Raw genomic sequence first — 51,503 nt, 5'->3', positions numbered from 1 at the left:
AGGAGGCGGCCCATCCAGGATTCTCTCTCATCGTGGATGTTTACAGCTCTCCCTCCCTCTCTGGAGCGATGATGCCCCGGGCATCAGGGAGGGACCCCGGCACCGAGAGACAAGCACCCACACACTTACCGGGGGCATCGCACAGGCTCACAGACACACACTGACACCCATGGGGGTGGGGGTGGGGGATGGGGGTGAAAGGCAAGCCGCCCACGGAGACCCCTGGGGATCGGGTCAGAGGGACTGACCCCACGACACAGAACCGAAGCGACCAGAACCCGTGAGCTTCGGGACCCGCGACCGAGGCGGCAGGCCGACGCGGCGCCGTCCGGGGCTCCTTCCCTTGACCCACTTGCGAGTGGGGGGAAGTGGAGAGGACTACGTATCCCAGCAGGCACCGCGGCGGACCCTTCCCCCCGGAGTGCAAGCCCCTCGCCGCCAGGGCTGCTGGGAGTTGTAGTCCCGGGACGAGGCCGGCCGGTCGAATGGTGTGTGTGCCTGCCTATGTCTGTGCGTTTGGAAGGACTGAGCCCCAAAGCTTCGTGGGTTCCCCCTTTGTGGGAACCCCGGCGTGTCTCTTCACCTCTTTTGGGGTTCCGGGGACTCAAGTCTAGTTGGATGCTGGGGCTTCCCCCGCCCTGTCTCTCCCAGCTCCGCCGCGGTCCCCCCACCCCGTGTCCACCGCCCCCAGCCCACGGCCTGACCCTCGGCGGGCGGCCTGCCCCTTTAAGAGTGGCCCCGCTGACATCACGGCGGGTGGGGGGGCCGGGGGGGGGGGGCTGGCCCGGCTCCCGGCTCCGCGGCGGCGGCTGCAGGACCCAGATCGCTCCGCGCCCGCCGGCTGCTCTGGGGGGACCCCGGCCCGGGACGCCCCCTCCCGCCCAGACCCCCAGGCTCCGCCCCGGGCCCGGCCAGAGCCCCAGCCCCCCGCAGGGGACCCCAAGGATCGCCCCGCTGCCTCTCTCTCCTCCCGGGGTCTCTCTCTCTCTGTCTCTCCGCCTGTCCCTCTGCCCGGCTCAAGGTGTCTGGGTCCCACAGCATCCCTCAGCCCAGGCCTCTGAGCGGGGCCCGGTCCCCTCTGGTCCCTGCGCGCCTGACACCCCCCCGCCGCCCCATCCTGCGCCCCGGCCTCCGAGCTGGGGAAGTGGGGGTCTGGGACCCGCTCTCCGCCCCTCCTGCGCTCGCTCTCTCTCTCTCTCTCTCTCTCTCTCTCTCTCTCTCTCTCTCTCTCCTCTCTCTCTCTCTCTCTCTCTCTCTCTCTCTCTCCCTCCTCCGTCCCCAGCCCTGCGAGGCTCAGGACCGCTCAGCCTCGGAGTCGGGGGGCGCCTCGGACCCCCCTTCTGCCTCCCGCTGCTCCGCGCGCCCCCTCTCCATCCTCTCTCTCTCTCTCTCTCTCTCTCTCTCCTCTCTCTCTCTCTCTCTCTCTCTCTCTCTCTCTCTCTCTCCTCTCCCTCTCCCTCTCCTCTCCTTCTCCCTCTCTCTCTCTCTCTCTCTCCCGGCCTCCCCCATCCCCAGGGCCCGGCGCCCCCCTCCCTCCCGCACCCCCCTCCCCGCCCGCCCGCCCCTCCCCTCCTCCCCGGCAGCCAATGAGCGGCCGCGGGCCGCAGCTCCCGGCGCCGTCCGCCAAGTGAGGCCGCGGCGGCGGCGGCGCGGGGGGCGGGGGGCGGGGGCCGGAGGGGCCGGGACGCCGGGCTCCGGGGCGGGGGCGGGGGGCGCGGGCGTCGGCGGCCCCGGGGTCGGCGGCGGCGGCCGGGGGGAGCCGCGGGGCCGGTCATGCGGCTGCGGGGCCCGCGGCCCGGAGCGTCCGCCCAGCCCTGAGCGAGGTGAGGAGCGGAGGGTCCGGGGGGCGGCGCGGGAGGGGGCGGGGGTCCCCCCCGGAGGCGGCTGGGGCTCCAATGGGCCTGGGGGGCCGGCCTTGGGGCGGTCGGGACCGCCGGGTCCGGGAGGCGATGGAGGATGGAGGGGCATTGGGCCTAAGGAACTCGGAGGTCAGGGTCCGAGGGACCGGAGTGAGCAACTCTCTGCTGTTCGCGTCCGATCGTGGGGAGCGCGGGGTCCCCTCGGGGTCCCCCCGGGCAGGGCGCACAGCCCGGGTCCCCGAGGGGGGCGGGCGCGGGGAGAGGGAGGAGGGAGGGAGGGAGGACGGAGGGAGGGCCTGGCCGGCTGAGAGCAGGACGTGAGTCCCAGACAGGGTTCCCGGAAGGCGGGTACGTGTGTGTCCCCCCCGCCCCCCCAATACCCGGTGAAAGGAGACGGATGTGGACTTGGCCTTGGAGGGGACCCCGGAGGAGGGGACCCCGGAGACCCGAATGCGCGCGTCCGGGAGCGGCTGGGGGAGCAGGAGCGGGAGGCGGCTCCGGGCGGGGGGGGGGGGGGGGGATGGGGGAGGAGGGTCCCCAAGGATGAGCTGGAGCTGGCGGAGAATGTGGAGTGAGGAGGAACTGGAGGAACTGGAGCAACGGAGGGGGCGCGAGCCGGGGGACCGCGAGCCGAGCCGGGTCCTGGCCGCAGCCGAGGGGAGGAGCCGAGGTCCGCTACCTGCGCGCGGGCGGCCGGGGAGCCCGGGTTCGAGCGGAGCGGAGGGGAGCGGAGGGGAGCGGAGCTGGCGGTCAAGCCCGGAGCCATGGGACGGGGGAGGGGCGGAAAGCTGGTCTGAGCTCCGCCAGCCCGGATTCCCAGCCCTCTAGGAGGCGGAGTGGGGGTGGGATGGGGTGGGGGGTGGGGACGGGGCAGCCAGCGGATGCTGAGATGGGGGTGGTGGTGGTGGTGGAAGTTGTCTCGGTCCCCCTCCTCGGGGTGCGGAAGAGTGTCAAGGCTCCCCGGCATTCCGATTTTAAAAAGCGGGGTCTCCCCAATCTTGGTTGCGTGGCTGGGTCGCGTGGAGGGGGGCGGGGGGCTCTTAACATTCATCGTTCAAAAGATGAGGGGACTCTGGGACTCAGAGACGCCGAGCTTCTCTGGTTGAGATAGGATGGGGGGTCCCCAGGGTGAGTCCCCCAAATCTTGGGGTTGCCTAGTTTAGGGAAAAGTCCGTGGTGGTGGTGGTGGTGGTGGTGGGGGGTCAGGGTGGTGAAGAAGGGTCGAGGAGCATGCAACTTGGAATGTTCAAGTTTGGGGGGTCCAGCTATAAACTGGGGGTCTCTTGTTTTGAGGATCCAATGTTTTTGGGGAACAGAGTTCCAGGTTGGGTGTGGAAGAGGGGCTGTAACGGGAAGTCCTTGCAAAGGAAGTGGAGACCAGAATCTCTGTGGAGAATTCTGGGGTCTCAGAATTCGGGGGGAGAGGAGGGGGACATGGGACAGGGGGGTGTGAAGGGAAGAGTGGGACCCTGGACTTCCCGTTGGGGTGTTGCATTCAGAGCTCTGGTCCTTGGTGTGGAGGGTCACTTGTTGGGTTGGGGTGCTCTGGTTGGGGTGCTGAGTTGTGTGTGTGTGTGTGTGTGTGTGTGTGTGCGTGGAGGTCCCTAGATCATGGTTTTGTCATCCTGGAATCTCCATCCAAGTTTGTGGGTCTCCGTGTTTTGGGGTCCAGCGGCCTGGGGTGGAGTTCCAGGACCCTCAGTCCAGGGGCCTGCCTGGGTTTGGGAGTGGGAGGGGGGGGCGGGAATTCAGGTTCTGGAATTCCAGATCGGGGCGCCCGATTGAGGTCAAGATGCAGGACCAGAGTGAGGAGGTCATGGGCGAAGTTCTTGGTGTTAGAATTGGATCAAGAGACGAGTCCGAGAGTCTAAACTGCTGTGGAGGCCTCGCTCACGCTCTTAGGCAGGCCTGAGGCCAGGCTGAGGGTCCTTTGTGTGTTTTTTTAATCAGCTGTTTTTATTTTATTATTATTATTATTATTTTAAAGATATGTGTATTTTTTTTTTTTTTTTTTACAGAGGAAGGGAGAGGGACAGAGAGTTAGAAACATCGATGAGAGAGAATCATCGATCAGTTGCCTCCTGCACACCTCCTACCGGGGATGTGCCCGCAACCAAGGTACATGCCCTTGACCGGAATCAAACCTGAGACCTCTCAGTCCGAAGGCCGATGCTCTATCCACTGAGCCACACCGGTTTCGGCGAGGGTCCTTTGTTGATGACTCACTGGGGGGCATTTCTGGTTTCCGTTCAGAGACAGGACCCAACAGAAAGGGGTCGGCAGATGGAGTCCAGGTTGGGTGGCTTGTGTCAAGGTTTCTATCCAGGCTGCACTGCTCAGTACCCAGCACTGACGTTTCAACACTCAGGGTGCAGAGTCCCAGGCCCTGGCCCAGAGCTGAGGGCCCAGGCCCTGGCTGGAGAGTGGTGGTATTCACTGTGTATGGCTTGCTTGCTCCGGGTTCGGAGTCCAGGCTGGGGGTGCGTGCCTGGCCCCAGGGTGGACATGACAGATCGATCGATCACTGTCACAGCTTCTGAGTCACAGGCCCAGGCTCCATCTGGTCTGATGTCTGTGGTTCAGGCCTTGGGTGAGTGCGTGAGGGTCAGGCTGGAAGGCTTGGTTCTGGGGTTGGGATCCTAGAAACTGCATTTCTAGTTGGAGTCACTATATATATATATATATATATATATATATATATATATATATATAACATATTTTATTGATTTTTTTACGGAGAGGAAGAGAGAGGGATAGAGAATTAGAAACATCGATGAGAGAGAAAATCATCGATCAGCTGCCTCCTGCACACCCTCTACTGGGGATGTGCCTGCAACCAATGTACATGCCCTTGACCGGAATTGAACCCCAGACCCTTCAGACCGCAGGCCGACGCTCTATCCACTGAGCCAAATGGGTTTCGGCTGGAGTCATGATATTTTGCACCCACGTCCCTACATGTGGTTGGAAATCATATCCTGGAGCTGGGGGGAGGGCCTTGTCTGGTGTGTGTGGGGGTCTCCAATCAGGATCCAGAGCCAGAGTACACGTGACCAGTGCCAGGTTCAGGACTAGGGGTGAAGGCCTACATTGGGTGTCACCAGTTCAAATCCAGGGAGATCCAAGGGGAGAGGGTTGGGGGGTTATTGGTTGTGTCTGGCCGGGGTTCGCCAGCCCCGGTGGCTACCTGGGAGTGAGGCGTCTGGGGGGGGGGGTCCCACCAGACCTTCTCCAGGACAGCTTCCCTCCCCCAGGCCCCGCAGGGCGCCCCCCGCCGCTGAGGATGAGTCACTGCAGCAGCCGCGCCCTGACCCTGCTGAGCAGCGTGTTTGGCGCGTGCGGCCTGCTGCTGGTGGGCATCGCGGTCAGCACCGACTACTGGCTCTACATGGAGGAGGGCACGGTGCTGCCGCAGAACCAGACCACCGAGGTCAAGATGGCCCTGCACGCCGGCCTCTGGCGCGTCTGCTTCTTTGCAGGTACCCCCGCCCCTGCCCTGCCCTCTGCCCGCCTGTCCCTGCCTGGGCTGGGGGGCATCCCAGAGTTCTCTCTCTTTTTGAAAAAGTGCATATATATATATATATATATATATATTATTGATTTTTACAGAGAGGAAGGGAGAGGGATAGAGAGCTAGAAACATTGATGAGAGAGAAACATCCATCAGCTGCCTCCTGCACACTCCCCACTGGGGATGTGCCTGCAACCCAAGGTACATGCCCTTGACTGGAATCGAACCTGGGACCCTTCAGTCCGCAGGCCGATGCTCTATCCGCTGAGCCAAACCAGTGAGGGCTACTTTAATCTTTTAAAATCGATTTCAGAGAGGAAGGGAGAGGGGAGAGAGATAGAAACATCAATGATAAGAGAGAATCATTGATTGGCTGCCTCCTGCACCCCCCCCCCCCCATTACTGGGGATGGAGCCCACAACCTGGGCATGGGCCCTTGACCGGAATTGAACCCGAGACCCTTGAGTCCACATGCCGACACTCTATCCACTGAGCCAAACCAGCTAGGGCTAAAAAGTATATTTTTATTGGTGAGAGAGAGAGAGAGAGAGAGACATAAATGAGAGAGAATCATTGATCAGCTGTCTCTTGCACACCCCCTACTGGGGGTGGAGCCCACAACCCAGGCATGTGCCCTGTTGTGAATCGAACCGTGACCTCCTGGTTCCTAGGTCGATGCTCAACCACTGAGCCACACCCGCTGGGCGAACCCACAGCTCCTTATCCTTAGTTCCATCTCTGGGTTCCAGAGATCCAGGCACCCATTCAGTTTCTGTCCTGGAGAATGGATTCCTCCCTGGACACCCAATTCCATGTCCTGCCTCCAGCGGCCCCAGGGCTCACACCATCACCTGGTCCCTAACTAACCCCCTGGGAACCGCAGGCTCCCCGCCTCCCTTAGCGGTGGCCATCCAGGTTCAGAACCTGCCCCATGGACAGCTCCAGTGCTGAACGGACAGCATTAAAAAAAAAAAAAAAATCCACGCCTCCAAGGATGACAGAGACGCCAGGGATCTAGCCACCTGCTGCCTGATTCTCTCTAGGGATCCGGGAGTCAGGGGCCCACAGTCCCTCCTCACTTGGGAGCTAGGGTTCCAGCCTTGCCTCTTTCCATGAGGCTGGGTTCTAGGGCCCCCAAGAACAGGAGCCCCCAGACCTCCTGCTCCTCTCCTTCCCTAATTAACCCTTGGGTTCCAGTGTTTCCCAAACTTTTGACACATGTGTACCCCTTCTATCATTTCTGTAATGCTGAGTACTCCTCATACTCATGAGAACGTAGAATTAGGTGCAGCTAAGCACAGGGCAGTGCATATCCCCACCAAACTCCGGTGCAACGCGTACCCCCACCAAACTCTTCCCGTACCCCTGGGGATCCACGTACCACACTTTGGGAAACACTGGACTAAGCCATCCCCAGCCCAGGTCTCCCCACTGTGCTTCTCCCCACTGTGCGCGGCGCCCCTGACTGCCTCTCCTCCAGCCCTGCCTTCCTGTCCTCTCCCCCACCCCTCAGGTCGGGAGAAGGGTCGCTGCGTGGCCTCGGAATATTTCCTCGAACCCGAGATCAACTTGGTGACGGAAAATACGGAGAATATTCTGAGTGAGGGGGACGGGGGGGGGCTGGGGAACAAGGGGGGCTGGGTCACAGGGCAGTCCTGGGAGAAAGGGCAAAACCAGGGAAAGGGGGGAAGTGGGGAGGTGGATAGAAGGGTGGAGGCTGCAAAGCAGGCAGAGTGGCTGGGCAAGGAGGAGGGGCGGGGCCAGGGCGGGGCCTAGACAACGGGCGGGAGGGGCCAACGCAAAAAGGGTGTGGTCAAACCAAAGGGGCGTGGCCTGGGTGAAGGCTGAGGGTCAGCAGTGGAATTAATCAGAAAGGGGAAGAGTCTGTGGAAAGGAGAAAAGCCACCCAAAGGGGGTACAGGGGATGGTCACCATCAAGGAGAGGAGGTCATGGGGAATTGGGGAGGTGTGCCCCCCAAATTGCCTCCCCTCACTCCCCCCCTTCTCTCTCCGCTCCCCCAGAGACCGTTCGCACAGCCACCCCCTTCCCCATGGTCAGCCTCTTCCTCGTGTTCACCGCCTTCGTCATCAGCAACATCGGCCACATCCGGCCCCAGAGGACCATCCTGGCCTTCGTGTCTGGCATCTTCTTCATCCTGTCGGGTGAGCCCCGAGGAAAGCACTTGCGGAGCTGTGTGTGTGTGTGTGTGTGTGTGTGTGTGTGTGTGTGTGTGTGTGTTTTAGGTTCAGGTGGTGGCTCCCTCTCCCGCTAAGGAAGCCACCCCCTTGCTGAGTGGTCCTGGAGGAGGGGCCGAACCTCTCTGAGCCCCCACTTTTCCCCTGGGAGACGCAGAGAGCAGCGCCCATGTCTTAGCGGTGCTTCTGAGGTGCTCGCGGGTACCAGGCTCTGGGCTGAGACCTGGGGAGGTCTACGCTAGTGATGGGCCCATTTCACAGATGGGGAAACGAACACTCGGAGAGACGAGGCCATTTGCCCAGAGCCACACACAGCCAGGGAGAGGCGGAGCTGGGGCTCAAATCACCACGCATTTCGCCTCCACGGGCTGTGTTTTGGATTAATCCTGAGATTACAGGGCTCTTTATTTCTCTGAAAAGCTTTCAAATGGAAAAGGCAAAAACTGTTGGCGCCGCCTCTTAGGGTCAACCATTACCCTGTGATTGGACTTCATTGGTCTCAAATCTGTTCATCTGTGTTTCTATCCATCCGTCAACCTTTCTTCTCCTTCTCCTTCTCCTTCTCCTACTCCTTCTCCTCCTCCTCCTCCTCTTCCCCCTCCTCCTCCTCCTCCTCCCCCTCCTCCTCCTCCTCTTCTTCTTCTTCTTCTTCTTCTTCTTCTTAATCTAAACATTATTGCTTTTAGAGAAGAGGTAGAGGAAGAAAGAGAGCAAGAAATTGATTTGTTGTGCCACTATTTATGCATCCACTGATTGATTCTTGTATGTGCCCTGACGGGGCATCGAACTTGTAACCTTGATGTATCTGGACGGTGCTCTGACCAACTGAGCTACCCAGCCAGGGCTTTATCTCACTTTTAAAAAATTTATTTATTTATTTAATGCATTTCAAAGCGAGTTGCAGCCTCAGTACACGCTACCCTAAATATTCCATTGTGCATCTCATTAGCTAGAATCCAATATGTGTCTCTAGTTCCCTCTCTTCCGCGCAGATGATCACACTCCCTTCCCATGACATCTCTGCCCGGTAGTTATTATTAGCGCGCACTTAATAGAAACGGGGGTACTGCCGAAACCGCTTTGGCTCAGTGGATGGAGCGTCGGCCTGCGGACTGAAGGGTCCCAGGTTCGATTCCGATCAAGGGGATGTATCTTGGTTGTGGGCACATCCCCAGTAGGAGGTGTGCAGGAGGCAGCTGATCGATGTTTCTCTCTCATTGATGTTTCTAACTCTCTATCCCTCTCTCTTCCTCTCTGCAAAAAATCAATAAAATATATATTTTTTAAAATTGGGAGTACTGGGGCCCGGAATAGTGCAGGGAGTCGCCCAAGATTCCCAGCATGAGCTGGTGGCTGAGGCCTGGAGTCCGCGGAGGCCTGGAGGAGAGTCCTCCTGGTGTCCCCTCTTCCCAGCTGCAGCTGTTTGGCCTCCTCAGGCCAGGTCAGCCCAGGCCAATGCAGCTCTATCATGTTTAACTCCAGCCATCTGGTCTACCCAACCCCACTCCATTCCGACTCAACTCTTTGGTCCAATTCAGATGGACTCAACGTAATTAAACTCCACTCAGGTCCTTTTAATTCAGTCGACATTTTACGAGCAAACTCTGTTGTTCATCTCATTTCCATTCAGTCCCCGGGGGGCTCCCATCCGCTCCCCTTAAAAAAAAAAAAAAAAAAAAAAAAAAAAAATATATATATATATATATATATATATATATATATATATATATATATATATTATTGATTTTAGAGAGGATGGGAGAGGGGGAAAGAAATAGAAACATCCATGATGAGAGAGAATCATTGATTGGCTCCATCCAACCAGCCATCCATCCTTTCACCATCCTTTCCATCCATCCATCCATCATCCATCAATCCATCCAACAAATATATTATTGATTTCAGAGAGGAAGGGAGAGGGAGAGAGAGATAAAAACATCCATGATGAGAGAGAATCATTGATTGGCTGTCTTCTGCACGCCTCGCTACTGGGGATCGAGCCCACAACCCAGGCATGTGCCCTTGGCCGGAATCGAACCTGGGACCCTTCAGTCCGCAGGCCGACGCTCTACCCATTGAGTCCAAACCAGCTAGGGCCGCTCCCCGATTTGAGGTGCCTCTTCGAGTGTCCCCTCACGTCCCACGTGGTTCTGGGGTCAGGTTCAGGGTTCGGGCTCTGGAGGAGGCCGCACGCAAATGAAAGAGACTAGACAAGGAGATATTAATGTGGGAATCGGGGGCCAGGCAGGAGCCCAAGAGAGGACTACGCTCTGCTCTGGCCTTGCGATCTCTTTTATTCAGGTTTGGGAGCCACCTCTATAGCCCTCAGGCAGGCAATTTCCAGTACCAGCTGCTTGATAGCAGCCCGTCAGCGAGGACTTACATGAGACTAACAGGTTGCTTCAGCTCCCTTTGTCTCCACTAGACCAGTGGTGGACAAACTCATGAGTCCCCAGAGCCAAATATCCACAGCACAATGATTGAAATTTCTTTGGAGAGCCACGTTTTTTAAACTCCAACTTCTTCTAACGCCACTTCTTCCACACAGACTCGCCCAGGCCAGGCGGTATTTTGTGGAAGTGCCACCCTCCAGCCGAAGCCGGTGTGGCTCAGTGGATAGAGCGTTGGCCTGCGGACTGAAGGGTCCCGGGTTCGATTCCGGTCGGGGGCATGTACGTTGGTTGCGGGCACATCCTCGGTGGATGGTGTGCAAGAGGCAGCTGGCCGACGTTTCTCTCTCATCGATGTTTCTAGCTCTCTATCCCTCTCCCTTCCTCTCTGTAAAATATCAATAACATATATATATATTAAAAAAAAAGAGCCACCCTCAAAGGGCCAAAGAGCCGCATGTGGCTCGCGAGCCGCTGTTTGCCGACCACGGCCCTAGATGGTGGGTGCGGGGCTCTGACCCCTTGCCCGAGCCTCAAGGTCCACCAGCTTTCGGGTTCCTTGTCCACCTCTCTCTGCCAGGGAAGGCAGTGGGCAGCTGCCAGCATGCCTCTGCATGTAAAGATTTTTGGTTTTTTTTGGATATGCCCTCCCCCATGCCCCCTTCCCGCCCCTCCCTCGGCTGTCTCTAGGCGCAGCCTCCCTCGTGCCTCCCACTGGAACTGACGAGACTTTTTTCCCGGGGAAACCGGGGTGCGTGCAACCTCTGTGCAGACTTGAATCACAGCCTGTGGAGCCAGACACTGAGCTAAAATAAGACGCCTCGGCTGTCAGCGTCCGGGAGTGTCGGAGCGGAAGGGCTCAGATCCTTTCATTTTCCAGATGGAAAAAAAATAAAAAAAAATCGTGGCCTAGAGAGCGGCAGGAAGTGGGGCATGGAGGTGTCCTTCGGTCCGCCCCAAGGAAACCCCGTGGTGCGCGGCTCACAGGGCTGGAAATAGTGGAGGAGGCCTAGGGGCCGGGCTGGGGCTGGACTGGAGGGTTTTTCCCGGCACAAACGCCACGCTCACCCCAGAGGCAGCAGCCCCGGCCTGGCCAAGGTCAAGCTGAGGATCGATGAGGCTGTCCTGGCCGGGAGTCAGGCCTCTGATGTAACAGCAGAGTCACGGGGAGGGCATGGAGCTCCACGGCCCGAACCCGTTTCTCCGGGTCCTTCCGCCGGCTCTGACCTCTGCGCCCACCGCAAGGGACCCGTCACGTACATTTAAGGTGGTGGGTGGAGCGGCCGAAGGAGCCTGCGGCTGTGAGCCCGGAGAGACCGGGGTTCAAATCCCAGCACGTCCTGTATGTGCCGCAGCCTTCCTTTGCCGAGCTGTAGAGAGAACAAATCTTGGCCAGGGGTCGGCAAACCTTTTATTTTTATTTTTAATACATTAAGAATTTTTAATATATTTTATTGATTTTTTTTTTCAGAAAGGGAGGGAGAGGGATAGAGAGTTAGAAACATCGATGAGAGAAACATTGATCAGCTGCCTCCTGCACACCCCCCACTGGGGATGTGTCTGCAGTCAAGTCACATGCCCTTGACTAGAATCAGACCTGAGACCTTTCAGTCCTCAGGCCAATGCTTTATCCACTGAGCCACACAGATTACGGCTGTTTTTTATTTTTATTTTTTGAAAGTATTACATAGGTCCCCCCCCCCCCAATAAACCTCTTCCAGCCCTCGCCTGCCCCCCACCCCCAATCAAACTTTAGATAGCAAATATCTCAGACTTTGTGGACCATAGGATTGTAGTGGCCAAAGCATCCAGGGCTATTATTCATGGACCCTAAAATTCAAAATTAATGTCATTTGCATGGGTCACAAAATATTTTTTAAATGTTTAAAATTGAATTTATTAGCATTGGTTAGTAAAATTATACAGGTTTCAGGGGTACAATTCCCTAGTACATCACTTGTATATTGCATGGTGTGTTCACCACCCCGGACAAAAGTATGGTGCTGACCAGAGAGAAAGTGGGGAGGTGAACAGGTAGAGGGAGGTTGGAGTGGGTAAAGGACGGATAAATGGTAATGGAATGAAATTTTTTCCTCCACACCACGAAATAGTGTAAAACCAGCCGAAACCGGTGTGGCTCAGTGGATAGAGCGTCAGCTTGCGGACTGAAGGGTCCCAGGTTCGATTCCGGTCAGGGGCATGCACCTTGGTTGCGGGCACATCCCCAGTAGGGGGCGTGCAAGAGACAGCTGATCAATGACTTTCTCTCATAGATGTTTCCTACTCTCTCTCTCCCTTCCTCTCTGTAAAAAATCAATTAAAAAAAAGAGAAAGAACTAGTGTAAAAACCAGGCTTAGCTCACAACCTGTACACACACACACACACACACACACACACACACACACATAGGGTGGGACAAATCATAGTTTGTGGATTCCTGTGGTCTAGATCAGTGGTCGGCAAACCGCGGCTCTCGAGCCACATGCGGCTCTTTGGCCCCTGGAGGGTGGCTCTTCTACAAAATACCACGGCCTGGGCGAGTCTGTGTTGAAGAAGTGGCGTTAGAAGAAGTTGAAGTTTAAAGCATGTGGCTCTCCAAAGAAATTTCAGTTGTTGTCCTGTTGGTATTGGGCTCTGCTGACTGATGAGTTTGCCGACCACGGGTCTCGATCGTGAGTGTGAAGGGCCAGTCCGGGGCCTGATCTATTATACAATGACTATGGACACACGGTGACAGCAACAAGCCTGATAAGAAACACTTGACTGAGTGCCGCGGTCTGGGGAAGTCCTACACGCTGTATGCAAATTAAACTATCTCCTCTTCTCCACCTGGGGAGGCAGACAGCATTATCATTCTGGTTTTCCAGTTGAGGAAACAGAAGCAATCCGAGGCTAAGTTGCTCCATCGTGGAAGCCAGACCGAGGCACTCTCCTGCCTCCGGGAACCATAAAAACGAAGGTGATTTAAAAAGAGAGGAAAGGCCCTAGCCTGGCTGGGTTGGCTCAGTAGGTAGAGCGTCGGCCTGTGGACTGACGTGTCTGGGTTTGATTTCGGTCAGGGGCACATGCCAGGGTTACAGGCTCGATACTCAGTAGGGGGCGTGCAGGAGGCAGCCGGTTCGTGATTCTCTCATCATGGATGCTTCTATCTTTCCCTCTCTGAAATCAATAATATGTATATATATGCACACACACTAGTAGCCCTGTGCACAAATCTGTGAACCAGTAGTTTGCTCTCTGCCCACTGTCCCACCCTCCTATGGCTCCACCTGCCCTCTTCCCCTCCCCCCAATAGCTTGCTGCCCTGACCTCTCCTGTAGCTCGCTCTCCACCCTCCTGCTGGTCTGTGATTGGGTCATCACTCAGTTGGTTGTTATGCTTCATGGTATAACAACCATTTACATATTACATCTTTATTATATAGGAGGTATATTTATATAAATTTTATATATATATATATATATATATATATATATATATATATATATATATAATAAAAAGAGAAGAAAGGATGGACAATAGCACCAATATCTTAGATCTTGGAATGAGACAATCTGGTCCAACCACCTCATGTGTCAATGAGGAAACCAAGAGGGAGAGAGAGAGAGAGAGAGAGAGAGAGAGAGAGAGAGAGGGAGGAGTTGCTCTGTGGGGTTGGCATTCAGTCCTGGGAAAGGCAGTACAAGTGTTGGGACAGGAGAGGAACAAGGTCACACTGGGTATTAAATGCTCCTCAGGGCCTGTGTTGGGGATGGACGAGAGGAAAAATGGGCAAACCAAGGAGGGGCCTTATGCAGGGGTCCGAGCAGCCTGCTACTCCTTGAAAATGCACATCTCGCCCGTCTGGCGTGGCTCAGGGGTTGAGTGTCGACCTATGAGCCAGGAGGTCATGGTTCCATTCCTGGTCAGGGCACAGGCCCGGATGCCCGAGTTGTGGGCTCCATCCCCAGTAGGGGGCGTGCAGGAGGCACTCAATCAATGATTCTCTTTCATCATGGATATTTCTCTCTCTATCTCTCTCTGCAATCAATAAAAACATAAAAAAGAAAATGCACATTTAAGCCCCTACCTCACTAGCTCTCCATATTCAACCCCCCTGATCTTTGAGTGAGGATGTTTTTAAAATATATTTTATTGATTTTTTTCACAGAGAGGAAGAGAGAGGGATAGAGAATTAGAAACATTGATGAGAGAGAAACATCCATCAGCTGCCTCCTGCACACCCCATCTACTGGGGTTGTGCCTACAACCAAGGTACATGCCCTTGATCGGAATCGAACCCGGGACCCTTCAGTCCGCAGGCCGATGTTCTATCCACTGAGCCAAACCGGTCAGGGCTTATATTTGTTTCTCAGCACGATTCCTACTCTGCTACATCATCTTACTTGTTTCCCATCCCCTCCTCCCAGCATGTAAACTCCGAACACCAGGACCTTTACAAACACCTGCCCAGCCGGGGTTGAGTGGCTGGCACAAAGCTCGCACCGAAGGATTTGTAGAAGGGATAGATGAGTGACAGTGACCGCTCAGGGCCTGGTGACCAGGGTTCCGATAGGAGGTGCCGTCCAAGTGGATGATGCTGAAGGGGCGAGAGGGCCTTTTTCAAGGGAAGGGAGAGAAGGAGGTGCCTGGTCTGAGGTGGGATTCCCAGCGCGGGATGAAAACCCTGGGAAGAAGCAGTGAGGGCTTAGGTAGACGCGCGGTGTGCTCTCCGTGGTGCTGAACCGCTACAGTTCCAATGCCAGGGAGTCTCCATTCTGCTCCTGCCTGTCGTGGCCTGAGCCTTCTGGAACAGCCGCAGTGGCGGGGGTGGGGAGAGGGTTGGGTTACAGAGAAAGGGAAGAAGTGGAGGAAAGGAAGGGAATAAAGGAGGGGGAGAAAGAAGGTTACTTTTGAACCATAGCTGCCACTGTGAAATGGCCAAGAATAAGCTACCTCCTGACATTTAAAAATAAATAAAAATAAATATATATATATATTTGCTGAAACCGGTTTGGCTCAGTGAATAGAGTCTCGGCGGACTGAAGGGTCCCGGGTTCGATTCTGGTCAAGGGCATGTACCTTGGTTACGGGTACATCCCCGGTGGGGGGTGTGCAGGAGGCAGCTGATTGATGTACCTCTCTCTCGTTGATGTTTCTAACTCTCTCTCTCCCTTCCTCTCTGTAAAAAATCAATAAAATATTATATATATACTGATTTCAGAGATGAAGGAAGAGAGGGAGAGAGGTAGAAACACCCACGATGAGAGAGCATCATGGATCGGCTGCCTCCTGCAAGTCTCCCACTGGGGATCGAACCCACAATCCGGGCATGTGCCCCGACCGGAACTGAACCTGGGACCTTTCAGTTCTCGGGTCAGTGCTCTATCCACTGAGCCAAACTGGCTAGGGCCTGACATTGTTTGTTGCTGTTGTTGTGTTTAAAATATATTTTATTGATTTTCTACAAAGAGGAAGAGAGAGGGATAGAGAGTCAGAAACATCGGTGAGAGAGAAACATCGATCAGCTGCCTCCTGCACATCCCCCACTGGGGCTGTGCCCGCAACCAAGGTACCTGCCCTTGACCGGAATCGAACCCGGGACCCTTCAGTCCGCAGGCCGACGCTTTACCACTGAGCCAAACCGGTTTCATCAGGCCCCCTCTTTAAAAACGTCAAAATTATGGGGTGCCAGAGGTTCAGCGTGCTGTGGAAGCTCAGAAAGGATTCATTCTTCAAGGAGGATGAGAGATGGGGGGAGGAGTTAGAGTGGATTCAAAAGGGGAAGCAGCACAGCCGACATGGCCTAGCAGGGGTCTTCAAACAACGGCCCGCGGGCCACATGCGGCCCGCAGAGGAGTCTGATCCGGCCCGCCAGGTTTTTTGGGCAGTGAGCGCAGCCCAGGTGTTACAGTAGGAATTAATAGTTCATATAGTCCGGCCCTCCAGCTCTCTGAGGGACCGTGATCTGGCCCCCACTTTAAAAAGTTTGAGGACGCCTGGGCTGAGCATCGACCTCTGAACCAGGAGGTCACGGTTCGATTCCCGTTCAGGGCACAGGCCCCGGTTGTGGGCTCGACCCCCAATGTGGAGGGCACAAGAGGCAGTTTCTATTTCTCTCTCTTCCTCTCCCTCTCTGAAATCAATAAAAATATATTGTGGGTTTTTTTTTTTTTTTAAAGGGGGAAGCAACTAGGAGCTTTTGCTGGCAGTCCCAGTTGCAAAGCAAGTACCCTCCTCCACTCAACCGGTATTTTATGATGTGCTGGGTCGTGTGCTAGGCGCTAGGAACGCGGTGTGAACAAGGCAGGCTAGTTTTAAGCATCCCGGTGGAGGTGGGGGAGATGTGTGAGGAAAACGCACAAGAAGGTGGAGAATGGAATGTCAGGGGGTGATAATGCTACAAAAAAAGAAAAAAGAAGTAGGTCATGGTTTTACCTCACCCCAGTCACTCTGATGTTTTAGTGGAAACTTTTAAAAATCTACAGAAAATACGATGAATGCTGGTATACCATTCCCCCCTGGATCCTGCATTTTGTTAACACTCTCCCATTCTCTCTCTCTCTCTCTCTCTCTCTCTCTCTCTCTCTCTCTCTCTCTCTCTCTCCTGCTACACACACACATTTTTAAAACAAAAATTTACCATTTGAGCTGAAACCAGTGTGGCTCAGTGGATAAAGCGTCGGCCTGTGGACTGAAAGGTCCCAGGTTTGATTCCGGTCAAGGGCATGTACCTTGGTTGTGAGCACATCCCCAGTGGGGGGTGTGCAGGAGGCAGCTGTTCGATGTTTCTCTCTCATCGATGTTTAACTCTCCCTTTCTCTCTGTAAAAAATCAATAAAATATGTATTAAAAAATTTACCATTTGAAAGTAAGTTGCAGGCATCAGGATGGTTTATCTAGAGACATTTAGCTTGTATCTCTAAGAATAAGGACATGCTTTTATATAACTGGAACACTATACCACACCCTGAGACTTTACAGTTATTGCATCAGATGATGGATTCCATTTTCAAACCGTCCCAGTGGTTTCAAGACCGCCTTTCCCCCCTGGCCGGTGGCTGAGTTAGTTGGAGTGCTGTCCCATAGACCAAAAAGTTGCAGGTTCAATTCTGGTCAGGGCACATACCTAGGTTTCTGGTTCAATCTCCCATCGGGGCATGTACGGGAGGCAACTGATTGACGTTTCTCTCTCACATCGATGTTTCTCTGTCTCTCTCCCCCCTTCCTCTTTCTCTAAAATCAATTTTTAAAAAGTGAGAGTTCTTTATTTTATTTTATTTTTAAAATATATTTTATTGAGTTTTTACAGAGAGTAAGGGAGAGGGATAGAGAGTCAGAAACATTGAGGGAAGAGAAACATACATCAGCTGTCTCCTGCACACCCCTACTGGGGATGTACTCCCAACCAAGGTACATGCCCTTGACCAGAATCGAACCTGGGACCTTTCAGTCGCAGGCCGACGCTCTACCCACTGAGCCAAACCGGTTAGGGCAAAAGCGAGAGTTCTTTAAAAAAAAAAATTAAAAAAATTAAAAAAAAACCTTTTCTAGCTTTCTCCCACAACCAGAATGTAATCCAGGTTCACACACAGTATTGGGGCGATGTCTCTTTTAGCCCAGCCTAGCTCTCCTACTATTTTATTTACAACACCGGCTTTTGGGAATGTACTCCGTTATAAAAACACAGGGAGAGAATAGTCTAGACAGAAATGCCACGCTCTCCTCCGCCGAGTCGCGACAATGATCAGCATATGGTGAGCCTTTTTTTGAGCCGCACCGCCCTCCCTCCCTTCGACACCTCGCCACGTAAATCTGAAAGCCAGCCTCGCGCCTCCAGGCACCATCCCCACCAACATCCTGGCGTCCCCCCCCACCCCCCGAAAGCTCGTTTTGTTATTTAACATGGTTGTCACGGCGCCATAGTCGCGCCCGAACAATTAAGCATAGTAGCTTCCTATCGTTTAATATCTAGTAAGCGTTCACCGTTCCCGCCTGTCTCATAAACGCCTTTTTAAAATTTTTATTAAATGCAGTTACTTTGGTGTAAGTGAGGATCCGTGTTCCACCTGTGTGTTCAGTGGATAGACCCCCAGAGCCTCCTTTGTTTATTTACTATTTATTTACTAGAGGCCTGGTGCACAAAATTCGTGCATGGGGGTGGTGGTGTCCCTCAGTCTAGCCTGCACCCTCTCCAATCAGGGAAACCTCGAGGGATGCGACCCAGGATATGGCCTAAACGAGCAGTCAGACATCCCTCTCACAATCCAGGACTGCTGGCTCCCAACTGCTCGCCTGCCTGCCTTCCTGATTGCCCCTTATCCCTTCTGCCTGCCAGCCTGATCACCCCCTTACCACTCCCCTGCCAGCCTGATTGCCCCTAACTGTCCTCCCCTGCTGGCTTGGTCACCCCTAACTGCCCTCCCCTGCAGGCCTGGTCGCCCCCAACTTCCCTCCTCTGTCAGCCTGATCACCCCCAACTTCCCTCCCTTGCAGGCTTGGTCCCTCCCAACTGCCCTCCTCTGCTGGCCATCTTGTGTCCACATGGGGGCAGCCATCTTGTGAGTTGTAGTGACAGTCAGTTTGCATAGTACCCTTTTATTAGATAGGATTTTGGAAATCCTCACCCCGAGGATATTTTCCCATTGATTTTCAGATGGAGTGGAAGGGAGGGAGAAGGTGGGAGGGGAGAGGGAGGGGAGAAAAAAAATCCATGGGAAAGAAACACAGGGATTGGTTGCCTCCTGCTTGTGCCCTGACTGGGGCCAGGGAGCAAAACCCTCACTGAGGTACATGCCCTTGACCAGGAATTGAACCCAAGGCCCTTCATTCCGTGGGTCGATGCTCTGACTGCTGAGCCAAACCGGCCAGGGCTTCGAAGCCTCTTTTAGCCCATGCCAGCCCCTCTCCTGTTGTTTCCTTGCCATTTATATGTGGAAGAAATCTGGGCAGCTGTGTCGTAGCATTCCCACGTTCCACATTTTCCCAATTGTTTCCCTGGGTCAAGGTTTTGTATGGCCATCAAGCCCTGCATTTTTCCTGTAACACTGCTGTTGATCAGGTCATGCTTGATTTTATTTTTTTAAATATATTTCATTGATTTTTTTACAGACAGGAACGGAGAGGGATAGAGAGTTAGAAACACCGATGAGAGAGAAGCATCGATCAGCTGCCTCCTGCACACCCCTCCTGGGGATGTGCCCGCAACCAAGGTACATGCCCTTCACCCGAATCGAACCTGGGGCCTTTCAGTCTGCAGGCCGACACTCTATCCACTGAGCCAAACCGGTTGGTTTTAGCTGATTTGATTTTTTTTTTTTTTTTTTTTTTTTTTTTTTTTTTTAATGCCCATAACCAGAATCAAACCTGGGGCCCTTGAGTCCGAAGGCCGAGGCTCTATCCACTGAGCCACACCGGCCAGGGCTCAGTGTGACACGTTTATATTTAGCATGAGGCAGCTGGACTCGGGTTACAGGATCCCAATGTCGTTGGCACCATCCAAAGCATCCGCGTCAGAAGCCCGTGGACCATAAGCCTTCTCCTCTCCATCAGGCCTGATCCGGGCGTTGACCTTGGCCACGCCAAGGTCACAGGGCTTCTCCCCAGCCTGTCTGACCTGGTGCTCCTTGGCCTTGACATCCGCCATGAACACAGTGTATTGCTGTCTCCTGTCTTCTCCGCGGCTGACCCGGGGGTCGGGGGGACCGGATGGTGGCCGGTGGGCAGGGCCATTGCTCCTGGGCGTACTTTTCCGAGGACGTTTAGGACATTTCCGTGTCTTTGGCCGCCGGAAGGCAGGTGACGCGTGGGTCTGCTTTCCCGGGGGGCTGTGGAAGCCTCTCAGCACCGCCTCCATAAAAAGGCTCTCTCGTCCGTCATCTCCTTTCCTCTTTGGTGGCGTTCCTGTGCCTTTAAAAAAAACGATCTTTCCTGCCGGCTGTTTGAAGGAGCAGCCGGCGGTGTGTACGGTGCCCCAGATTCCCCGGGAGCCGATGCGGGTCACACATTTTCAGCGGGAGCGCCACGGCGGCCGTGGGGTCAGCCTGCGGTGCTGGCGATGCCCGCCCGCCTCCACCCGCGGGGCAGCGGGTGTGGGGCAGGCTCCTCTGCAGCCGAGGGAGCTCCTGTGGCTCCGAAGGTTATAAGTGGAGTTTTTTTTTTCTTTTTAAAAAAATATATTTTAGTGATTTTTTTACAGAGAGGAAGGGAGAGAGATAGAGAGCTAGAAACGTCGATGAGAGAGAAACATCGCCCAGCTGCCTCTTGCACACCCCCTACTGGGGATGTGCCTGCAACCAATGTACATGCCCTTGATCGGAATCAAATCTGGGACCTTTCAGTCCACAGGCCGATGCTCTATCCACTGAGCCAAACCAGTTTCGGCTTCTTTTCTTTTTAAAAAAATATATTTTATTGAGTTTTTTACAGAGTAGAAGGGAGAGGAAGAGAGAGCTAGAAACATCGATGAGAGGGAAACATCGATCAGCTGCCTCCTGCACACCTCTTACTGGGGATGTGCCCGCAACCAAGGTGTATGCCCCTGACCGGAATCGAACCCAGGACCCTTAAGTCCGCATGCCGATGCTCTATCCACTGAGCCATACCGGTTAGGGTGCAAATGGTGTTTTCTAACTCTGCAAAGAATTACTCTTTAAAAAATATATCTTGTTGAAACCGGTTTGGCTCAGTGGATAGAGCGTCAGCCTGTGGACTGTAGGGTCCTGGGGTTCGATTCCAGTCAAGGGCATGTACCTTTGTTGCGGGCACATCCCCAGTAGGGGGCGTACAAGAGGCAGCTGATTGATGACTCTCACTCATCGATGTTTCTAGCTCTCTATCTTTCTCCCTTCATCTGTAAAAAAAATCAATGAAATGTATTTTAAAAAGATTTAAATATATATATCTTTACTGATTTCAGAGGGGAAGAGAGAGGGAGAGAAGGAGAGAGAGAGAGAGATGAGAGAGAGAGAGAGAGAGAGAGAGAGAGAGAGAGAGAGAAAGAGAGAGAGAGAGAGAGAGAGACATCAATGCTGAAAGAGAATCCGCTCTATCCACTGAACCAAACTGGCCAGGGTTATCTTCAGAGAAAGAAGAGATTGCTAGCTTCCCCAAACACCAAGATATTTGCACACTTGCTCAACCCTACAACGTGCACAGAATAATTTCAGAACCGTTATCCCTGGACCACTCTGACAGGAACCCTGTTCCGCTTGGTTCACTGTTTCTCTGCAGGCCTTCCTGTCTTCGGCCTGAGAGCTGGAATCAGAGCTCTCTATGCGTGTTATTGGGGTACTGCGTCCCCCCTCCTGTCATTGGCCTCATGAGACGTGGAGTTGGTTTTGCTTCTGTGTGTTCATATTGGATGTTAGGTTTCTCCATCCTTGCTGAATGTGTCGTTTGAACAGGGAACATATTGGCATCCTTCCAAAGCTCCAAGTTCAAGGGCGGGTCACTCCCTCCCTGTGGCTTCCTTCCTGCTCTCACCTGCCCACTGCAGGTCGTCAGCTGCATTTGTTTTCCTTTTCCTTGTCTCTTCCCACAAAAATGTATTCATATATGTGTTCTAGTGTACCCTTCTTTTTTATTTTTTTAAATATATTTTTGTTGATTTCAGAAAGGAAGGGAGAGGGAGAGAGAAATAGAAACATCCATGATGAGAGAGAATCATGGATCGGCTGTGTTCTGCACGCCCCCCACTGGGGATCAAACCCGCAACCCGGGCATGTGTCCTTGTCTGGAATCGAACCTGGGACCCTTCAGTCCACAGACCAACGCTCTATCCACTGATTCAAACAAGCAAGCCCCCTCCCCTCCCATTTTTTTCCTACTTAGTGATGTAGCCTGAACTGTCAGTGAATTCCATCTCTATCGGCTCCTCCTCCTCGCACGGTGGCTCGGGACCCTGTGCGTGATGCTTCATAGATCAGTGCATGAATCGAGGGCATCTGGGCGCTTTCTGGTATTTTGCCGCTGCGAGCACTGCTGGGGCGAATCGACTTGTGCCTGTGAGCTTTCCCGTCGCTGGGCAGACGTCCTGAGGGGAAATTCCTAGGAGTGAAGTTGCTGGGTTCAAGGACCAATGCCTCTGTGGTGTTATTAGCTGTGGCCAAACTCTCCTCCAGCAACATAGGCGAGTGTCCGTCCCCCTGCCTCGCCAGAACATCTTGTGAAAAAATATTTTCAACTTTAAAAAAATATCTTCTTAATTGATTTTTTTTTACAGAGAAAAAAGAGAGGGACAGAGAGTTAGAAACATCGATGAGAGAGAAACATCCATCAGCTGCCTCCTGCACCCCCTCCACGGGGGATGTGCCTGCAAATCAAGGTACATGCCATTGACCGGAATCGAACCCGGGACCCCTCAGTCCGCAGGCTGATGCTCTATCCCCTGAGCCAAGCTGGCCAGGGCAAGAAAACATATTATTTTTAAAGAGAGAGACATTAGCTGAGACCAGTTTGGCTCAGGGGATGGAGCATCAGCCGGTGGACTTAGAGGTCCCAGGTTCAATTCCGGTCCAGGGCATGCACCTTGGCTGCAAGCACATCCCCATTGGGGGGATGTGCAGGAGGCAGCTGATCGATATTTCTCTCTCATCGATGTTTCTAACTCTCTATCCCACTCTCTTCCATCTGTAAAAAATCAATAAAATATATATTTAAAAAATATAAAAAATTAAAAGATAGACATTAGACCAGGCCAGCGTGGAGAGGAGAGGGAGAGAGCCGCGGTGGGAGGAGGAGGGAAAGGGGGAGGGATGCAACTGGGGGAGGGTCACGGCTGGCGGACCATGGGCGCCCTCTGCCCGCAGGCCTCTCCCTGGTGGTGGGCTTGGTCCTGTACATCTCCAGCATCAACGACGAGGTCATGAACCGGCCCAGCAGCTCGGAGCAGTACTTCCACTACCGCTACGGCTGGTCCTTCGCCTTTGCCGCCTCCTCCTTCCTCCTCAAAGAGGTGATGTCCCGGGCCCACGGGGAGCTGAGCATGGGGAGGGCTGGGGGCCTGGCTCCTGGGTCTGAGGGAGGAGGGGGCTGGGGCCTGGACTCTTGGGTCTGAGGGAGGAGGGCTGGGGGCCTGTGTCTGAGGGAGGAGGGTTGGGGGCCTGATTCCTGGGTCTGAGGGAGGAGGGCTGGGCTCTTGGGTCTGACTGAGGAGGGCTGGGGGCCTGGACTCCTGGGTCTGAGGGAGGAGGGCTGGGGGCCTGGACTCCTGGGTCTGAGGGAGGAGGGCTGGGGGCCTGGGTTCCTGGGTCTGAGGGAGGAGGGGCTGGGGGCCTGGGTTCCTGGGTCTGAGGGAGGAGGGCTGGGGGCCTGGACTCTTGGGTCTAAGGGAGGAGAGGCTGGGGCCTGGGCTCCTGGGTCTGAGGGAGGAGGGCTGGGGAGGGGGGGTCTGAGGGAGGAGGCAGGGGCCTGATTCCTGGGTCTGAGGGAGGAGGGCTGGGCTCTTGGGTCTGACTGAGGAGGGCTGGGGGCCTGGACTCCTGGGTCTTAGGGAGGAGGGGCTGGGGCCTGGGCTACTGGGTCTGAGGGAGGAGGCAGGGGCCTGGGCTCCTGGGTCTGAGGGAGGAGGGCTGGGGAGGGGAGGTCTGAGGGAGGAGGCAGGGGCCTGGCTCCGGGTCCCGGGGTCTGGACGGTGTCTCCCGCAGGGGGCCGGCGTGATGTCCGTGTACCTGTTCACCAAGCGCTACGCGGAGGAGGAGATGTACCGCCCGCACCCCGCCTTCTACCGCCCGCGCCTCAGCGACTGCTCCGACTACTCGGGCCAGTTCCTGCAGCCGGAGTCCTGGCGCCGCGGCCGCAGCCCCTCCGACATCTCCAGCGACGTGTCCATCCAGATGACGCAGAACTACCCTCCGGCCATCAAGTACCCGGACCACCTGCACATCTCCACCTCGCCCTGCTGAACCCCCTCCCGGGGAGCCCCCCTCCTCCCGGGGAGCCCCCCTCTTCCCGGGGAGCCCCCTCCTCCGCCCGGGGAACTTTGTCCTCCCCAAGGAGCCCCCCCCTCCCCGGGAACCCCATCCACCTCCCCGGGGAAACCCCTCCTCCCCTGGGAGCACCCCCTCCTCCCCGGGAACCCCTCCTCCCGGGAACCCCTCCTCCCGCGGAGCCCCCCTCCTCCCCTGAAATGACCCCTCCTCCCCGCGGAGCCCCCCTCCTCCCCGCGGAGCTCCCCTCCTCCCCGCGGAGCCCCCTCCTCCCCGCGGAGGCCCCACCCCCCCGGGAGCCCCCCTCCTCCCCTGACATGACCCCTCCTCCCCGCGGAGCCCCTCCTCCTCCCCTCCTCCCCGGAGAGCCCCCTCCTCCCGGGGAGCCCCCTCCTCCTCCCCTCCTCCCCGCGGAGCCCCCCTCCTCCCCTGACATGACCCCTCCTCCCCGCGGAGCCCCCTCCTCCCCGCGGAGCCCCCCCTCCTCCCCGGGGAGCCCCCTCCTCCTCCCCTCCTCCCCGCGGAGCCCCCCTCCTCCCGGGGAGCCCCCTCCTCCTCCCCTCCTCCCCGGAGAGCCCCCTCCCAGCAGCGCGGCTCCCTGGCTCCCGGGGACTCCGCTGCGCCCGCCCCACCAGGACGCCGCTCTGGCTGTGGCCCCGCCCTCGCCCCAGTGACCACACCCATCACCATAACCCCGCCTCCTTGTCCACAACCCCGCCCCCTTTCCTGGCCATCCCCTCCCACACCATTGAGCCCGTCGCTTCAAAACGGCCACGCCCCTCTAACCCTGCCCCTTTCTCTGAAGCCACGCCCTACAGTACCGCCCACTTTCTCAGAAACCACGCCCCATAGTCCCCGCCCCTTTCTCTGAAGCCACCGCCTCCAGTCCCCGCCCCTTTCTCCGAAGCCACGCCCCCTCCCTGGCCCCGCCTCCCCGGCCTAGTCCAGCCTCTGGGTTCCATCGCGCCCCCACCTGCCGCCTTCCCAAAGGGGCGCTGGGCTGGAGATCGGGGTCTGGCAGCCGCCAGGAATGCCAGCCATCCTCTTCTCCCTGCTGCCCCCCCTTGTCTGTGTCCTGGCCCCGTCTCACGCCCCCTCCCATCCCCAGATCTTGGGGGTCCTGGTGGGCAGGGACGGGCCTCTTTGCTGCGCCCACACGCGGGGGGAGCGGAGGAGGGGGGCCTGGAGGCGGTGGGTCGGGTTGATCCTGTCTCCCCCACATTCTCTGCTCCCGGGGAGCCCCCCTTTTTCCTCTCGGCCTCCTGGGGGCCACCTGCCGTCTGACTAGTGTTCTTGCTTCTCTGCTGCCCTTCGCTTCTCTCCCTTCCTCCCCTTCCTCCTCTGACCCGTCTCCTCCCTCCTGTCCGCCCCCCCCCCCGCCCCAAACCCCTGGGCGCCCCCGGCCCCGCACCCCACCCAGGAGGGGGACCCCGCGCCGTCCCCACACCTGCGCCCGCCTCTGCCCCCTCGAGGCCCCGTCGGGGGAGGGAGAGACAGTAGCGGGGGTCCACACCCCCCAAACCTCGAAGTCTTCCATTTTTTCTGGCACCTCCCCCTCCCCCCACCCCCCTACCCCCATCATTGAAGTCCCCCCTCCCCCACCTCAGACCCCAAACTCTGGCCTCTCTCTTTCAAGGGTCCGTCCTCCCCCTTGGACAGATTTTTTTTGGGGGGTCCCAGAAATTCGTCCCCCCACGCCCCTTGTCAGGGGAGGAGGACGAGGTAGCACAGCGTCGTACACGGAGGCAGCAGGGCCCCCGGGGTGGGGGGGAGGCCGGGCGGGGCGGGGGCTTTTAGTTCGCATCTTGGGGGGGCGGGGGGCGGGGCCGGAGCAGTTAACTCGTCTTTACGCAGCGATTTTTAACGAGGCTGGGGGGGGGGGAAGGGGGGTGGAGGGGAGGGTGGGGGGGCCTGGCTCTGTTCTTTACCGTGTATCATATGTAAATACCGAACAGAAACTTCAATAAACTTTATTTCAAACACGTCTCTGCTCCTGCGGGGGTGCGGGGGGGGGGGCGGGGGAGTGGGATGCTCAGCTCTAGAAGGCTGGGGGGTGGGGGGTCTGTACCCCTAGGGTCAGGGTATGAGGTTAGATTGGCGTTTGTTGAACTTTATAAAACATGCAGGATAGCAAGAGACTCTGGTCAGGATCAATAAAAAATGAGCTCTTGGGATTGCTCTGCCCACAGACATGAAGTGGGTTTTTTTTTTGTGTGTGTGTGTGTGTGTGTGTGTGTGTGTGTGTTTTAAATATATTTTTATTGATTTTTTTTTACAGAGAGGAAGAGAGAAGGATAGAGAGAAACATCGATGGCAGAGAATCATCCACCAGCTGCCTCCTGCACACTCCCTACTGGGGATGTTCCCACAAACCAAGGTCCATGCCCTGGACCGGAATCGAACCTGGGACCCTTCAGTCTGCAGGCCGACGCTCTATCCACTGAGCCACACCGGTTTTGGCCAACAGCAGGACTTTATAAAACGTGCAGGACAGCAAAAGACTCCAGTCAGGATCAATACACAGGGATTGCTCTGCCCACAGTGTTAGCCATTCATTGCACACCTCCTGTGTGAGCCACACATTCCTCTCAGGAGCTCAGGAGAGGCTCCCAGCAGCCCCGTTGTGGGGAATTATCACCCGCACGCACACACACGCACACGCACACACACAGAGACACAGACACACACTGGGCTCAGGCCTGTGATCGCACCGTCTACAGTGAGGGTCTAAAAACAGCCTGGATGTTTGAAAAGCTTGTTCTTGAGATGTGTCTGAAAGGAAACACAACACACACAGTGCCAGCCCGGCAGTTCTGTGCCCTGGTTTTGTATTGTTATTATTTATTTATTTATTTAAATATATTTTATTGATTTTTTACAGAGAGGAAGGATGAGGGATAGAGAGCTAGAAACATCGATGAGAGAGAAACATTGATCAGCTGCCTCCTACACACCCCCTACTTGGGATGTGCCTGCAGCCAAGATACGTGCCCTTGATTGGAATCGAACCTGGGACCCTTCAGTCCGCAGGCCGAGGCTCTGTCCACTGAGCCAAACCAGTTATGGCTGTTATTTGTTGTTGTTGTTGTTGTTGTTGTTATTTTTAATTAAATTTTAAAAGTTTTATTATTTTTCAAGTTTTTAAAAAATATATTTTTATTGTTGATGGTATTACAGATATCTCCCATTTTCTCCCCCTCCCCAGTCCCTACCAACTCCCCCCCTCCCCTATCTTAACCACCCTGTTGCTGGTGTCCATGGCCTATGCATATAAGTATATAACTTCTTTGGTTTATCTCTACTTGTTGTTTTTAATATATTCTTATTGATTTCAGAGAGGAAGGGAGGGGGAGAGAGAGATAGAAACATCAGTGATGAGAGAGATTCATTGACTGGCTGCCTCCTGCACACCTCCCACTGGGGACGGAGCCCACAGCCGGGCCTGTGCCCTTGACCGGAATCGAGCCTGGGACCCTTTAGTCCGAAGACTGCCACTCTATCCACTCAGCCAAACCAGCTAGGGCAGTTGTTTTTAACTCATCACCTGAGATTACATTTTTAAAAAATATATATTTTATTGATATTTTACATAGAGGTTGGGAGAGAGATAGAGAGCTAGAAACGTCGATGAGAGAGAAACACCTACCAGCTGCCTCTTGCACACCCCCTTCCGGGGATGTGCCCGCAACCAAGGTACATGCCCTTGACCGGAATCGAACCCGGGACCTTTCAGTCCGCAGACCGACGCTCTATCGCTGAGCCAAACCGGTTTCGGCTGAGATTACATTTTTATTGCTTTTAGAGGAAGAGGAAGGGAGAGACAGAGAGAAACACGGATGCGAGAGAGAACCATGGGTGCCCTGACCGGAAATTGAACCTGGGACCTTTGGGTGTACACCGGACAACATCTCTTGGCCTGAGCCACTGTGCTTTCCCTTCATTTAACCTCCGGGCACCCTCAGAGCGTCAGCCACACCCACATTTTATCAAGCACGTGGGGTGTCGGACAGGGACTCGGGCTGAGTGCTCCTCACTGATTCCCCGATTGGATTCTCCTGAGCACCAGGCGGTCCTGGGAGCCCATTTTGCAGATGGAGAGACTGAGACCCGGGAGCTCCGTCCCGCTGGTCGGATGCGAAGGAGAATCCACACACAGGTCTGTCTGACCTCAGGGTCCACTCTCTGAGCGGCTGCATTTTTACTGCCTTTTAGGAATAGGATGCAAACCTGGAGCAAGTCCTTTCCATCTCTGGGGGCTCCGGTCTCTGTCGGGGTAACCAGGGAGGGGGTGGGGCTGGCAGGACCTCCTGGAGCAGGGAGGGTGGGAGGAGGTGGGGTGGAGGTTAGCAGGAAAGAAAGAGGGTTCAGCAGGACTCAGCTCCCTGGGGGACGATGCTGAGTCATCTTCCCTGGTTTCGGGAATCCGGGTGGTCACGCTCAGGGTTCGGGATGGCAGATACGGTTCCGCGGCTCTGTCAGGATGAACCCAGGGCCCCCGGCTGCCCGGAGCTGCATGCCGATGAGAGATGGAAACGTGTGCTCCGGGGGAAGGATGTTCCTGTCAACGAGGGCTGCCGGCAGCCTGACCCAGGGGAGCGGTCGGTCCTGCAGGCAGGAGGGGAGGATGTGGTCCCGGTGCTGGGAAAAGTGCTGATCTTGTCCAGAAGGTAACAATCCCGTGTTAACTTTTATCTCCTTTAAAATATCAAGCTAGCCGGGACCGGTTTGGCTCAGTGGATAGAGCGTCGGCCTGCAGACTGAAAGGTCCCGGGTTCGATTCCCGGTCAAGGGCACCTACCTCAACTGAAACTTTGATCCTCGGCCCTGGGTGGGGCCTGTGTGGGAGATGGCCAATTGCTGTGTCTCTCTCACATCCATGTTTCTCTCTCTCTCCGTCTCTCCCTCTCTATTCCACTCTCTCTAAAAAGCCATGGAAAGCCGAAACCGGTGTGGCTCAGTGGATAGGGCGTCAGCCTGCAGACTGAAGGGTCCCAGGTTCGATTCCGGTGAAGGGCATGTACCTTGGTTGCGGGCACATCCTCGGTAGGGGGTGTGCAGGAGGCAGCTGATCGGTGTTTCTCCTTCATTGATGTTTCTCACTCTCTACCCTTCTTTCTTCCTCTCTGTAGGAAATCAATAAAATATATTAAAAAAAAAAAGCAAGCCATGGAAAAATATCCTCAGATGAGGACGAACAACAACAAAGCAAAACAAAAGGCGGCCATGCTGGATGTTTTGTTGTTGTCGTTGTTTTGCTTTTTATATATTTTGTCGTTCTTCTGATGTATAATTTCAAGAGGCAGCCTGCATGTGTTCGGCTAGGTAGCCTGCATGTGTTCGGCTCGGCTTTATGCCTCCGGTGCCGTGGCTTTCTGCTCCACGTGGCGGTGTATTGTGGAGACCACTTAGCAGCAATTATGTAACCGCCTTGCTGTGCTGGAGGGCTGCTTAATAACAACGCTTTGCATAAATTAGTTGCATAATTTACCCTTTTGTGCCTCCCGCTTTGCATTCAAGTCCCGAGCACTTTACCTTCCATAACCCCAGGAGGAGGTCGGTGCTTTTACTGCGGCCCCCACCTCCCACACAAAGGCCCAGAGAGGTCAATTAACTTCCCCCCGGTCACACAGCGAGTAAGCATCCGCGTGAGGACTTGAACCCGGGGAGTCTCCTGAGCCTGCCGGGTCGACCCACAGGCTGTGTACCTCCGCGGGTACGGAGGCCTCCTGGTTCCGTTTGTCATCGTCTGGACACAATGTGTTCCACTCAGGTCATTTTCAGAACAGTACCACACCTCTGCCCTAACCGGTGTGGCTCAGTGGATAGAGCGTCGGCCTGCGGATGGAAAGGCCCCGGGTTCGATGCCAGTCAAGGGCACGTACCTTGGTTGTGGGCACATCCCCGGTAGGGGTTGTGCAGAGGCGGCTGATGGATGTTTCTCTCTCATCGATGTTTCTAACTCTCTATCCCTCTCCCTTCTTCGCTGTAAAAAATAAATTCATTAAAAAGCAAAACAAAACAAAACAACAATACCACACATGGGTGGTTCCCAAAGGGTGGTGGCCCAGGGACCCTGGGCCACCCCTCAGGCGGGTGTAAGGGGTCCCTGAGGTCCAAACCGTTGTTCTAATGGCGCTGTGATACCGCGTGCCTTTTCACTCTGGGTCTCGGCGCCTTTGGGTGGCATCCGGACAGGGGGCGCACAGCGGATCACATGCAGAAGCAGGCATGCGAACCCAGCTTTCCTCCAGGAGGCCAAACATTGAGTACATTCTCAAAATTATAAGCCAGCGAGAGGCCCGGCGCATTTTTCAATGACTCTGTAGTGGCCCATTGAATGGAGGTCCAGTAGAACCTCCTTGACCCACAGGGTATATGCTCCAAGGCCCTCATTGGATGCCTGATACCTCGGGTAGTCCTGAGTCCTATAGATAGTATGCTATAACATACATACGTGTGTGTGTGTGTGTGTGTGTGTATATATATATACTAGAGGCCCGGTGCATGAAATTCATGCATGGGGGTAGGGGGTCCCTCAGCCTGCTTGCACCCTCTCCAATATAGGGCCCTTTGGGGGATATTCGGGACCACTGGCTGCTAACCACTTGCCTGCCTGCCTGGTCACCCCTAACCTCCTCTGCATGCAGGCCGGATCATCCCTAACTGCTCCCCCCTGTCGGCCTGATCGCCCCCTCACTGGCCTGATCGCCCCTAACAGCTCCCCCAGGCTGGCCTGATCGCCCCTAACCACCCCTGCCTTGGCCCCCACCACAGTGGCTTTGTTCGGAAGGATGTCCGGAAGATGTCTGGTCTAATTAGCATTTTACTCTTTTATTAGTATAGCTATATTAGAGGCCCGATGATGCACGGAATTCGTGCACTTGGGGTGGGGTCCTTCAGCCCGGCCTACACCCTTTTGCAGTCCAGCAGCCCTCAGGGGATGTCTGCCTGCCGGCTTAGGCCCGCTCCCCGTGGGACATCCTTAGGGCTGCTGCACAGGCCGGGAGAGGCTCCTGCCACGCCACTGTGCTCGCCAGCTGTGAGCGGTGCTCCCCCAGAGGCACTGCACTGACCACCAGGGGGCAGCTCCTGCATGGAGTGTGCCCCCCTGGTGGTCAGTGCCTGTCAAAGCGAGCAATTGAGCGGCCTAAGCATATCATTAGCATATCATTAGCCTACTACACTTTGGTTGAAAGGAAGACGGGAGGACAAGACACTTAGCATATTAGGCTTTTATTGTTTAGGATATCTATTTATTGATTTCAGAGAGGAAGGGGGAGGGAGATAGAAACTTCCAGGATGAGAGAGAATCAGTGATTGGCTGCCTCCTGCACACCCCCCACTGAGGATTGAGTCTGCAACCCGGGCCTGTGCCCTCACTTTTTCACTTAGATGAAGCACTAGGACTTCTCTTTGGCAACTCCGAGTCTCCGGGACCCTTCCTCTCGCTCTGTGGGGCCATTAAGAAAAACAACAGCCAAAACCGGTGTGGCTCAGTAATAGAGCGTCGGCCTGCGGACTGAAGGGTCCCAGGTTCGATTCCGGTCAAGAGCATGTACCTTGGTTGCGGGCACATCCCCAGTAGAGGGTGTGCAGGAGGCACGTGATCGATGTCTCTCTCTGATCTATGTTTCTAGCTCTCTATCCCTCTCCCTTCCTCTCTGTAAAAAAATCAATAAAATAGCCAAAACCAATTTGGCTCAGTGGATAGAGTGTCAGTCAGCAGACTGAAAGGTCCTGGGTTTGATCCCGGTCAAGGGCATGTACCTTGGTTGTGGGCACACAGTAGGGGGTGTGCAGGAGGCAGCTGGTCAATGGTTCTCTCTCATCGATGTTTCTAACTCTGTATCCCTCTCCCGCCCTCTCTGTAAAAAAAAATCAATATATATATTTTTAAAAATCAATAAAATATGTTAAAAAAAGAAAAAAGGGAGCCAAAGCCGGTTTGGCTCGGTGGATGGAGCGTCGGCCTGCGGACTGAAGGGTCCCAGGTTCGATTTCGGTCAAGGGCATGTACCTTGGTTGCGGGCACATCCCCAGTAGGGGGTGTGCAAGAGGCAGCTGGTCGATGTTTCTCTCTCATTGATGTTTCTAACTCTCTATCCCTCTCTCTTTCTCTCTGTAAAAAAAAAATCAATAAAATATATTAAAAAAAAAAGAAAAAAGGGGAAAAAATGAGGTCCCTTGAGCAGAAGCGCTGTGATCCCCAGTCACTCCATCTCCTGGCGGAGAAGGCCAGGAGTGTGGGCAGCGGATGCGTGCGGAGGGAGACGCGAACAAAAGGGATGATTCACGTCCTGGGCAGAGGGAGCTGGGCGCCGGAGACTTCCTCCTGCTCCTCGGGAGGACGCAGGCTGGAACGTGTGCAGATTTGTCTGTTTCTGGAATTTTCCGCCTCGCATTTTCGAACAGAGGGGGACCCCAGGTGACAGCGGAGCGCAGAACCCTGGGCACGGGGATGGCCACTCGGATTCACGTTCACCGTAAGCGCGCTTTTACGATAAAGTTAGTCACGATGTTCACTTGTAAGCAGCCGAGTGAGGGTAGAAAGAAAAAGCAACGTGTTTCTCTATCCCTCGCCCTCTCTGTAAAAAAATCAATTATATATATATATATATATATATATATATATATATATATATATATATATAAAATTGATTTTTTTATAGAGAGGAAGGTACATACCCTTGACCGGAATCAAACCCGGGACCTTTCAGTCCGCAGGCAGACGCTCTACCCACTGAGCCAAACTGGTTAGGGCAATATATATATATATATATATATATATATATATATATATATATATATATATATATATAAAATTATTTAAAAAATAAAAAAGCAGAATCAACCAATGAATGCATAGATAGGTGAAAAAACAGATTGCTATTTCTCTCTCCCCTGCTCAAATCAATAAAAAATATATTTTTTAAAGTTTCCTTAAGAAAAAAAAAATAAATAATGATCTGGCCCTACATGTGACTAGTGCAGAGGCTGAGAAAAACCTGCTTTAGATAGTATGCATTTATATAAACTCCTGTTCATTATTTCTGCCTTTATTTATTTATTTATTTATTTAATATATTTTTATGGACTTCAGAGAAGAAGGAAGAGGGAGATAGAAACATCAATGATGAGAGAGAATCATTGATTGGTTGCCTCCTGCACACTCCCCCCTGGGGATCAAGTCTGCAACCTGGGCATGTGCCCTTGACCAGAATCGAACCTGGGACCCTTCAGTCCTCAGGTGGACACTCTATCCACTGAGCCACACCAGCTAGGGCTCTATTCATTTTTTTTTGTTTGTTTTTGTTTTTGTTTTTGTTTTTTTTTAATCTGCCTCTGGCTACCAACACAGGCATCAAGCTAGGATGAACTGAGGGACTGTACGTCTGCTTTGACCCTGATTGATGTCAGAGCAACACCACCAATCAGGTGTCTCCTTGCCCATTGCGAAGGGGTATGTCTTTATTTTTAAAAAAATATATTAAAATATATTTTATTGATTTTTAAAAATATATATTTTATTGATATTTTTTACAGAGAGGAAGGGAGAGTTAAAGAGAGTCAGAAACATTGATCAGCTGCCTCCTGCACACTCCCCACTGGGCATGTGCCCGCAACCAAGGTACATGCTCCTGAGGGGAATCAAACCTGGGACCCGTCAGTCCACAGGCTGACGCTCTATCCACTGAGCCACACCGGTCAGGCTAAAAATTTTTTAAAAAAATATTTTTATTGATTTCAGGGAGAAAGGGAGAGAGAGACACACACGCACACATCAATGATGAGAGAGAATCATTGATCAGCTGCCTATTGACCCACTGCCTATTGATCCGCTGCCTCCCGCAGGCCCCCTCCTGGGGATCGAGCCCACAACCCAGGCATGTGCCCTTGACCGGAATCTAACTCGGGACCCACGGAGCCACGTCAGCCGGGGCTGCAATTCCCTTTCACGGACCCCGGGGCGGAGGTGGGGGGAGAGCACGGTCTCCTGCTGGGTCCGGGGGGACCAGGACGGGGACCAGCCGCCTGGCCTCCGCTGGGTATTTCCATTCACCCCGAATGAGGACGTTCAGAAACGCTGATCCACTCTTCCCGGCCGCAGCCGCCCGTTCCTCCGGCTCCTCCGGTTCCTGCGGAGACAAAGGCCCAGCTGGTGCTGACGGCGCGTCAGCACCTGGGACAGCGCAGGGAGCGGCGGGAGCGGGGCGCGGGGACAGGGGGCGGGGACAGGGTGCGGGGACAGGGGCGCGGGGACAGGGGCGCAGGGGCTGTGGAGGGTGAGCCTGGAGTCTGTATCCCCATCTCATCTGATTCTCCGTCCTTCCTTCCCTCCCTCCCTCCCTCCCTCTTTCCCTTCTTTCCTTCCTTCCTTCCTTCCTTCCTTCCTTCCTTCCTTCCTTCCTTCCTTCCTTCCTTCCTTCTTTCCTTCCTTCCTCCTCCCTTCTTTCCTTCCTTCCTTCCCTCCCTCCGTCCCTCCCTCTCTTCCTTCCTTCTTTCTTTCCTCCCTTCCTCCCTCTCTTCCTCCCTCCCTTCTTTTCTTCCTCCCTTCTTTCCTTCCTTCCTTCCTTCCTTCCTTCCTTCCTTCCTTCCTTCCTTCCTTCCTTCCTTCCTTCCTTCCTTCCTTCCTTCCTTCCTTCCTTCCTTCCTTCCATCCATAAGCTGCCTCCTGCACACCCCCTACTGGGGATGTGCCCGCAACCAAGGTACATGCTCTTGACCGGAATCGAACCCGGGACCTTTCAGTCCGCAGACCGATGCTCTATCCACTGAGCCAAACCGGTCAGGGCTTTATTTTTTTATTTATTTCTATTTTTAAAATATATTTTATTGATATTTTTACAGAGAGGAAGAGAGAGGGATAGAGAGTTAGAAACATCAATGAGAGAGAAACATCGACCAGCTGCCTCTTGCACACCCCCTACTGGGGATGTGCCCGCAACCAAGGTACATGCCCTTGACCAGAATCGAACCTGGGACCCTTCAGTCCGCAGACTGAAGCTCTATCCACTGAGCCACACTGGTTAGGTAGTCTACGGTCTTTAGATCTCTGGGCCATGCCTGTTGGAGACTTTGACTCAAGTGAGATGAGTTGACCAGCAAATGAGGGAATGAGGTCTGAGGGGCCCAGTTGCCGCATCGTCTGTGACACCCCCTTTAAAAAAAAAATAATATATATATATATATATATATATATATATATATATATATATATATATATTATTGATTTTTTTACAGAGAGGAAGGGAGAGAGATAGAGAGCCAGAAACGTTGATGAGAGAGAAACATCGACCAGCCGCCTCCTGCACACCCCCTGCAAGGGATGTGCCCGCAACCAAGGTACGTGCCCCTGACCGGAATCGAACCCGGGACCTTTCAGTCAAACCGGTTTTGCCTGTGACACCCCCTCTGAAGGGTTCTTCCCAGAGGGTCTAATAATTCCACTGTAACAAAATGAGGTGCAGCAATGCGACCCCTTTCTCAGCCTGGGATACAGGAAGTGCCCCCAGGTATATGCCCGAGAGACATGGACATGCATGTTCACTCGAAAACTTGTCCACAGCCCTGGCCCTTGTGCCTCAGTGGTTAGAGCGCCGGCCTGCACACCGAAGGGTTCAGGGTTCGATTCCCAGTCGAGGGCACCCACCTGGGTTGCAGGTTCAATCCAGCTCCCCCCCACTCCCCCAATCCAGGTGCAACCAATTGATGTGTCTCTCTCACATTGATGTTCCCCTCTCTCTTTCTCTCCCACCTCCCTCCCTTCCACTCTCTCCAAAAAAAAAAAAATAATAATAAATAAATAAAAATAAAACATCCTCAGGTGAGGTTTTATAAAACAAAACATAGCCCCCGCCAGAGTGGCTCAGTGGCTAAGCATCAACCTCTGAACCAGGAGGGCATGGTTCGGTTCCAGGTGAGGGCACAGGCCTGGGTTGTGGGTTCACCCCCCGTAGGGGGCATGCAGGAGGCAGCTGATCCATGATTCCCTCTCACTGATGTTTCTGTCTCCCTCTCCCTTGCTCTCAGAAATCAATAAGAATATGTATTAAAGCCGGGACCGGTTTGGCTCAATGGATAGAGCGTCGGCTTGGGGACTGAAGGGCCTCGGGTTCGATTCCGGTCAAGGGCATGTACCTTGGTTGCGGGCATATCCCCAGTAGGGGGTGTGCAAGAGACAGCTGATCAATGACTCTCTCTCATTGATGTTTCTAACTATCTCTCTCCCTTCCTCTCTGTATAAAAATCAATAAAATATATTTTGAAAAAATGTATTAAAAAAGAAAAAACACAAAAAAAGAGCTCGTAGACAAATGTTCATGGCAACATTACTCACAATAGCCCAAACGGGGGGAAAAACAAATACCCATCGGATAAAGACTGACCTATCCACACAATGGAATATTATCCTATCTAATAAAGAGGGAATATGCTAATTGACCACCACACTGTCACAAAGATGGCGGCACCCACAGCCAATAAGGAGGGAATATGCTAATTGACTGTCACACCCTCAAAAGATGGTGGTGCCCACAGCCACAAGATGATGGTGCCCAGTCCCCTCAGCCTTTCCTCAAGGGGGGGTGTCCTGCCACTCAGTGCACCTGGACTCCCCCAGTCCCCTCAGTGTCCCCAGGGCTACCCAAGGCTCATGTAACTAGGGACGCCTGAGGCTCAGGTAACCAGGGCTGGCCGAGGCTTGCGCTGCTGGCAGTGGCAGCAGCAGCAGAGGTATAATGGGGCGTCACCTTCCCCTGATGGCTGGGTCACCTCCAGCCCCTGAGGGCTCCCAGACTGTGAGAGGGGGCAGGCCGGGCTATGAGACACCCCCTTCCCACTCCTGTGCATGAATTTTCATGCACTGGGCCTCTAGTTTGGCAACAATAAAAGGAAATGAAGTTCGGATGCCTGCTACAACCTGGGGGGACCTCGAAGGCAGGAATGCACCTTCTGTTCCTACAACATGTCTGTGGGCAAGTCTATAGGGTCAGGAAGTGGGTTCGTGGGGGCCCCGGGCTGGGTATGCGGGGAGATCGGGAGGAGGGTGGCTGGCTCGGGGTGCGTGGTGCCTCCTGGGCTCACGGAAACGCTGACACGGACTGGAAGCTGCTGGCCGCACGACTCAGCGCTGATAGCCAAGCGCGTGGAGTGTCTGTCCCCCTGGAGTGGGTGAGTCGTGTGGCATGCGAATGCTATCCGGATGAAGCTGTTACTGAAAAAGCAGAGGGATGCTTCCGGAAACAAAGAGGGCCTGATGCAAGCCTGCTGCTCCGTGTTGCCACGCAAGCACTAAAAATATTTGTATGGGGCCAAAACTGGTGTGGCTCAGTGGTAGAGCGTCGGTCTGTGAACTGAAAGGTCCCGGGTTTGATTCCGGCCAAGGGCATGTACATTGGTTGCGGGCACATCCCTGGTAGGGGGTACGCAAGAGGCAGCTGATTGATGACTCTCTCTCATCTATGTTTCTAACGATCTCTCTCCCTTTCTCTCTGTACAAAATCAATTATATATATATATATATTTTTTAAAAATATATTTTATTGATTTTTTTACAGAGAGGAGGAGAGAGGGATAGAGAGCTAGAAACGTCGATGAAAGAGAAACATCGACCAGCTGCCTCTTGCACACCCCCTACCAGGGATGTGCCTGCAACCAATGTACATGCCCTTGACCGGAATCAAACCTGGGACCTTTCAGTCCACAGACTGACGCTCTACCACTGAGCCAAACCGGTTTCGGCTAAAATATATATATATTTTAAAAAATATTTGTATGGGGAGGAACAGGGGGCGGGGAGGTCCCGACCTATCAGAGGGAGAGATTCCAAAGGCCAACCCATCCAGGGGATAATGACTTAGGGATGGATGGATGGATGGATGGATGGAAAGGCAAATAAGAAAAGCTGCACACACATGGAGAAGCTTTGCCAGGCCCTGGCGGAGTAGCCCCATGGTTAGAGCAGCATCCCAATACCAGCCAAGCTGATGGGTTCCATCCCCCGTCCGGGCAAACCCTGGAATCCGGTGAATGCATACCTCAGCGGAAAAACAAATCAGCCCAAACTGGTGTGGCTCAGTGGATAGAGCATCGGCCTGTGGACTCAAGGGTCCCAGGTTCAATTCCGGTTAAGGGTATGTACCTTGGTTGTGGGCACATCCCTGGTGGGGCGTGTGCAGGAAACAGCTGATCGATGTTTCTCTCTCATCGACGTTTCTAACTCTCTATCCCTCTCCCTTCCTCTCTGTAAAAGATCAATAAAATAGATTTTAAAAAGGAAAAGAAAAACAAATCAATGTTTCTCTCTCTGAAAAAAAAAGAAAGAAAGAAAGAAAGAAAGAAAGAAAGAAAGAAAGAAAGGAAGAGAGAGAGAAAAAAAAGGGCTTTCTGCCCTGCCTGGTGTGGTTTGGTTGGTTGGAACAGTGGTCGGCAAAATGTGACTCTAGAGCCACATACAGCTCTTTGGCCCCTTGATTTTTTATTTTAAAAAATATATTTTACTGATTTTTTTTTTTTTTTTTTTACAGAGAGTCAGAAACATCAATGAGAGAGAAACATCCATCAGCTGCCTCCTGCACACCCCCCACAAGGGATGTGCCCGCAACCAAGGCACATGCCCTTGACCGGAATCGAACCCGGGACCCTTCAGTCCGCAGGCCGACGCTCTAGCCACTGAGCCAAACTAGTGAGGGCCATGCTCCTGGGTTTCGAGCCTACTCACCTACACGCACCTGAACTCTATCAAGCCCACGTCGCTCAGGCATGCGGGGCCACGTGTTGGGACCACAGGTTCACGCTGACAACCACAGCTGCTGGCTGTCATTGTGCTGGGAGGCCCTGCCCTCCTCGCTGGGACTTGCACATGGCCACGAGAGGACGGTGGCCTCTCATTAGCCCGAGACTTGGACCTGTCCAAACGCTGTGGCCACTCTCCACAGGCCCCCACCTAGGTTTCAGGGCCCATCCTTGCCCTATCCTGCTCTACGGGAAGCAGAGCTCATGGAGGGTCCTCCTTCAAACCGACATTTCTCTCTCTACCTCCCTCTCTCCCTCCCCACTTCTCTCAAATCAATAGGAGCAGGTCCTTGGCGGGAGATTAATAAAACAAGGAGCAGGAGTTGAGGTGGAACAGACCGGATTCCCTTTCTTTATCACAACCCCTCGCTCCCGGCACCCAGTGGGTGCAGACCAGGCAGGCTGGGCCAGCTCCCACAATGCATAGGGCAGCCTGCGCCACCGAGGATGACCTGGCCCAGTGGTCGGCAAACTCATGAGTCCCCAGAGCCAAATATCAACAGCACAACGATTGACATTTCTTTGGAGAGCCACATTTTTTTAAACATAAACTTCTTCTCACACCACTTCTTCCACATAGACTCGCCCAGGCCGCGGTATTTTGTGGAAGAGCCACGCTCAAGGGGCCAAAGAGCCACATGTGGCTCAAGAGCCGCAGTTTGCCGACCCAAGTGCCTGGTTTTAGTGCCCTCGAGTTGTTTTCACCCTTTGTTTTCTTTTTCTTTTTAATGTTTTTATTGATTTTTTTTTTTAGACAATGAGAGAAACACACCAAGCAGCTCCTTCCTGCACGCCCCTCTGCTGAGGATGGAGCTGGCAATCTGGGCATGTGCCCTGACCCAGGAATCAAACCTGGGACCTCTTGGTCCATGGGACGATGCTCAACCCACTGAGCCACACCAGCTAGGCTGTCTTCACCCTGTGAAGGTGTCTGTTTTGTTTTTCTTTCTTTAATATATTTTATAGATTTTTTTTTTAACAGAGAAGAAGGAAGGAGAGGAATAAAGAGTTAGAAACATCGATGAGAGAAAAACATTAATCAGCTGCCTCCTGCACGCCTCCAAGATACATGCCTGCCACCAAGATACATGCCCTTGACCCGAATCGAACCTGGGGCCGACGCTCTATCCACTGAGCCACACCGGTCAGGGCTGGGGTTTTTTGTTTTGTTTTTGAATATATATATATTTTTAAAATGGATTTCAGAGAGGAAAGGGGAGGAAGAGAGAGAAAAATATCAATGATGAGAGAGAATCATTCATCAGCTGCCTCTTTCATGCCCCCACACTGGGGATCAAGCCCACACCCCGGGCATGTGCCCTGCCAGGGAATCCAACTGTGACCTCCTGGCTCGTAGGTCGACACTCAACCACGGAGCCACGCCAGCTGAGCTTTCATAATTTTTTATTGATTTCAGAGAGGAAAGGAGAGGGCGAGACACCGAGGAGGAGAGAGAGAATCATCGATTTGGCTGGGGGTCGAGCCCACAGCATGGCTTGTGCCCTGACCGGGAATCGAACCTTTATCTGTTTTGGTTCCTAGATCGATGCTCAACCACGGAGCCACACCAGGGCCGGGCCCAGCTCTGCCTTTTATTCCCTGGGGGATGTGGGCAAGTCGGCTCCCACCTCCGAGGCCTCCATCTGCCCGTCTGTAAAATGGGAACCGCCGTGACCCTTGTGCCAGGGGTTCTGGGAGAACATGAAGCATGCACATGCCTCGCTCAGGGTTCTGCCAGCCAGCTTCTGGGGTTAGCTAGGGCTTGCTGGGTCCGAGCCTGTTCACAGCACTGAAGGCATGGTTCGCCTGGGTCTGCCTGCAAAGACCTCCTGGCATCGCTGTTTCCATGGGACAGGGTGCCGTTATAACTGGCAGAGGGGAGATGTTTTTGTGCCCAAGGTCACCCACCGGGGCATCTCGGAGATTCGCACCCAAAGACCAAACTGTCTCCTCTGAATCCCCCGCCTCCCATTAGCTCACTCCCTACCCACCGGCCAGGCCTCCTTCTTCTCCCAACTGTGGCTGGATTGGGGGGAAGGGGGCCCCCAAACCCACCCAGCCCCGGACACACTTCTCCCCACCCACGCTTCTTGCATCCTCCTTTTTTTCCTGCGCCTCACGCCCACCCCTACCTCGTGGAAATCAAGCTCCCTGAGCTACGGGTGGGTAGGGGGTATGAAGAAAATATTTTGCTGGTGCCATTCAAAAAGGCTTGCAAACCTGGTGCATGTACCATGGCTTTTTTATTTTTATTTTCCGGGGATCTCTGTCTAGGGGTGCGTGTGTGGTGGTGGTGGTGGTGGTGGTGGTGGAGATGGGGAGACCCCAGGGCGGCTGAGCGTGCCCCTCGGATGTTGGGGGGACAGGGGCTAGGAGCTCCCGGGGTCCCTTTTGCAAAAGGCCCTCCCCTCATTTCCGGCCGCCGCTGCCAGCCTTGGCTGGGCGCCTGGATCCCGTTGCCATGACGACGGGAAGAGGCGGTGGCGGCGGCGGCGGCGGCAGGCGATGCTGTGGAGAGATGGAGGCTAGTGGGGGTGGGGGCGGCGACTTCGAATTGGGGATGGGGGTAGGGATCCGGGGCCGGGGGTGCGGGCGGGGCCGGGGGCAGGGGTGTCCTTTCTCTCTGACCTCCTCCTCCTCCTCCTCCTCCCTGGCCCCTCTCCCCTCTCCCTCCACCTTCCTTCCGATGCCTCCTCGCTCTAGGCGCCTGTGTCTCGGTCCTCGGGGCTCTGTCTGGCCCAGGCCCCTGCTCCATCCATCGGCCTCTGCCTCTGGGCACCCCTGGCTCCTTCTACGCCTGCAGTCCTCTGTCCCCTAGATTTCCCCCATTCTCTCTCTCTCTCTCTCTCTCTCTCTCTCTCTCTCTCTCTCTCTCTCTCCTCTCTGTGAAGACCTTGCCCTCGCCCCCATCCCCTCTGTCTCTCCCTGTCTCTCCCATCTGTCTCTCCTCCCCCTCTCTGGATGACTCTCTCTGTGTCTCTTTTTTCCCTTCTGTTACCCAGGCCCTGTCCCCCCCCCCCCCCCCTTCCTCTCCTTCACCCCAGCCCCCCGCTCCCGCCATCCCTCCCTCCCTCACCTTCCCCCATCTCTTTGGTTCCCCCTCTTTGGGTCTCTGTCTCTCAGTCCCCTTCTTTCTCTGGATATTTCTCTGTGTGTGTGTGTGTGTGTGTGTGTGTGTGTGTCTCCAACTTCCTTCTGCCACCAGCCGCTGCCTCCCCCAAATCTCTCCCTCCCCCATCCCCGTTCCCCCATCTCCAAGTCTCTCTCTTGCCGCTTCTCTCCTCTTCTCTCGCTCCCTCTCTCTCGCTCTCTCTCTCTCCAGGTCTCTCTCTCTCTCTTTCCCCCCAGCTTCCTTCTGCCACCCAGACCCTGTGCCCCCCCAACTCGATCCCTCCCCCACCTCCTCTCCCGGCTCCCCCATCCTCAGCGGCCCCCCTCCCTCTGCTCCCTCCTCCCTCCCTCTCTCGTCGTCCTCCAGCTCCGCACTTTACCCAGCGACACACACACGAGAACCAAATTGTCTCTTCCTCACCTTTTCCCCATCCCCCCCACCACATCTCGAACCCCCACCATCACCCCTGCCTGGGCCCCCCCGAGAGCTCAGAGCTGTCCCTCAGCCTCCGCTCCCCACCTCAGCACCCCCTTTGCCCCTACGCCCCCTCCTTGTCACCCCCGGCTGGGTCGGACGCCTGGGTCCCCGGCTGCTGGGGGAGGAGGGTGAGCCGTGAGCACTGGGGAGCACGGGGGTGCCTCTGAAAGGGGGGTGCCCACAGGACGGGGCTCAGCGCGTCCCCTCCTCCGTGCTCCGGGCTCCTCCGGCGAGTTGACCTGTCGCTGACCGAGGTGAGCCTGATTCTGCTCTTCGTCGGAGGTGGGTGGCTGTGGAAGGCAGGTTCTGCGATCCCCCTTCCCCCAGGGCCCCCCAGTTCTGGAGGAAGGAGCCGGTTCCCTCCGAGGAGGGAGAGAGGGGGTACAGCCCCTGTCATATGCGGGAGCTTTAGGATGGGGGCCCTGACAGATGGACTGAGAGAACAGTCCCTCCGGCCAAACAGATCCCCCCCCCCCCCAATCAGTACAAGGAAATGTCTCAGATCTTTTTGGGGGACAGAGAATGCCCCTCGTGGACCCTGTTCCCCTCCCCTCCATGTCCCGGGTTGTAGGGGGCCCAGCAGGAGGAGGGGGCGCCTTCTGGGGCCACAGGCTCCCCCAGGCGGGAGCAGAAAGGTGCCTGGGCAGTGGAGGTGGCAGTGCCGGGGTGCCGGGCCTGGATGGGGGAGATGAGGCCCAGGCAGCCGGGCAGGTGCCTGGAGGGGAGGTGAAGGGGAGGCAGGGGCAGTGCCTGGGACAGGGGGGATGGGGGGGCAGGGGGGAAACAGGGGGTGTCCGAGCCCGGAGCCCCATGAATGGGCCAGCCAGGGGCTGCGTGTGGGCAGGCAGGCAGGAGCCGGGGAGGGGGAGGGACCACGTGTGTGTGGGTCACTGGGCCCCGTTGCCATGGACACCCCCCCCCCCCCCATAGACAACCTTTCTCAGCAACCCCTGGGCGCAGAACCGGCGGGGGGCCAGCTGATGGGGGCGGGCGGAGGCCAAGGTCAGCGGGTCCTGGGACCCAGTGTGGCTCCCCCTCCTCGGTGGCCCCCAGGGTCTGGGAAGGGGGGGAGTCTGGGGAAGAGGGAGAGGTGGAGGCAGGTACGGGCGCTGGGAGGACCGGGCGAGGTGGAGGAGGCAGGGCTGGGGGCGTGGTGGGGGGACCCTGGGGGTGGGGGGCGGCAAGGGGGACATCCTTCCCAGCTGAAGGAGAGCTGGGATCCTGTACGTGGGATTCTTCTCAGGGGCGCTGTCCATAGAGGGGGGGAAAGGCGTGTGCGTGTAAGGTCCTCACAGGTGACACGTAGCGGGGTTCCGGGGAGTTCTGGGGGGTTCCCCAGGAAGGGAAGTCCGGAGGGACACACCGAGGGGGTTCCCTGAGCAGAGGAGATGCTGGGAGGAGAGTGGGTGGGAGAAGAGGGCCCGAGGGAAGGAGGGAGACTCCTCCTGATGTAAGAGGAAGGCGGAGGGTGGGGAAGGTTCTGGGAACTGGAGGGAGGGGGAAGTCCAGGGGAGCTGGGGCGATCAGAGGTGGGGGTTCATCTTGTGTGTTGTGATAACAAGGGCTGCCCTAGGGGGGGGGCGGTTGGAGGTGGTGGGAGGGGGTGGGAGGGCCGGGCCATGGAGTCGGGGTGGGGCGGGCCCCTCCTTGGACAGCGGTGGGCCTGCAGGTCGGAGCCTGGGAGTCCTGAAGGAGGAGGAATCGGGGTCCGGCGGGGAAGGGACTCCGGGGAGTGGGACACGCTGTGGAGCCCGAGGGGGAAATTTTTCTTAACGGAGGAGAGTGCGATGGCGGAGAGGAGTTTGTCTAAGTTGTAGAGGTGGTGGGGGCCGGATTTCGAAGACTTTAAAAAATATATATGTATATTTAAAACGTTCATTTCAGAGAGGAAGGGAGAGGAAGACAGAAACGTCCACGATGAGAGAGCATCATGGACCGGCTGCCTCCCACACGCCCCACGCTGGGGACCAAGCCCACACCCCGGGCCTGTGCCCTGACCGGGAATCCAGCCGTGACCTCCTGGTTCGTAGGTTCAACCACGGAGCTAGGCCAGGCTCCAAAGACTTCTTTCTTTCTTTCTTTCTTTCTTTCTTTCTTTCTTTCTTTCTTTCTTTCTTTCTTTCTTCCTTTCTTTTAATTAAAACAAAACATATTTTATTAACTTTCTACAGAGAGGAAGGGAGAGGGACAGAGAGTTAGAAACATCCATCAGCCGCCTCCTGCACACCCCCCACTGAGGATGTGCCCGCAACCAAGGTACATGCCCTTGACCGGAATGGAACCCAGGACCCTTTAGTCCACAGGCCCCATGCTCTGTCCACTGAGCCACACCGGTCAGGGCTGGAAAGACTTCTTTAAGCCAAGGAAAGAGTGTTTTTTGCTTGTTGTTTTTTTTCTTTTCTTGAGTCAAAGTCATAGTTAGGGATGGCGGGGGGCCAGGGACACAGCAGGAGCTGCAGAGAGGGATGGGGTGGAGACGGAGTTCAGGGGGTGCTGGCTGCCCATCAGAACCCGGGAGCTCAGAGGGCTGAGACGCTCGGCCTACCCGGCGCCGACCAGCAGAACCCCATCTCCCCGGTGGGACCCGGTGCCGGTTCTCAGGGGCGCTCTGGGGACCTTCCCGGGGTGGGTGCATCGCCAGAGGCTGGAAACCTGGGCCCACAGAGAAGGGGAGTCTGCGTGGGGAAGGGGTTCCCAGGAGGAGGAGGAGCAGCTGTTCTTGGCCTCGCGAGATTCTTCTGAGTCGCGCGGACAGCGAGAGTTCGTTGGGGAGACTTGTTGGAAGCCGAGAACAGCTTGAGAGGTTTATGTTTCTTTCCTTTTTTTTAAAAAAAAAATATATATTTTATTGATTTTTTTTTTTTTTTTTTTTTTTTTTTTTTTTTTTACAGAGAGGAAGGGAGAGGGATAGAGCGTTAGAAACTTCCATGAGAGAGACACCTCCATCAGCTGCCTCCTGCACACACCCTACTGGGGATGTGCGGGCAACCAAGGTACATGCCCTTGCCCGGAATCGAACCTGGGACCCTTCAGTCCGCAGGCCGAGGCTCTATCCACTGAGCCACACCGGTTAGGGCGAGCTTTATGTTTCTTGAGTGGAAGAGGCTGGACTGCGGGGAAGAGAGGACGTAGCTGTTGAGAGGAAGGATGGTGCTGGGGTCTAGGAGGGATGGAGGAAGAGGACGGGGTTCCTTGGGGTGAGGAGGCCCCGGGGCTGGGGTGAGGGATGCCTCTCCCCAAGAGGACAGTGAGGGGGTGTGTGTCCTGGTGTCAGGGGGTGGGGCACTTCCTCGGTGGGATTGGTGGGAAGACTTGCTTTTTTATTTATTTTTTAATTTTTAAAATAGATTTTATTGATTTTTTACAGAGAGGGAGAGGAACAGAGAGCCAGAAACATTGACCAAAGAGAAACATCCGTCAGCTGCCTCCTGTACACTCCCCACTGGGGATGTGCCCGCAACCAAGGTCCATGCCCTTGACTGGAATCGAACCCGGGACCTTTCAGTCCACAGGCCGACGCTCTAGCCACTGAGCCAAACCGGTTTCAGCTGCTTTTTTATTTTTATTTTTAAAATCCTCACCCCAGGATTTTAGAGAGAGAGCGTGGAAGAGAGAGAGAGAAAGACAGACAAACATTTGGATGTGAGAGAAACACATGGGCGGGTTGGGTTGCCTCCTGCAGGCGCCCCTGTGACCAGGGACTGCTAGCGAGGCCTGTGCCCTTGGCGGGGATCGAACCCGGGACCCTTCAGCCCGCAGGCCGAGGCTCTCCCCACTGAGCCACACAGGCCAGGGCAGTGGGACGGCTTCCCCCTGGCAGATCCCCGTTTCCTCACAGCCAGGAAGGCCATGGAAGGAGTCTGTCCCAACGGGGGACCTGGTGGGGCTGTTTTGGGGGCGAAGGGTCCTCGGATGGGGGGGCTGGGGAGGTCCTGGCGCCCCCTAATTTTTCCTCTCTCGCTCCCTGCTCTCCCCAGCTGCTGACCATGGCCGCCCTCTGACCCCTCGGGCCCAGCCTCGTCCTCGCCGCCGCCCCCGCCCCCCAGGCCCCCGGGCCCGGCCGCCCGTTCGCCCGCTGAGCCCGCCCGCCGCCGGCACGGCGCCGCCCGCGCTGCCCCGCTGGTGGCCCGCGGCCGCCCGGCTGCCGGCGGTCAGGCTGGAGTCGCTGAAGCGCTGGAACGAGGAGCGGGGGCTGTGGTGCGAGAAGGGCGTGCAGGTGCTGGTGACCACGGTGGGCGCCTTCGCCGCCTTCGGCCTCATGACCATCGCCATCAGCACGGACTACTGGCTGTACACGCGCGCCTTCATCTGCAACACCACCAACCTCACGGCCGACGAGGGCCCGCCGCACCGCGGGGCCGCCGAGCGCCGCGACCCCGGCGGCCTCACGCACTCCGGCCTCTGGCGCATCTGCTGCCTGGAAGGTAGGGCCGCCCGGGACCCCCAGCCCGGGCCCGGGACCCCCAGCCCGGCCCCGGCCCGGGATCCCCCCCCCCCCCCCCCCCCAGCCCGGCCCTGGACCGGGACCCCCAGCCCGACCCCGGCCCCGGACCGCCTCCCGAGCCCCGCCCCGCGCCCTGAGACACCCCCCCCCCAACCCCGCCCCGGCCCGGGACCCCCCAGCCCGGCTCGGGGACTCCCCAGCCCGCCCCGGACCTGGGACCCCCACCCCGGAGCCCGCCCCCGGCCTGGGACCGCCCCCGAGCCCCGCCCCCGGCCCAGGACTCCCCCCAGCCTGCCCCCCTCCCCCACTCGCCCCCCCAGGTCCGGGGACCCGCCCCAGAGCCCCGCCCCGGCCCGGGACCCCCCCCCGCGCCCCGACCCGCGCCCTGGGACAACCCCCAGCCCCGCCCCAAGCCCCTGGACCCCACCCCCCAAACCCGTCCCCGGCCCGGGACCCCCTCGTGGTCCTGTCTCCGTGGGTGGTCTCCGTGGGTGGTCCTGCCTCCCCGCACATGCGCGGCTGGTCCCCGCGCTGCTAGGCCTTCCCCTCCCGCCTTCCAGCTCCTCTGCACCCCTCTGAACCCTCAGCGTCTTCTCTCTCCCGGCTCCTGCCCCTCTCCTCCATCTCTTCCCTCACTTGGGCTCTTTCTCCCCTTCAGCACCTGCTGATCTCGCCTGTCACTTTTCCTCTTTTTTATTTTATTATTATTTTTTAAAAATATATATTTTATTGACTTTTTACGGAGAGGAAGGGAGAGGGATAGAGAGTCAGAAACATCCATCAGCTGCCTCCTGTGCACCCCCCACTGGGGATGTGCCCGCAACCAAGGTGCATGCCCTTGACCATAATCGGAACCTGGGGCCCTTGAGTCTGCAGGCTTTTTATTGATTTTTAGAGAGGAAGGGAGAGAGAGAGAGAAACATTAATGATGAGAGAGAATCATTGATGGGCGGCTTCCTGCGCGCCCTTTACTGGGCATTGAGCCCACAGGCCAGGCATGTGCCCTGAGCAGGAATCGAACCTGGGACCCTTCAGTCCTCAGGCTGATGCTCTATCCACTGAGCCACATCAGCTACGGCTCTTTTAATTTTAATTTATTTTTTAAGTTTTTGATTTCAGAGAGAGGAAGGGAGAGAGAGATAGAAACATCAATGATGAGAGAGAATCACTGATGGGCTGCCTCCTGCACACCCCACACCTGCAACCCAGGCAGGAGTCCGACCGGGAACCGAACGGTGGCGTGACCTCCTGGTTCATAGGTCGATGCTCAACCACTGAGCCATGCCGGTGGGCTCCTCCTCTCCTGCCTGCCTCTCCCCACCTGGGTTTCTTGCAGCCTCCCACCGGGTCCTGGCCCTCCCCATCCTCCCCATGGCTGTTTCATTGTCCCCCCCCCTCAAGCCTACCTCCTCTTCTCCCTCCTCCCAGACCTCACTGCTCTTCCAGCCCACCCACCGCCTCTCATCTCCATCTCTGATCCCGCCTGGGTCCTGCCCGCCCTCCCTCTCTCCCTCCCTCCCGCCCTCCCTCCCTCCCTCCCTCCCTTCCTTCCCAGCCCGCCCTCCCTTCCTCCCTCCCTTCCTTCCCAGCCCGCCCTCCTAGAGGTCCCTCTGCACCTGTCCCCCCTGGGACTATCTTCCCACTTTGGGGCTGCAGCCGTGGGGCCAGCCTAGCTCATAGCTCCCCATGCGATTCCTCCTCTCCTCTTTTCCATCCCTTTCTGTCCTCCACCCTTTCCCCCTCGGGCTGGGCACTCGGGGTGAGCAGTTGGGAATACCGTCACCTGGTTCCGTCCTATGAGCTGGGCGCCGCCCTCCCGTCAGGAATGAGGACACTGAGGCTCAGAGAGGTTAAGTCACTCGCCCGAGGTCACCCAGTCGCAGGTGGGGCAGAGCCTGGAGAACTCAAAGCCTCAGGGGTGGGGTTCGCAGATAGACGCGTGGTTCGGCACGGGGGGGGGGGGGGGGGGTGTTCAAAACGTCTGGAAACCAAAGTCTGGATCGGGGAGTCGGTCGCCAACATTTAAAACCAGGGAGGTTTTGCATCGAAAACCCAGTTTCCGGCTTCTTTTGAAGACTGAGGACACGGGGGTCTGTCTGCCGGGGGCCACGATGGGGCGGGTCTGAGTGGCAGCTGTTTCTTTGGCTGAGACCTAGGCAGGTGTGTGTGAGTGTGTGTGTGTGTGTGTGTGTGTGTGTGTGTGTCTGTTTTGCCACAGTCGCCTCCATTCCCTATCGCCTCACACCCCGCCCAGCTCTCCTCAGTAACTTCCTCCTGTGGGCATGGGACCTCAGGTTCACTCACTGGTCTGACGGAGCAGCAGGCACAGAGCCAAGCAGGCGGTCTCGCATCCCGAAACCTCTAGGACAACGTAGGGGATAGAATAAGAACACCATTCATTCATTCATTCATTCAACCACTGGTATTTATTGAGTTTGTACTATATGCCAGGAACTATTCTTTTTTTTTTTTTTTTAAAGATAAAAAGTAATATTTATTTATTTATTTGCTTACTTATTTTAGAGAGAGGAAGGGGGAGAGACATCCCTTTGTTGTTCCACTTATTTATGTATTCACTTAGAGGCCCGGTGCATGAAATTTGTGCACTGGTGGTGGTGGTGGGGGGGTGTCCCTCAGCCCAGCCTATGCCTTCTCGCAGTCCAGGAACCCTTGGCGGAAGATGGCTTAGGCCTGCTCCACCACCACTGTGCTCAACAGCCATGAGCCGGGCTTCTGGCTGAGCAGTGCTCCTCCTGTGGGAGCACACTGACCACCAGGGGGCAGCTCTGGCATGGAGTGTCTGTCCCATGGTGATCAGTGCACATCACAGCGACCTGTCATTCCACTGTTGGATCAATTTTCATATCAGCCTTTTATAATATAGGATTGGCTGATTCCTGTATGTGTCCTGACAGAATCGAACCCGTAACCTTCTCATATTGGGAAGACACTATAACCAACTGAGTTACCTACCTAGTCAGGGCTGTCAGAAACTGTTATTTAAAAGAAAATTAAAAAAAAATTGATTTCAGAGAGGAAGAGAGAAGGAGATAGAAACATCAATGATAAGAGTCATTGATCATAAAAAAAAAAAAAAAAGAGTCATTGATTAGCCCTAGCCGGTTTGGCTCAGAGGTGGAGTGTCAGTCTGCAGACTCAAGGGTCCCAGGTTCGATTCCAGTCAAGGGCATGTACCTTGGTTATCGGCACATCCCCAGTAGGAAGTGTGCAAGAGGCAGCTGATCAATGTTTCTTTCTTTCTTTCTTTCTTTCTTTCTTTCTTTCTTTCTTTCTTTCTTCCTTCCTTCCTTCCTTCCTTCCTTCCTTCCTTCCTTCCTTCCTTCCTTCCTTCCTTCCTTCCTTTCTTTTTTAACAAGTAATCTTTTTAAAAAATGTATTTTTTTATTGATCTCAGAGAGGAAGGGAAAGGAAGGGACAGCTGATCGATGACTCTCATCGATGTTCCTCACTCTCTATCTCTCCCCCTTCCTCTCTGTACAAAATCAATAACATATATTTTTAAAAAATCATTGATCAGCTGCCTCCTGCACACCCTAGGGATGTGCCCGCAACCAAGGTACATGCCCTTGACCGGAATCGAACCCGGGATCTTTCAGTCCACAGGCTAATGCTCTATCCACTGAGCCAAACCGGTTTCGGCTAATCATTGTACTGTTGATATTTGGCTCTGTTTGGCTCAGGTTGATACTTGACTAATGAGTTTGCCAACCACTATGCCACGGCTCTCATCAATGTTTCTAACTCTCTATCCATCTCCCTTCCTCTCTGCAACAAAAATAAAAAATTAATATCAATAAAAAATATTTTTTAAAAAGGCAATCAGAGCCCTGGTCCATGTGGCCTGGGTTGCAGGCTTGATCCCCAGCAGGGGGCATGCAGGAGGCAGCCAGCTGATGTTTCTCTCTCCCTCTCCCTCTCCCTTTCAAATCAATAAAAACCTATTAAAAAAAAAAAAAAGAAGAAGAAGAAACAGAAAGAAAAGAAAGTAATCAGAGAGACACCAAGAAGCCAGGAAAGGAGATAAGGAAGGAGTGAGCACAGAGGTTGGGGGAAATGAAGTAAGTGGGTGTTCTGACAGCCAAAGGCTGGACTTAAGTGTTCTATTGGGGGAGGGTAGGGAGGTACATGCAGGCTAGCTTTATTGTTACTATTATTGTCACTTGACACTTTTAAAATGTATTGATTGATTTTATAGAGAGAGAGAGGGGAGAAAGAAAGGAGAGAGAGGAGAAAGAGAGAAACATCGATGTGTTGCCCCACTCATCCACCCACCCATGGGTTGATTCTAGTATGTGCCCTGACCGGGATACCACCTTAGTGTGTCAGGTTGATGCTTTAATCAACCAAGCCACCGGCCAGGGCTAGTCTTCATTTTTTTTTTTTAACTTTATATTCAGGTTTTTTTTAAATATATATTTTTTATTGACTTTTTACAGAGAGGAAGGGAGAGGGACAGAGAGTTAGAAACATTGATGAGAGGGAATTATTAATCAGCTGCCTCTTGCATACTCCCGACTGAGGATGTGCCCGCAACCAAGGTACATGCCCTTGACTGGAATCGAACCTGGGACCCTTCAGTCCTCAGGCTGAGGCTCTATCCACGGAGCCAAACCGGTTTCAGCAACAACTCCACCATTTTACATTCCCACCAACAGGGGTCCCAGTCTGTCCACATCCTTGCCGACTCCTGTGTGTGTGTGTGTATGTGTGTGTGTGTGTGTGTGTGTTTTCCCCAGTCACTGTTCTAAAGGGTAATGGGTATGAGGTGGCATCTCATTGTGGTTTTGATCCA

At 55.1% G+C, this 51,503-nt stretch overlaps 2 protein-coding genes and 1 long non-coding RNA gene across 5 annotated transcripts in view; 2 read left to right on the top strand and 1 right to left on the bottom strand.

The window, feature by feature from the left end:
• The first annotated feature begins 1,580 nt into the window (after positions 1–1,580).
• On the top strand, positions 1,581–24,440 carry CACNG7 (calcium voltage-gated channel auxiliary subunit gamma 7). 3 transcript variants are annotated; one of them, XM_045582257.1, is made up of 7 exons: positions 1,581–1,823; positions 5,114–5,338; positions 6,884–6,970; positions 7,393–7,533; positions 22,746–22,891; positions 23,583–23,883; positions 24,231–24,249. In XM_045582257.1, exons 2-6 carry the CDS (start codon positions 5,143–5,145, stop codon positions 23,838–23,840), a joined length of 828 nt encoding a protein of 275 aa, XP_045438213.1. In that variant the 5' UTR covers positions 1,581–1,823; positions 5,114–5,142; the 3' UTR covers positions 23,841–23,883; positions 24,231–24,249. The 3 variants fall into 3 exon arrangements, with proteins under 3 accessions (XP_045438213.1, XP_036295361.1, XP_045438214.1); XM_045582258.1 differs by lacking the exons at positions 1,581–1,823; positions 24,231–24,249 and adding exons at positions 2,189–2,207; positions 24,385–24,440 and having other exon boundaries at positions 23,583–23,845; XM_036439468.2 differs by lacking the exon at positions 24,231–24,249 and having other exon boundaries at positions 23,583–23,925.
• LOC123652425 lies at positions 4,840–25,461 on the bottom strand. Its single transcript, XR_006741770.1, has 3 exons — positions 25,294–25,461; positions 16,904–16,906; positions 4,840–4,856 (listed from the first exon to the last, which is right to left on the bottom strand). It is a non-coding gene; the product is annotated as an uncharacterized LOC123652425 (long non-coding RNA).
• A 20,848-nt stretch (positions 25,462–46,309) lies between these two features.
• Positions 46,310–51,503, top strand: part of CACNG8 (calcium voltage-gated channel auxiliary subunit gamma 8) — an 11,315-nt gene continuing 6,121 nt past the window's right edge. The window contains exon 1 of the mRNA XM_036439475.2: positions 46,310–46,670. Coding sequence (XP_036295368.1) covers positions 46,505–46,670 — 166 coding nt within the window. The 5' untranslated portion in view covers positions 46,310–46,504. The remainder of the gene's footprint in view (positions 46,671–51,503) is intronic.

The sequence above is a fragment of the Pipistrellus kuhlii genome, unplaced genomic scaffold (genome assembly GCF_014108245.1).
Source record: "Pipistrellus kuhlii isolate mPipKuh1 unplaced genomic scaffold, mPipKuh1.p scaffold_m20_p_156, whole genome shotgun sequence".
Lineage (NCBI taxonomy): Eukaryota > Metazoa > Chordata > Mammalia > Chiroptera > Vespertilionidae > Pipistrellus > Pipistrellus kuhlii.
The sequence above is the reverse complement of the archived record's forward strand: the minus strand, read 5'-3'. Positions and strand labels throughout refer to the sequence as shown.

Excerpts from the sequence above, each read along its gene's own strand:
- CACNG7 (XM_045582258.1), top strand. The coding sequence starts at position 5,143 with ATGAGTCACTGCAGCAGCCGCGCCCTGACCCTGCTGAGCAGCGTGTTT. Across the intron at positions 7,534-22,745 it reads CATCTTCTTCATCCTGTCGG|GCCTCTCCCTGGTGGTGGGC; the intron begins GTGAGCCCCGAG and ends CTCTGCCCGCAG. Across the intron at positions 22,892-23,582 it reads CCTCCTTCCTCCTCAAAGAG|GGGGCCGGCGTGATGTCCGT; the intron begins GTGATGTCCCGG and ends TGTCTCCCGCAG.